The sequence below is a fragment of the Melozone crissalis genome, unplaced genomic scaffold (genome assembly GCF_028551555.1).
Source record: "Melozone crissalis strain CALT ecotype California unplaced genomic scaffold, PUWL_Pcris_2 ptg000114l_1, whole genome shotgun sequence".
Taxonomy (NCBI): domain Eukaryota; kingdom Metazoa; phylum Chordata; class Aves; order Passeriformes; family Passerellidae; genus Melozone; species Melozone crissalis.
This window is the reverse complement of record NW_026535891.1, coordinates 2,527,583-2,598,986: the sequence shown is the minus strand read 5'-3', so window position 1 is coordinate 2,598,986 and position 71,404 is coordinate 2,527,583. Positions and strand designations below refer to the sequence as shown.

At 56.9% G+C, this 71,404-nt stretch overlaps 1 pseudogene; it reads left to right on the top strand.

Moving 5' to 3' along the window:
• Nucleotides 1-40,357: 40,357 nt before the first annotated feature.
• LOC128948109 (Fc receptor-like protein 5) lies at nucleotides 40,358-65,379 on the top strand (annotated as a pseudogene).
• Nucleotides 65,380-71,404: the final 6,025 nt, after the last annotated feature.

The window sequence follows — 71,404 nt, the reverse complement described above, 5'->3', positions numbered from 1 at the left end:
GAGGTGTAGCAGCAGTTGTGCTGAATATTCAAGAGGCACCCAAGTCTACCCTAGGACAAAAATTACTGTTACTAGTGTCCCACACAGTGTCCGCAGTACAGGAAGTAAAGGGTGGCCACTGGCTTTCACCACAGAGGTTTCTGAAATACCAGGCCATCATAGTAGAGCAAGATGATGTAGAGATAGTGGTGACTAATATTGTCAACCCAGCTTCTTTTCTCAGTGGAATCAAAGAGAAGAAGTACACCATGATTGCCTAGAAACCATTGCCGCTACCTACTCCAGCCACCCAGACTTAAAGGACGCTCCTTTGGACGATGCCGAGACCTGGTTCACTGACAGGAGCAGCTACATTGCCAGTGGAAAGCGATATGCTAAGTACACAGTGACTACCTGCAGAGAGGTAATAGAGTCTGGACCCTTACCAACAGGTACCTCTGCACAGAAGGCTGAGATAAAGGCATTGACCCATGCCTTAATCTCAGCAAAAGGCATTCAGAGTTGTGCACGCACATGGAGCCATCTGGAAGGAGAGGGGACTGCTAACCTCACAAAGGAAGAAGAGACAATGCAGCTGCTGGAAGCAGTTCAGCTACCTGAAAAAGCATATTAAGGCACACCAGAGAGTGAGCTTAAAATTAGAAGAAAGAAATGAGCTGGCAGATGGAGAGGCAAAGAAAGCAGCAAAGGGTGAGGTAATTATAGACAGATTTTCCTCGAAGGTAAGCCAGAATACAATAATACTAATCAAAAGAGACATACAATTACAAGGGGTGGGCTACCATTGAAAGAGAGCTAGTAATCCTTCCCATTTTCATGGTTACTAGTGAAGGAAGAGCACTAGAAAATACACTAGGGCCTGACTGCTTAAAAGCTTTTTATAGAGTGTGGCTCCTTTCCCAAAATGACCAAGGCTGCCAGTGATACAGAGTGCATTGAAATGAAGTGTTGACTTTGAAGCAGTAATTTCCACAGGCTTTCTAGAACATACATCTGATTGAAAGAATTGTTGTCAGGAATTTATATGCCACTATCACTCAGCTAAGCTGACAATGTGATCCTTGCCTCCAGACTAACCCCAAAAATACCCCAGGCCAAAACTCAGTCAGATTGAGAGAGGCCACGGGCCTGTACAGCAGTGGCAAATTAACTTTTCAGAACTCCCAAGGAAAGGGGCATATCATTATTTACTAGTATTGATAGATACATTTTCAAGGTGACCAGAAACATTCCCCACCAGAACTGTCAAAGCTCAAGAGGTGCCCATAGTATTGTTACAAGAAATAATACCACACTTCAGAGTTCCAGCCACAATATCATCAGATAAAGAATCACATTTCATTTCCAAAATAGTGCAACAGATTAGTAGCCACCTGGGCATAGATTAGGAACTTCAAACTCCATACTGCCCCCAATCAAGCGGCCAGGTGGAGAGAATGAATCATTTGATTAAGCAGCAAATCATAAGACTGGGGCAAGAAGTTCATCTACCCTAGCCCAAGCTCTTCCACTGGCACTATTGTGAATTCGAACTAAACTTTGAGCTAAAAGAATGCTGAATCCTTTTGAAATGCCTTATAGAAGACCATATGGAATACAAAAGGAAGGTCCACCCACATTAGGGTGATAACACTGGCCACCTACATGGTGGCTTTAAGCAAATAACTCAGACAAATTGAGAAACATGTGGCTGGAACTCGGAGCAGGGAGTAAGACAGCCTGGGGATGATGTATATGTTAAGTCTCTTACAGAGAAGATTTTGGAACCACAGTGGGAGAGACCGCTGCAAGTACTTCTCACCACCTTCACTGCAATCAAAATCAAAGAGCAGAATGCCTAGATCCATCACTCTCGATTGAAGAAAGCCCTAAAGTCCCTTGGAGAGTGACACCAGTGACACCAGAAGACAATGAACTGAGATTAAAACTTACTCGGGCAAAATGAGTATATTGCAGTCGGGGGTAGCTCATACTTTAGTTTACAGAATTGTTTTGTATGTAATTATAACTGAAGTTTCAGAACTAGAGAGTACCTCTATCCGAAGCAATGCTGAATGGCCTTGGTCCCAGGCTTTTAGTCAGAATACTGGATCCATGAGTGAACTTCCTGAGATAAAAGATTTAAACGTATCTACTGTAGTAATCCACGGGAATCGGGTATATGAGAAGCAAGAATGGCAGGAATGAGAACTGTGGGCACTTCAAAGAATCAGAGGAGAAGAAATCAAAGTAAGGTGCCAGGTCATCAATAACACGGCTTATGAGAGACCAGATGCAATTAGTGACTCAACCTCTCCTGGTGTATACGAATACCAGGAAGTTTGTGATAGCCTAAGTCAATCAGACTGTTGGTGTAATTTCACCTTAATACAGCCTGTAGAAGTGACCTACCTTTTAGCTCGAGTTGCTATCAGACTTTCATTTAAATTCAAAGTAGACACTGCACTTTTTACAACAGCAGGGCCTTATACAACCCATACTAGGACTCAAATAGTTCAGACTCTACGCAAACTTGAACCTAAAGTGTATGAAATAGGCCCCTACGTAGTAAAGAATGTAAGAGAACAACAACTATTATTCAATCCAGAATGGTCTCTCAAAAGTGTTGAGTTGCTAATGCAAATTAACATCTCAAAAATCCAACCAGACTGCTCCTCCTTCCTAAAAACATCCTTTGAAGGCTAGACAACGAAGTTACAAAGACAACTATATCTCCAGAGCAGAATAAGAAAAGATCTAACTGAGATATTAAGGACAAGATTAACAGTTTTAACTGGAATTGATTCAAAAATACTGATGAATAAACTGGCCACTGCAGCAGGTAGCCTAACAAAATTGAAGCAGCCTTTACAGTCATCTCTATTGGCATTAGGAACTAGCCAGTGGCAGATTTCAAAAGTACTGCCAAAGTAAGAAAGTACGAAAAAGCCGGGGACCAAGACCACAAGTTAATAGCAAAAGCACTTAGTATAGTTCAGGATAATGTGTCTTTAGCTTTCAGTTGTATACAAGCACAGTTATAAATGCAAACAGCAGCTCTGATCATACGGGATATGGGTGAAAGTAGTTTTCCAGCTGAAATTTAGAAAATTGTTTGAGATAATGCAATTGATTTTGAAAGGAAGTTTCAGTCCTGGTGGACTATGGTGAATTTCACTTATGATCCTGCTTCTAATGTGGCCACTGCCTTTGTGCTTACCATATGTAATGCCACTGTTTATGTTATCCATCCCATCATTGCACTAAGATTAAACCATGAAAAAACAATACCCTTCAGAACCAAGTGTGGGCACAAAAGATGAATGAAAAGTGGCAGACAGTAAACTTAGAATCCTGCATTACTAGAGAACAGATGAGATTCATTTGTGAAAGCAATAATACTAATGCCCAAGATGTGTGTTTAGACAGTGAACAGAGTATTTGTCACTTTGAAGTTCATCCAGTCACTGACCAAAAACTGTGCTCATATATGCTAGAAAAGAGTGTGTGTGCCTGAGAACTGCTTGTGCTGCTGTAAAAATTGATAGCAATGATGTTATTTTGTCTAGTAGAAATCATTCTAATTTCTGTATTTGTAATTTGTTAAGATTATCAAGTGTAGTTTTTCGTACTTAGACCGAGTGACATCCCACCAGCTGATTGAAAGCAATTACACAATGAATCACAGACTATCACCTGTTCCTATTAGAATGGACCTTAGATTAGTAAAACAATTAATTAAACACCAAGACCTACTAAAGATCCTAAAGAAAAACTCAAAGAAGCAGAGAGAACTGTCCAATGTGATACAAAAAGAAATAGCTGGAATTCTGCAAAGAATAAAACAAAATGCAGATCATCACTGGTGAGATGTGGTCTTTAAGTAGTCACCAACTGCAAATAGAATCTTTAATAAGTTGTTTCATCTTACTGTAGTTTTGTTAAATTAGTTAGAATAAGTTTAAGATTATCCGTTATGAAACGTACATGGTAAAGTACTAAAGTACACTTGTTGTTCTTTTACTTTGTACAAATAAGAATTTGTACAAAGTAAAAGAATTTACTTCCCTCTTTTAGAAAAGGGGAGAATGAGGCAAAATGAAAATTTTCCGAGATAGAAATTCATTTTAATTTAGGTGAAATGTACATTTTTGAGTAAAGTCTGCATTTAGAAACCGTAGTTATTTAGCCAGACTGCAAGGCCTAAGCTCAGTGAAGTTACTTCAGTGAAGAACAGAGATAAAGCGGTGAAATGTACATTTTTGAGTAAAGTCTGCATTTAGAAACCGTAGTTATTTAGCCAGACTGCAAGGCCGAAGCTCAGTGAAGTTACTTCAGTGAAGGACAGAGATAAAGCAGGGGAGACAGAAGATGATAGAGAGAGACAGGGACTGCTGTAAGAGCAAGTCAACCTGATCTCGGAATTCTTTCTGATAAAAAGGAACTAGTGGCAAATGTCATGCAAAACCCATAAAAATGAATATGTACTATGAAACTGTATTGTGAAACTGTATGCATATGTATTTGAGAGAGAGATAAAAAGAGACCTGAAGTTCTCAGAGGTACACATGCCTTTTTTGAGGAGAGCAATCTCTGCATGCATTCAGCGCTGTAAGAAACATACCAGCTTTAACACTTTCAAAAAGTTGTGGAGTACTTTTTCTTTTCTCCACGAAACAAATGTGTCCCTGCCCCCCCAATACTCAGTCCTTGCCCACGATGTGGTTATTGAGCACAGTCGCCTCCTCCTGGGGGGTCCTGTGGGGATAAGGGGGGTGCTGGTGGTGTCTGGGGAGGGGGAAAGGGGAGTCCCAGCCCGAGCCCCCCACTCACCTGTCCTGGAGCTTCCTGGTGGCAACAAGGAAAAGGGGAGGGGGTAACCGAGGGGACACTGGGACCCCTGAACCTTCCTGGGATCTCAGCAGCTCCAACCACCCACAGGACTCCCCAAATCCCCATTGCAACCCCGATTCCCAATGAACCCCTGATTCTTCTTGGACACTCTAAGCACTGCTGAAGCCCCCAGAAATTCTGCACCACCACAGGGCCCTAACCCCCTGGTGCCCCCAACCATCTTTGTCCCTGGAACCCCAAGCCTGGCAGGGAGGGGCACCCCCAAACTTCCCCAGGACCCAAAAAGGTCCTCCAACACCCCTGCACAGCCCTCCAGGAGCTCCCCAAACTCTCCAGGCACTCCCAGTGCCAACCCAATGTTCCTCAAAGCCCACCCAGCCATGACCCTGGACCACAACCAAGACCCTCCAAATTCCCCCCACATGCCCAAGACCTTCAGTCGAGGTCACTGCAGGCTCAGTGTCCACCAGCTCAGGGGCCCTGGGTGCTGCTGATCTCTGACTCCACTCTGGGATCCCCCCCTCAATCCAGGGCCCCCATTCCCCCATTGTTGCCCACCCCATGGTGCCACCAGTGACAGCCCCCAATGACAGCCAGGAGCAGGAGCAGGAGCAGGAGCAGGAGCAGGAACAGGAGGGTCCTGCCGACATTCACAGCCACTGCTGGGAATAGACTGGGACACACTGAGGTGACCCTGAACCATGGGGTCAGTAACACCCCGGTGACCCTGTGTGACCTCACCTGTGACCCAGGATGAGCCAGGTGTCACCTCCAGGGCCAGCTCAGGGCTGAGTGCCCAGAACACGCAGTGCCTGTCCTGTCCCAGCTGGTTGGTGGTGACACACTGGTAGGTGCCCAAATGTCCCACATCAATGTCCCTGAGCTCCAGGAGGGGACCCTGAGCCACCTCCTGCCCATTGTGCAGCCAGGTGAAGGTGACAGGGGCAGACCCCACCTGCACTGAGCAGCGCAGGGTCACATTGTCACCAACACACACCTGTTGTGACAGGGAACTGAGGCTGATGGTGGCATTGGCCACGGGCACTGTGGGGACACAGGCAGGGCTGGCACCTGGTGAGGTGGTATGGGGGAGCCGTGGGTAGGGTCACCCCCAGCCCAAGGGTCCCACTCACCCCGGACAGTGACGTTCAGGGGGTCGCTCTCCTCCACGTTGTCCACATTGCTGACCCGGCACCAGTACTGGCCGCTGTCATTGTCCCCATTGTGGCGCAGCTCCAGGTGGGGGCCAGTGCCCAGCAGTGCCCCTGAGCCCTCCTGGTGCCAGGAGAAGGACAGGGAACCTGTCCCTGTGGCCACCGCGCAGCTCAGCACCAGGCTGTCCCCAAGTGCCACCTGTCCCCTGGGGGTTTGTGCCCACAGTGACACCCCTGAGGGCAGGACGCCTGTGGGATGAGGGGACAGCAGAGGACAGTGAGGGACCCGGGGCATTTCCAGAGGTGCAGCAGGGCCCCAATGTGGGAGAGAGGGCACAGATATGGGGAGTCTTGGAAACAGGGGAATAGGGGGTTCAGGAGGGGAGACACTGGAGAGGGAGTGGGGCAACACCAGAGAGGGTATAGGGACCCAGGGAGAGGATGGTGGGATCTGGGAATGAGCGGGGACCTCAGAGAGGGATGGGGGGGAGCAAAAAGGATTGAAGGGACCCAGTGAGGTATAGGGAGACATGGGTGAGGAATGGGGCACCTGGGGAGGGACCTGGGGCTGGGAGGGCAGGACATGGAAAAGGTGTCAGGGAAGGATGGGGGTATCCATGTAGGGCTGGGGGATCAGGGGAAAGACACGAGAAAGGAGGAGGGGAGGCAGGGACAGATCTGGGAAAGGTTAGGGCCACAGGGCAGGTGTCAGGGAGCGCTGGGAGTCCCCATGCAGTGCTGGGGCCCCAGGAGGCTGTGGGGGCTCCCTGTGTTCATCCCCACACTCACTGTGCACCATGACATGGAGCTGGGTGCTGCTCTTCTGCATGGCCCCCCCTCGGAGTGCACCTGGCAGCTGTACTTCCCCGAGTGGGAGACCCCCACGGTGGGCACCAGCAGCTGTGGGGACCCCTGCAGACCCCCCACCACCTGCCCGTCCTCGTAGAACGCATGCAGGAGGAAGGCTCGGGGCCTCAGGGGGCTGGGGGTGCTGAGACAGCTGAGAGTCAGGGGGGACCCCACGGTGGGCTTGGGGGGACCCTCCAGCACCTGTACCGAGAAGAGCTCTGGGAAGGAGAGGGGACGTGAGGACTGTGACTTTAAGTCTGCTGGGAAGTGCCTTTTGGGGTTGTCAGGAGATTGGAGTTCCAGCCGTGGGGGTGCTCACCGTGCACTGTCACTCTCACTGGCACTGACTGTGCCCACATTGACATTTCAGTGTCCACTTAGCCCCTGCAGGTGTAGTGGTCACGTTGGAGCAGCTGCGGAGGGGACAGGGACAGCTCGGCCCCATAGCTAGACCTTCCCACCTCCTTGTCCCCATGGTAGAATCGCACCTCTGTGAGTGGCATGTCCCGCCAGCGCCAGCAGCACAGTGTCACCATGTCTCCCTGCAGCAGTGCCCGTGCCAACACCTGCAGAACAAACCGGGCTGTGGGACACAGGGGTCTTGTCACACCGGGGGTCCTGTTTTCCTAAGGGCTCCCCCATTGGGTCACACCCAGGGCACCAGGGGTGTCCAATTCCAACACGGGGTTCTCCACACTGGGATGCTCTGGGATGTCCACAGAGCAGGGGACGGGCTTTGGTCACACAGGAGATTACCTATGGAATGGAGACCACCCAGAGCCCTTGGGGACCCTGTGAGTGCCAGGTTGGGGACACCCAAAACCCCTCACTGTCTGAGCCTGTCATGGGGGGGCTGCATCCAGTGCCAGATCTGTCACACCTGTGGGTGCCTTCCACGTTGACAGTGAAGTGGTCACGTTCCTCCTGCCAGAGGCATTGCTTGTCTTTGTACAAGGTAGCATCACCAGCTGTCCTTGAGCCCTGGCAGGTCAGTGTCACCGGTCCCAGAGCACCGTCGGCCTCCAGGGGGTCTCCATGAGGAACTGGGTGGTCTGGACACCTGCAGGTGACAGGGGACACCAGCCTGACAGGGCCAGAGTGGGGCTGGGGAAAGCAAGGTGGGGCCATGGCATCCCTCGAGGATTCACCAGCAAGGCCAAGGGTCTCGGCTGGAAGGGAGAAGGGACAGGGCTCAGTGGGGGTGGCACTGTGGGGACAGAGCCACCTGGGGCACAGGGCATGATGGCTTCCCCAAACGGTCCCCATGGAGACAGCAGCTACTGTAGGAAAGTGTGTGATGGTGGTCCCCAAAAGATATTTTTCAAAGCAGGGAGACATGTCTGTGTCACAGCCACCCATGCACCACGTCCATGTGGCACAGGCACCTTGGGACCATGCACACTGAAGCCACCCTGGGCTGAATCAGAACATGGGGACATTGTGGACACTGCGGGCATGAGAACACCATGGACACAGCCCATGCTGGCTCAGGTCATCCCCACCAGCTCATGATCCCATCCCCATGATCCCATCCCCATGGCCACATCCTCACTGTTCTTGTCCCCTTCTGTCCCCGCATCCCAGTTCCCTTGTCTCTATGCCCAGAGCTCCCTGAGCCCAAAGGTGCCAGTCCCCACATTCCTTTCCCCACCTTCATCCCCAAATTTCTGCCTCCCTGTTCTTGTCCTGAAAGCCACCCTACATCCCCAGTCCCATCAAGGTCTGCTGTGGTTAACATTGACTGGCACTGCTGGCATTGGTGACCTCAGGGGACCCCACAGCCCCTCTGTGCCCCCTCCCCTCCCCATCCCTGGGGTGTCAGGCTCATGCATGGGGCACTCACCCCACAGGAGCAGCGCCACCTTCCTGGCCATCCCCGTGTCCCCAGCCATGTGCACTGGCTGTCCCTTGCTGCCGGGGGTGGCTGTCCCCTGGGTGGTGGCTCTTTGTCCAAAGGGGAAGGAAGCGAGGTCAGATCTCGCCCTCATGGGTAGGTGGCACCTGGTGGGGGCAGGGTGGCCCCAAGCTGGGCCGAGGCTGCGGGCAGCGTGGGTACAGAGCGGGGACAAGATTGGATGGAACACAGTGGGACATGGGGTTCCCAGGAGTGGGGGGCTCAGAGAGTTTTGGGAGCCAGGGCTGTGTGTCCAGGGGAATGGGGGGTCCCAGTAATGGGGGCCCTGGGAATGGGGATCCTGAAGAGGGGGAATCACCACGTACAATGGGTGCCATTGGAAACAGGGTCCCCAATGCTGGGGGGACTGTGAGATGGGAGTCCCAGGGGAATGTGGGCTCCAGGGATTTGGGGTCATGGGATGGGGATGCTGGGGGAATGAGGGGTTCCGTAGGAATTGGGGTCCTTGGAGAATCAAGGTCCTGGGGAAAGGAGGATTTCAGGGGATTAAATGAATAGCAGAGGGTTCCTTGGGAATGGGATACTGGGCCATGGAGATCCTGGGGAATGTAAATATTGAGATAGAGGTCCCATACAATGTGGAACATATAGAAATGGCACTCCCATGATCTGATTTCCACGGGAATGGAAGTCCTAGGGATGGGCAGTGGCTGAGTGGACCCATGGGTCTCAGCTTATTCCCTGGGTGCCTCAGATTTTTGGGAGACTCTAGGCCCAGCACAGCGTCCACAAGGTGCCGGCAGTCAGGGCATCACCCCAGACAGATTCCAAGGGGCTCTGAGTCTGTGGAACTGCTTCAGAGGTGAGAATTCTGTGGGGGAAAAAGGCCTGTCTGTGGTTTGCTCAACCCTGCAAGAAACACAAAATCCAAAGGGAGCTCAAGCAGCGGCTCTGTGAGGGCCTCTGATGGTTTTCAGAGCAGGCCTGGCTGGAAAAACCCCTGCAGGGGCAGCTGCGGTGAACCAGTCCAGAAATGCAGCAATTTATCATTTTCTCCCTTTGAGCAAGGTTCTGAGAGAGCCCCAAATATCCTTCAAAGACAACAACAATCTGTTCAAAAACCTGATCAGGTCCATCGTCTTTCCTGTCTCAAACCTGCAGCCCTTTCTAACAGTCTGAGAAGACTCTTTGCGTTCTGACCATGGCTGCTAGACATGAGGGAACAGTGTAGAAATATCGAACAGGGGCTCACCCACAGCCATGGTGGGGCTGTGGGGAGTGACCGTGTGGATTCCAGGTGTGCCCAAAGCTGCTCCATCCCTGCCCTCCTCACCTCAGTAAAAGGCTGAGGGTTTGCAGGAATTGTGGTGTAAAGCCACCAGAGGTGCTGCTGTGGACCCGAGACCTGCCTGGGGTCAGGCGCTGCCTTCCTTCCTCTTATTCGGGATCATGGAGAGCGCTCGCAGGTGTTGCGCAGGGTGTGTGCCTGGCCCTGGGACACTGCTATGCTGCCAGTGGGCACTGGGATCCAACCTGCTGCCTTGGCGGCTTCTGCCCGCTGCCAGAGGTGGTGCAGTGACTGGTTGGTGGCCGTGAGTTTGCAAAAGGAGCAATTTCCCCTCCTCCCTCCCGTCCGAGGCCACCATGGCCCCTGAGGGGATGGAGCTGGAGCGGGGCACCCCCTGCTGGGCGGGAGTGCTCCCTGCAGCGCCCCCTGCTGGCCACGGTTATAACTGCCACAAAAACCAACAGTGCTGAGCAGGAGCGAAAGTTCTGGGTTTGTGTTGTTTGTTCTGTTTTGGTTTATAAATTTCCAAGAAAAGAGCTTTTATTCCTTTTTCTAAACTTTGGTCTGGAAGCCCCATCATTTTCAAAATTAATAAAAGTTTTAGGCATGCGTTTTCTTTCCATTCTAGGAATATTGCCACTTTCCTTGGGAGATATTTCTCATTTAAATGAGTTGCCAGCTCCCACATTCCAGCGTGGATGAGACCGACATACCAAGAAAGAAAGGGCCAGGGACTTGACCACCTCATGCTCTGCCTTTTAAGCCAGTTGGGCCACCAAGGGCCCTCTTCCCAGATGGCACTTCTGGTAACCCAGCTGCTCAGGCGCTGGCTTTGGCAGAGCGTCACATTGTCCGTGTGTTCCATGGCTGACAGACTGATGCATAGACGGGCCCCTATCTCACCAGAAGCAAAGCCGACCCATCCCTGCCACACACAGCTGTTCCAAAATATCTCCAGACATCAAACTTCTCTTGTTTTTGACATCCCACCCTGTGCCATGGCAGGATCCCATCCTGCTCTGAAGAATGGGGAGGCTCTGGAACACCCACAGGGCATTTGTGACACCCTCGTGTGGGGAACAGGGAAGAGGAATAATTTGGGACATGGCTCAAGAGAATCCAGAGCCTCCTGAAGGCTGCTTTGGCCATCAGATCAAGGAAGTTCCAAGACTTTGACAGGTTCCTCTGGTGGAGGAATTGAGCAAAGGAGAGTGTCCAGGGTTTGTTCCTCTTGGGGGCTTTCCCAGGAAATTGATCTGAACCTTTTTGCTGTTGCTTTTCGTTTTATTCTCTCTCATTGCTGTTTCAGGAAATTGTTCTTCTCTCAGCCCTTTGGGATCTTTGTGCCTCCACAGGGAGGGGCAGTTGTTAGTGGCAGCACTCACACAAGTGGGTGCTCATGGGTGGGGACACCCAGTGCACCCCAGTTGTTGCCAGTGTCACAGCACAACCTCATTGATGTCACTGGGATTTCTTGGTCGCCTGCGTGGTCCCCGCAGCTCTACGTAAGCCACCAAGGGTTACTGGTGGTTGGTGACGCCTGGGGGCCCTGCAGGACACAATGGTTGGAGGGACCAAGGCGGGACGAGTGACACCAGTGGGTGATGTGTCACTGTCGCCCCAATCCACGTTACTCACGCTGCGCCTGCTGGGTGCTCACAACATGGGTGTACAGCACCTCCCCCTCCTCTGGGGGGGCCAGGGGACCCGAGGGAGGCCTGTGGGGATAAAGACCATGTGTGGGAGGCAATGGAGACTTGTGACATGCGGGAAAAAGGGGACTCATGGTTGAAGACCCCACTAACCTTTCCTGCTGCTTCCTGACAGCTGCAAAGGAAAGACGGAAGGGGTGACTGTGGGGTCCCAGGGCCCTGCCCCCTCTCAGGATTCCTGAACCCCTATGGGACCCTCAATTCCTCTCAGGAACCCCAAGCATCCCTGAAGGCCCCCAGAATTCATGAGCTTCCCCAGTGCCCTGGGCCAACTCAGCCTCAGGAACTCAAAGCCCAGCAGGGACAGAGACACTCCAAACACCCCCAGGGCCCCTGAAATAACCCCCAAAATCCCTGCAGAACCCTCCAGCACCTCCCCAAATCCTTCAGGACCCCTAGGCAAGGTGACAGTTCTGGGGCTATGGGTGCTGCCCTATCGGGCCCACACTCTGGGGCCCTCTACAGCTCCCTGGGGCCCCCTGTCCCCATTGTCACCCACCCACATGGTGCCACTGGTGCCAGGCCACAATGGCACCCACGAGCAGGAGCAGGAAGAAAAGGGCCCAACCGACACCTGCAGCCACTGCAAGAAACAGGGGGGCACACATCAGGATCATCCATCACCCAGAGGTCCTGCAATCCTGAATGACTCTCTATGACCTCACCTGTGTCCCTGTGTCCCCACGGTGTCACCAACAGGGACAGCTCGGGACTGAGTGCCTGGAACACACGGTGTCCGTCCTCTCCCAGCTGGTTGGTGGCCATGCACTGGTAGGTGCCTGAATGTTCAACCCTGACGGCCCTGAGCTCCAGGAGGGCACGCTGGGCCACCTCCTGCCCATTGTGCAGCCAGGTGAAGGTGACAGGGACTGAGCCAACCTGCACTGAGCAGCGCAGGGTCACGGTGTCACCTGCACGCACCTGGTGTGACAGGGTACCAAGGGTGATGGTGGCATTGGCCACGGGTACTGCAGGGACAGAGACAGGGCTGAGGCCACAGGGAGTGGCTGGCAGCTGGTGTCGGGGGGTAGGGACAAGGGGGTGGGTGTGATGGGGGATGTTGAGGATGGGGTCACACCCCACAGGGATGAGGGGACACAGGGCAGAGGTGGAGAGACACAAGAAAGGTGTCTTGGGGACATGGAGGTACCCAGGCAGGAGACCCGAGGAGGCTGTGGGGCGTCCCTGTGCCCATCCCCACACTCACTGTGCACCGTGATGTGGAGCCGAGCGCTGCTCTTCCGCATGCCCATCCCCTCGGAGCACACCTGGCAGCTGTAATTCCCATAGTGGGAGACCCCCATGGCGGGCACCAGCAGCTGCGGGGACCCCTGCGGGCCTCTCACCATCTGCCCATCCTGGTAGAACATGCGCAGGAGGAGGGCTTGGGGCCGCAGGGGGCTGGGGGTGCTGAGGCAGCAGAGAGTCAGGGGGACCCCGGGATGGGCTTGGGGGGACCCTCCAGCACTGGTATCCAGACAAGCTCAGGGGAGGAGATGGGGGACTGTGGGAACTGTGACCCCGAGTCCCTGGCGAGGGGCTGTGGTGCTGTTGGGTTAGCAGATGTGAGGTGCTCACCATGCACTGTCACTGTCACCAGCGCTGACTCCTCCCATCCCTTTGATACCCAGGCCTTGCAGCGGTAGTGGCCTCTGTGGTCCAGCTGCAGAGGGGACAGGGACAGCTCAGTCCCATTGGAGAGACCCCCCAGTTCTGTCTCCTCACAGTAGAAGAACACCTTATCAACCGACTTCTCCTGCCTGTACCGGCAGCGCAGTGTCAGCGTTTCCCCCTCCAGCAGTGCCCGTGCTGGCACCTGCAGCACCAGCTGGTCTGTGGGGCAGAGGGGTGCCGTCACATTACGGGGGTCTAGAGGGTCCTGATGTCACTGGGACCCCCATACTGGGTCACAGCCAGCACACCAGGTTTTCCCAATTTCAACACAAGGGTCCCACAGCACTGGGATACTCTGGTATGTCCCTGTGTGTAGGACATGGGCTCTGATCACACCAGAGGGTGACCCATGGAGTGGAGCCCACCAGAGTCCTCAGGATTCTTGTGGGTGCCAGGCTGAGGAGACAAGCCACCCTCACCATCTGAGACAAACCACCCTCACCGTCAGAGACGTTCACGGGGCAGCTGAGCCCAGTGCCGGGTCTTTCACACATGTAGGTGCCACTCTCAGTGACAGTGAAGTTGTTGCTTCCCTCCTGCCCCCAGCGCTGCCCATCCTTGTACCAGATGGTGGCACCAGCAGTCCCCAAGCCCTGGCAGGTCAGTGTCACCCGGTCCCACAGCACCGCTGGCCTCCAGGGGGGCTCCACGACAAGCTGGGTGGTCTGAGCACCTGCAGGTGACAGGGGACACCAGCCTGCCAGGGTCAGAGTGGGACTGGGGAGAGTGGGGTGGGGCCATGGCATCCCCCGAGGACTCACCAGCGAGGCCGAGGGTCTGGGCTGGAAGGGAAAAGGGACAGGGCTGGCTGAGGGTCATGGGGACACTGTGGACATCCTATTGTTTGCACTGGCCCCCTCCACCAGCTCTACAGTACCTGTCCCCATGGCCACAACCCCATGGCCCTGTACCCATGATCCCATTCCAATGGCACCTGTTGTCCTGGCCCATCTCCATGCTACGTGGCCCTTGTCCCTGTCCCTGCATCCCTGTTCCCTTGTCCCTGTCCCCACAGCTACCCAAGCCCCAAGGCTCTTCTGCTACATCCCTGCCCCAAAATCTCTATGTCCCTGTTCCTGTCTCCATCACGAGTTCCCCTCTTTCTGTCCCTAAAGCCATCCCACAATTCTGGTCACACTGGGCTCCATGCCCTGCTCTGGCTCTGCTGGCATTGGAGACCTCAGGGGACCCTGCCTCCCCCCTGTGACCCCTCCCCTCTCCATCTCTGGGCCCGTGCCTGGAGCACTCACCCCACAGGAGCAGCGCCACATTCCCGGCCATCCCCATGTCCTCAGCCATGTGCACTGGCTGTCACTCGCTGCTGTGGCCACCGCTCCCCTGGCTGGCGGCTCTTCGGATGAAGGGGAAGGAAGCGAGGTCACGTCTGTCCCCATGTGTAGGTGGCCCTTGGTGGGGGCAGGGTGGGGACAGGATGGGGGCAGGGTGGGGAACTTGTGGGACATGGGGGGATGGTGGGACATGGTGGGGTCATGGTGTTGCCAGAATTTGGGGTCTGAGGCCATGCAGGGAGACAGGGATTGGTGTTCAGGGGAATGGGATGCCCAGGTATTTGGGGTCCCAGGGAAATGGGGGTACCAGGGTTTGGGTGGACTCAGACTTGGGGATGAGGGTCCCAAAACAACGTGGCCTCCTGGGATTTGTAATCATGAGATAGGGGCCATGGCATGGAGGTGCCAGGGAAAAAGGGGTCCCTGTGAGATTGGGGGCCCTGGGTGAATGAAGGCCCCCAAGGGAAGGGGTGTCCCATAGTCTGGAATTACTGGGAAGGTGTTCCTTGGGGTTGGAGACCCTGGGGAACTGCAGTCCAGGAATGGGGGTCTCAGGGAAGGTGGGACAGAAGGAAATGGGGTCCCAAGATTAAAGTTCCCAGAGGAATGGGGGTGTCACGGATGGGCAGTGGCTGAGGGGACAGAGGGGTCACAGCTCCTTCCCTGAGTGCCTCAGATTTTGGGGTGACACGGGGCCCCACAAAATCACTTCTGGGGTGCTCATTTCCTGGCCAGGCATTGCATGGGGATCCTGAGTATCTCTGCTTCTGTGTCCTCCCCTGCCCTTTACATTTTCCTCTCTTTATTTCTCTTTTTTCCTTATTCTCCTTCCTTTTTGCCACATCACCTCACCCCCAGTTCCTGGCTCAGCAATCCTGGGGTGCATCTGAGCAGGGAAGGGGTTGGGGGGACCCAGGGGAGGGGGAAAATGGGGAATGGTGGGTGCAGGAAAGGGTGGGGAGGCTGTGGGGGATGAAGATGTCGGGCTGTGCTCTCTTAACACTTTCACTTTGTTTGTCCTGGACAAGAAGGAAGAGGCTGTTTATGCTGAGACTCAGGTGGGAAAATGGGGGTGATTCTCTCCTGGGGGGCACATCTGGGGGTGGGTCCTGGGAGGATCCTGTCCCAGGGGGTGACACATCCTGGCATGGGGGGTGTCCTGTCCCAGGTGTGGCAGTTCCAGAAATGTCCCTGCACATTCCTGGCCGGGTGCCTGTCCCAGGGGTGGCACATCCTGAAGACCCCTGTCAATGCAAGGGTAGGGCCCAGCCATGGCCCAGCCCCACTGCACAGGGATGGCCATTGCCCAGCCCTGCTCTGCCCAGCCCCAGGTGGCAGCCAGCACATGAGGGTCCCCCCTGCCCCCTTGGCTTTGATTCTGGCAGCTTTAGAGCTGCTGCAGAGGTGACAATTCTGTGGGGGAAAAAGGCCTGCCTGTGGTTTGCTCAGCCCTGCAAGAAGCACAAAACCCAAAGGGAGCCCAAGCAGTAGCTCTGCAAGGGCCTTTGATGGTTTTCAGAGCAGGGCTGGCTGGAAACCTCCCTGCAGGGGCAGCTGTGGGGAAACCAGCCTGGAAATGCAGCAATTGATCATTTTGTCCCTTTGCGCAAGGGACTGAGAGAACCCAAGAACTACTGCAAAGACAACAACAATTGGCCTCCCTTTGTGTTTTGTGTTTCTTTCAGGGCTGAGCAAACCACAGCAAGGCCTTTTTCCCCCACAGAATTCTCACCTCTGCAGCAGCTCTAAAGCTGCCAGAATCAAAGCCAAGGGGGCAGGGAGGGACCCTCAGGTCCTGGCTGCCACCTGGGGCTGGCCAGAGCAGGACTGGGCCATGGCTGGGCCCCACCCTTGCATTGACAGGGGTCCCCAGGTTGTGCCACCCCTGGGACAGGCACCAGGCCAGGAATGTGCAGGGATGTTTCCACAACTGCCACACCCAGGATGGGACCCCCATACCAGGATGTGTCACACCCTGGTGAAGGATCCCCCCAGGACAGGACCCCCCAGGATGTGCCACGCCAGGACACAAGCCCCCATTTTCCCATCTGAGTCTCAGCACAAACAGCCTCTTCCTTCTTGTCTAGGAAAAAGAAAGTTTTGAGGGGGCACAGCCCAACACCTCCATCCCCCACAGCCTCCCTACCCTTCCCTGCACCCCCCACTCTCCTGGCTCCCCCAGCCCATTCTCTGCTCAGGTGCTCCCCAGGATTTCTGAGCCAGGAACTGGGGGTGAGGGGACATGGTACAAAAGTGAGGACAATAAGGAAATAAGAGAAATAAAGAGAGGAAAATGTCAAGGGCAGGGAAGGACACAGAAGCAGAGGTACCCAGGACCCACATGTGATGTCTGCGCTGGAAAGGAACACCCCAGGGGTCAGTGCTGGGCCCCGTGTCATCCCAAAATCTGAGGCACCCAGGGAAGGAGCTGAGATCCCTGTGCCAATCCAGAAATTGCTCATCCCTGGCAACCCCCTTCCCCTGGAAACCAACCATGGGAGCCCCATTCCTTAAGTCCCATCTTGCCTGGGACCCCTATCCCAGTACGGACATTCCCCAGGATCTCCATGGCCCAGGATAACATTCCAAAGGAACCATCTCCACTTCTTTCCATTCCCTGAAATCCTCTTTCCCCCAGGACCTTGGGGAAGGTCCCATACCAGGCCCCCATTCCCACGGGACTCTCATTCCGCCAGTGTCCCCATCCCATGGCCCCAAATCCCTGGATCCCACGTTCCCCCAGGACTCCCCTTCCTGAGTCCTCCCAGTTCTGGGAACCCCCATTCCCTTACCCCCCCCACCCCCATTGATTCCCCCTCCTCAGGACCCCCATTCCCCTGGACACTCATCCCCATGTCCCCAAACCCACCAAGCCCCCCACACCTGGGAACCCATATTGCACCTTGTCCCACCCAGCCTTGTCCCCAGCCTGTCCCCAGCTTGTGGCCACCCTGCCCCCACCAAGGGCCACCTACACATGGGGACGGACGTGACCTCGCTTCCTTCCCCTTCATCCGAAGAGCCGCCAGCCAGGGGAGCGGTGGCCACAGCAGTGAGTGACAGCCAGTGCACATGGCTGGGGACACGGGGATGGCTGGGAATGTGGTGCTGCTCCTGTGGGGTGAGCGCCCCGGCCATGGGCTTGACTCCCCTGGGATGGGGAGGGGAGGGGGCACAGAGGGGCTGTGCGGTCCCCTGAGGTCACCAATGCCAGCAGGGTATGGAGGCAGTGTGATCAGAGTTGTGGTGTGTCTTTGGGGACAGGAACACAGGACATGAACAGGGGAACTCGGATGTGGGGACAGGGGGATGCAATGTGGGGATAAGGATGTGGCAGAAGGAACCTTGGGGCTGGGGCAGCTGTGGGACCTGGGACACAGGGATGCAGGGACAGGGACAACATGACCGGCAACATGTGTTTGGGCCATGGAGACAGGTGCCATCAGAAATAGAAAATGGGCACAGGGCCATGGGGATGTGGCCATGGGGCTGGCAGGGGTGAGCTGTGCCAGCAAGGGGCCCCATGCCTGAGCATGGGTGGCTGCGGTGTGCCTGTCCTTGAGACATCTGTGCCACACCAGTACCCCCACAGAGCCTGTTTGGGAACAGCCCCTAAACCCCATGCCTCTGTGCCTCTGTCCCTGCAGTGCCACCCCCATCCAGCCCTCTCCCTCCTCCCTTCCAGCCCAGACACTTGGCCTTTCTGGTGAGTCCTCGGGGGATGCCATGGCCCCACCTCGCTGTCCCCAGCCCCACACTGGCCCTTACAGGCTGGTGTCCCCTGTCACCCTCAGGTGCCCAGACCACCCAGCTCTACATGGAGCCGCCCTGGAGGCTGGCGGTGCTGTGGGACCGGATGACACTGACCTGCCAGGGCTTGGGGACTGCTGGTGCCACCATCTGGTACGATGATGGGCAGAACTGGCGGCAGGAGAGACGCAACCACTTCACTATCACTGAGACTGGTACCTACACATGTGACAGACCTGACACTGGGCTCAGTTCCACTGTGAGAGTCTCAGATGGTGAGGGGGACTTGGGTGTCCCAAGTCTGGCACCCACAGGGATCCCGAGGGCTCTGCATGGTCTGTGCTCCATGGGTCACCTCCTGTGCGACCTGAGCCTGTCCCCTGCTCTGGGGACATCTCAGAGCATCCCAGTGTAGAGGGACCCCCATGTTTGAATTGGGCACCCCTGGTGCCCTGGGTGTGACCAAATGGGGGATCCCGGTGTCATTGGGTGTGACAGGGCCCCTCTGTCCCCCAAACTCGCTGGTGCTGCACAGGCCAGCATGGGCACTGCTGGAGGGGAACAAGGTGACACTGCACTGCTGGGGCTGGTGGAACTGCATGGTCACCTCAGTGTCCTTCTACCTCAAGGGGAAGAAACTGGGAGGGCTCCGTGATAGTACCAAGCTATCCTTGACCCCTCTGGAGCTGAGCCAAAGCGGCAAGTACAGCTGCAGGAGTTGGGTGGGATCCTGGGGGCAGCAGGAGTCACCACGGGTGACAGTGACAGTACAAGGTGAGCATCCCAGAGCATCCCAGTGTGAGGGAACCTGTGTTGAAATTGGGGACCCCTTGTACACTGAGTGTGACCCAATGGGGGGATCCCCATGAAAATGGGACCCTAGAGTGACAGGACCCCCCTGTCCCGCAGCCCGGTTAGAGTTGCAGGTATCAGCATGGGAGCTGCTGGAGGGGGACATGGTGACACTGCGATGCTGACACTGGCAGGACATACCAGTCACCAAGGTGCAATTCTACCATGGGGACAAGGAGATGGAAGGGTCCCGTAGCAGGACCGAGCTGTTGTTTTCCCCTCTGCAGCTGAAACACAGTGGAAACTACAGCTGCAGGGGCTTGGTGGATGCTGAAGTGTCACCGTGGGCACAGTCATCGCCAGTGACAGTGACAGTGCACGGTGAGCACGCCCATGGTTGGAACTCCATGATCCTGACACCCCCAAAGCCCCTTCCCAGCACACTCAGAGTCACAGTCCTCACCATCCCTCTCCTTCCCAGAGCTATTCTCGGTGCCGGTGCTGGAGGGTCCCTCCAAGCCCATCGTGGGATCCCCCCTGAATCTCAGCTGCCTCAGCACCCCCAGCCCCCTGCGGCCCCGAGCCCCCCTCCTGCACGTGTTCTACCAAGACGGGCAGGTGGTGGGGGGCCCGCAGGGGTGCCTGCAGCTGCTGGTGCCGGCTATGGGAGTCTCCCACTTGGGGAATTACAGCTGCCAGGTGCGCTTCGAAGAGGGAGCTGTGCAGAAAAGCAGCACCCAGCTCCGCGTCATGGTGGGCAGTAAGTGCGAATGGGCACAGGGCGCTCATGGAGACGCCCCAAGTCCCCTGGTTGGGGACTTCCAGGTCCCCCTGACACCTTTCTTGTATTCTCCAACCTCTCTTCTGTGTCCCGCGCTCCTCCATGATTTTACCCCATGTCTGACATCCCCCATCACACCCATCCCCCCACCCCCATCCCCCCAAACCAGCTGCCAGCCACTCCCTGTGGCCTCAGCCCTGTCTCTGTCCCCACAGTGCCCATGGCCAATGCCACCATCACTCCCGGTCCCCTGTCACATCAGGTGCATGCAGGTGACAATGTGTACCTGCGCTGCTCAGTGCAGGTGGGCTCAGCCCCTGTCACCTTCACCTGGCTGCACAACAGGCAGCAGGTGGCCCAGGGTCCCCTCCTGGAGCTCAGGGACATTGATGTGGGGCACTCAGGCACCTACCAGTGCATGGCAACCAACCAGCTGGGACAGGACGGGCACTGCGTGTTCCAGGCACACAGCCCTGAGCTGGCCATGGAGGTGACACCTGGCTCACCCTGGGTCACAGGTGGGGTCACACGGGGTAACCAGGGAGTGCAGGACTCCAGGGCTGATGGGTGATCTTGATGTGTCCCCTTCTGTTTTTTGCAGTGGCGACACGGGTCAGTGGGGCCCTTTTGTTCCTGCTCCTGCTCGTGGGTGTCATTGTTGCCTGGAACCGGTGGCACTGTCTAGGTGGGTGACAATATGGGGACAGGGGTCCCAGGGAGCTGTAGAGGCCCTCAGAGTTGGGGGATGATACAGCAGCACCCACCACCTTAGAACTGTCACCTTGTCTGGGGCTCCTGAAGAATTTGGGGCAGTGCTGGAGGGTTCTGCTGGTATGTTGGGGCCTCTTTCAGGGATCCTGGGTGTGTTTCGGGGTCTCTGTCACTTCTGGGCTTTGGGTTCTTGAGGCTGAGTTCATCAGAGGCACTGAGTTCTGGAGGGGGGCAGCTGCAGAGATGCTTGGTGGTCCTGAGGGGAATTGAGGGTCCAATGGGAGTTCAGGAATTCTGAGAGGGGTCAGGGCCCTGGGACCCCACAGTCATCCCTCCCCTCTTTCTTTTGGAGCCACCAGGAAGAACCAGGAAAGGTGAGAGGGGGGCTCAAACCACACTCTCCCCTTTTACCCCATCCCCCAAGACCTCCCATTCCTTTTCCCGCATCCCCTTTATACCCTCAGGACCTCCCCGGATCCCCCGGCCACCCCAGAGGAGGGGGAGGTGCTGTACACCCATGTCGTGGTCACCAAGACGGCAGGGGGTGAGTACGGGGGGGACACACACAGAGGGACACGTCACCCAGGAGTGTCACTCCACCCAGATCCCACCGCCCATGTCTCTCGCAGTGTCCCCCCATGCCACCACCCTCCAGGATCCCCAGGTGACCTACACGGAGCACCACGGACCCCCAGGGATGACCACGGTAACACGGTGACACCTACGGGAATGTGCTGTGACACTGGGGGGAACTGGGGGGCACTTGGGGTCCCCATCCATGGGCACCCACTCGTGTCTGTGCTGCCACTAAAAACTGCCCCTCACCCTCCCCATGGAGGCACAAAGATCTCAAAGGTCTGAGAGAGGAACAATTTCTTTAAACAGCAATAAGACAGAATAAAACCAAAAGCAAAAGCAACAAGGTTCCGAGTCCAAATTTTTACTCAAGGAACGATTTCCAGGGAAAGCCACAAAAAGGAACAAACCCCAATACTCCCCCAAGCACGTTTCCTCCACCAGAGGAACCTGGCAGGGCCCTGGACCTTCCTTGCTCAAATGGCCAAATCAGCCTTCAGGAGGCTCTGGATTCTCTTCTCCCCTGTCCCAAACCCCTCCTTTGCCATGTTCCCCACACCAGGATGACACAAAGCCCCTGTGGGGGTTCCAGAGCCTCCCCCTTTTCCAGGACAGTCAGGATCAGGCCATGGCACAGGGTGGGGTTTCAGAGACAGGAAAAATTTCATGTCTGGAGGCATTTTCGAACACCTATGTGTGGCAGGGATGGGTCAGGCCTTGCTTTTGGTGAGACAGGGCTCCATTTGTCCATCAGTCTGTCAGCTGTGGCACACTGGGGACAGTGTAACGCTCTGCCAATGCCAGCTCTTGAGTGGCCAGGTGACCAGAAGTGCCACCTGGGGAGAGAGCCCTTGGTGTCCCAACTGGCTTAAAAGGCAGAGCAAGAGGTGGCCAAGTCCCTGACCGTCTCTCCTTATAGGGTGTCTGTCCCATCCACGCTGAAATGCATGAGTTGGCAACTCCTTTAAATGAGAAATATCTGCCAAGGAAACTAGGAATATTCCTGGAATAAGAAGACCCATATCTAAAACTCTTTTTCTAATTTCAAAGATTCTGGGGATACCAAGCAAAAGTGTAGGAAAAGGAATACCAGCTCTTTAGTGGGATATTTTTAAAGCAGAACAAATAACACAAACCCAGAACTCTCCCTCCCACTCAGCGCTGTTGGTTTTTGTGGCAGTTATAACCTCGGCCAGCAGGGGGCGCTGCAGGGAGCACTCCCGGCCAGCAGGGGGCGCCCCGGTCCAGCTCCATCTCCTCAGGGGCCATGGCGGCCTTGGACGGGAGGGAGGAGGGGAAATCGCTCCTTGTGCAAACTCACGGGCACCAATCGGTCCTGGCACCACCACCGGCAGTGGGCAGAAGCCGCCAAGGCAGCAGGTTGGATCCCAGTGCCCACTGGCAGCGCATCAGTGTCCCGGGGCCAGGCACACACCCTGCACAACACCCGCGACCGCTCTCCATGATCCCGAATGGAAGGAAGGCAGCACCTGACCCCAGGCAGGTCTTGGGTCCACAGCAGCACCTGTGGTGGCTTTACACCACAATTCCTGCAAACCCTAAGACTTTCAGTCAGGTGAGGAGGGCAGGGATGGAGCAGTTTTGGGGACACCTGGAATCGACACAGGGTCACTCCCCACAGCCCCAGCACAGCCACGGGTAGGGCCACTGACCGATACTTCCACACTTTTCTCTCTGTCCATTTTTGTGGACAAAGTCGGAATCCAAGCATTCTTTCCATGAGGTTCCAGAAGGCTGCAGATTTTGTTCAAGAAAGAGGTTCCCAGGAAGGTTGTTGGCATATTGTTGTGCAATTTGCAGTAATTTTGAGGTTCTCTCGCTCCCTTACCGAGACCAACAAATGATCAATTGCTACATTTCCAGGCTGGTTCCCTCACAGCTGCCCCTGCAGGGGGGGCTTTCTAGCCAGCCCTGCTCAGAAAGCCATCAAAGGCCCTCACAGAGCCACTGCTTGACCTCTCTTTGGGTTTTGTGTTTCCTGCAGAGCTGAGCAAACCACAGGCAGCCCTTTTCCGCCCACGCAGAATTCTCACCTCTGCTGCAGCTCTAAAACTGCCAAAATCAAAGCCAAGGGGGAAAGGAGGACCCTCAGGTGCTGGCTGTCACCTGGGGCTGGACAGAGCAGGGCTGGGCAATGGCCATCCCTGTGCAGTGGGACTGGGCCATGGCTGGGCCCCACCCTTGGATGGCCACTGGCTTCAAGGAGCAGGAGTTTGGGGCCTCCTTCCTGCTCAGGGTTCCATTCCCCAGCTGCTCTTGCTGGCTCAGATCCAGCAGGGGACGAGCAAGAATGGAGAAGTCTGGACTCCTCTGAAGCTGCCAAGCTTCAGGACAGGACCCTCTTCCCCAGCCTGTGTCCCCCCTGGGACAGGATCCCCCCAGGACAGGAGCCCCCTGGATGTGCCCCCTAAGGACAGAACCCTTTCCCCCCATGTGAGAAAGGTGTCAAATGGCCTTTTCCTTCTTCTGCGGGAGACAGAAACTGAAAGTGTTGGGGGGTAAAAGCTGCCCTCCCCCATCCCCCACAGCCTCCCCAGCCCTCCCTGCAGACCCCTCACCCCTGCTTCCCTCACCCTGGGCTTCCCCCACCCTGGGCTTCCCCAAGCCTGCTCCCGGCTCCAGGTGCCCCGCAGCACCATCAAGGCACGAACTGGGGGCTTGTGAAATTGAGGGGTAAAATGATGGAAATGGAATAAAGAGAGGGAAAACTCACTGGAGGCTGGGGAACACAGACCCAGAGCAGCTCAGAATCTGTCTGGGGTGACACCCTGGACACTGGCAGCATGTGGGGACGGTGCTGGCTCTGGGTCACCCCAAAATCTGAAGCACCCAGGGAAGGAGCTGCAACCCATGGGCTCACCCATCCACTGCCCATCCCTGGCACCCCCATTTCCCCGGGAACAGAAACATGGGACCTCCATTCCTTATGTCCCACTCTCTCTGCAGCCCCCATCCCAACACTGACATTCCCTAAGATCTCCATGGCTCAGCACCTCATTCCCAAGGAACCCCTTCCCTTTCATTCCATCCCCTGAAATCTTCCTAGGACCTACCATTCTCCCATCCCATGAACTCAAATCCTTGGAGCCCACATTCCCAGAGGGACTCCGATCCCTGAGTCCCCCCAGGTATGGAGACGCTCATTCCAATGGCACCCCCATTGCCGGATATTCCCCCTCCTCAAGACCCCATTCACCAGTGACCCCATTCCTGCCTCCCCAAAACCACCAAATTCCCAACTCCTGGGAACCCCACGTCCCATTTTGTCCCACCCACCCATGTCCCCAGCCTGTCCCCAGCCTGTGGCCACCCTGCCCCCACCAAGGGCCACCTACACATGAGGTCGAGACGTGACCTCGCTTCCTTCCCCTTCATCTGAAGAGCCGCCAGCCAGGGGAGCGGTGGCCACAACAGTGAGTGACAGCCAGTGCACATGGCTGAGGACAACGGGATGGCCAGGAAGGTGGCGTTGCTCCTTTGGGGTGAGTGCCCCAGGCACAGGCATGATACCCCGGGAATGGGGAGGGAAAGGGGCACATGGGGGCTGTGCGGTCCCCTGAGGTCCCCAATGCCAGCAGAGCCACTCCATGTTACCCACAGTGGACCTGGGTAGAGCTGGGGATGTAGGGTGGCTTTGGGGACTGGAACAGGGGAAGGAATTTGGGGATGGGGATGTGGGGACAGGAATGTGGGGACTGACACCTTTGGGCTCAGGTAGCTCTGCAGATAGGGACAAGGGAACTGGGATGCCAGGACAAGAACCGTGAGGATGTGGCCATGGGGATGGGATCATGGGGATGGGATCATGAGCTGGTGGGGGTGACCTGGGCCAGCATGGGCTGTGTCCGTGGTGTCCTTGTGCCCGGGGTGTTCTCAGTGTCCCCATGTTCTGTCTCAGCCCGGGGTGGCCTCAGGGTCCCTGTTCCCAAGGTGTCTGTGCCACATGGATGTGGCACACGGGTGGCTGTGACACAGACATGTCCCCCTGCCTGTCCAGACTTCTGGGGACCACCCACACACTTTCCCACAAGAGCATCTGTCCCCAGGGGGACAGTTCAGGGACAGCCCCCACACCCTGTACCCCATGTACCTCTGTCCCCATGGTGACACCCCCACTGAGCCCTGTCCCTTCTCCCTTCCAGCCCAGACCCTCGGCATCACTGGTGAATCCTTGGGGGATGCCATGTCCCCACCCTGCTGTCCCCAGCCCCATAGTGCCCCTGGCAGGCTGATGTCCTCTGTCACCTGCAGGTGCCCAGATTACCCAGCTCCTGGTGGAGCCCCCCTGGAGGTAGGCGGTGCTGTGGGACCGGATAGCACTGACCTGCCAGGGCTCGGGGACTGCCGGTGCCACCGCCTGGTACAAGGACAAGGCAGCGTTGGTGGCGGGAGGGACACAACCGCCTCACTTTCACCGAGAGTGGCACCTACTGGTGTGACACACCCGGCACTGGGCACCGCCCCCCCTTGACAGTCTTAGATAGTGAGGGGAGACCTTGAATGATCATGGGGGCCCCAGAGTGGTAAGGGTGGGCTCCATTCCGTGGATGGCCTCACACCCCTCGTGTGACAAGAGCCTGTGCCCTGCACACAGGGACATAACAGTGCATCCCAGAGCACCCCAGAGCACCCACATGTCCCCAGTGCTATGGGCACCCACCCCAGAGCAGTCTCATCATTAAGATGTGACCTTCCTCTGCCACAGACCTACTGGTGCTGCAGGTGCCAGCGCGGGCACTGCTGGAGGGGGACACCTTGACACTGCGCTGCCGGTACCGGCAGGAAAACTGTCTCACCAGGGTGCGATTTTACCCGGAGGAGAAGGATCTCGGGAGGTCCCTCAGGGGGACCAAGCTGTCCCTTGCACCTCTGCAGCTGCACCACAGTGGCCGCTACAGATGTGAGGGCTTGGTGGGGTCCTGGCAGTCACGGTCAGCAGCAGTGACAGTGACAGTGCATGGTGAGCACCCACACGGCTGGAACTCCAATATCTTGACAACCCCAAAGCCACTTCCCAGTGCACTCAGAGTCAGAGTCCTCACCTCTCCTCTCCTGCCCAGAGCTCTTCTCGGTGCCAGTGCTGGAGGGTCCCCGTGAGCTCCCTGAGGGGTCACCCCTGAATCTCAGCTGCCTCAGCACCCCCAGCCCCCTGCGGCCCCAAGCCCCTCTCCTGCACGTGTTCTACCGTGATGGGCAGGTGGTGGAGGGCCCACAGGGGTCCCCGCAGCTGCTGGTGCCCACTGTGAGGTTCTCCCACTCAGGGAATTATGGCTGTGAGGTGCACTCCCAGGGGGGGTCTGTGCAGATGAGTAGCAACCGGCTCCTCATCATGGTGTGCAGTGAGTGTGGGGATGGGCACGGAGAGCGCCCACAGATGCCTCGGGTCCCCCACACGGCCCGGCACCCCCCAGCCCTCCCTGACGCCTGTTCTGGGGCACCCAACCTTTTCCAGATCCCCTCCTGCCCCCCCCATCCTTTCTCGGGTCTCTCCCTGGGACCCCTAGCCCGTACATGGGTACCCCCATCCCTCCCTGGTGCATTTTCTGTGTCCTGCCATCGCTGCCCCGGGTTGCTCCTAAGGTCCCCCCATTCCTGGCTCGTGTTTCCCTCCATCCTTCGTTGGGTCCCCTCCCTCATCCGTGGGTCCCTCCACCCCTCTCTGAGGTCTCTGCACATTGCCCAAGTCTCACCATCCCCTGCCATGGTCCCCGTACCCCTCCTGCTGTTGCCCACCTCCCTCTCCAGGTGTTCCTTCCCTGACCCCCTTATCATCTCTCGGGGTTCCTTTCTAAGACTCTCTCCCCCAATCTCTGCACCCCCTCTCCCTCACTGGAATTCCCCTGCCCCTCCTTGACACATCCCCATGTCCCTCACTGTTCCCTGGTGTCCCCCTCTCCTACAGGGGTCCCGCCCTCGGGGTGTCCCTGTCAGCGCAGCCCCCCAGGGGACAGGTGGCACTCGGGGACAGCCTGGTGCTGAGCTGTGCAGTGGCCATAGGGAATGGTCCCCTGTCCTTCTCCTGGCACTCGGGGGCACAGGAGGGCTCGGGGGCGCTGCTGGGCACCAGCCCCCACCTGGAGCTGCGCCACGTTGGAGACAATGACAGCGGCCAGTACCGGTGCCGGGTCAGTGACGGGGACAGCGTGGCCAAGAGTGACCCCCTGAATGTCACCATCCTGGGTGAGCGGGACCCTCGGGCTGGGGTGACCTCACCCACGGCACTCCCATCCCACCTCGCCTGGTGCCAGCCCTGTCTCTGTCCCCACAGTGCCCGTGGCCAATGCCACCATCACCCCAGGTCCCCTGTCACACCAGGTGCGTGCCAGTGACAACGTGACCCTGCGCTACTCGGTGCAGGTGGGCTCAGCCCCTGTCACCTTCACCTGGCTGCACAATGGGCAGGAGGTGGCCCGGGGTCCCCTCCTGGAGCTCAGGGACATCGATGTGGGACATTCAGGCACCTACCAGTGCATGGCCACCAACCAGCTGGGACAGGAACGGGCACTGCGTGTTCTGGGTACTCAGCCCTCAGCTGGCCCTGGAGGTGACACCTGGCTGCCCCTGGGTCACAGGTGGGGTCACATGGGATCACCAGGGTGTTCAGGACCCCTGCAGTTCAGGATGACCCCAATGTGTCCCCTCTGTCCTCAGCAGTGGTTGTGAATGTTGGCAGGACCCTCCTGTTCCTGCTCCTGCTCCTGGCTGTCATCGGGGGCTGTCACTGGTGGCACCGGGGGGGTGGGTGACAACGGGGGGGTACAAGGTCCTACAGGAACTGGGGGGAAGCCCCACACACTGTGGGGGCAGTTGGGGCATCATCCAAAGCCCCTGAGCTGGAGGAAGCTGAGCCCTCAGTGACCTTTGCTTGGGGGTCTTTTGGAGGGTCCTCGGCTGTCCCAGGAAGGGCCTTGAGGAATATTGGGGTGTCACTGGGATCCCCTGGGGGCTTTTAGGCAGGTGTTGTAGAGTTGTGCAGGGATGTTGAGAGCTCCTCAGGGATCCTGGAGCAGTTTAGAGGCTTCCCTGCATTCCATTCTTGGGGTTCCTTAAGGCTTGAGGGGTGCTCAGGGGTTCAGGGTTCCTGGGGACGGGGTTCGAGTACCTGGGTGACTCAGGTGTTCTGGGGCTCCTCAGGGGTGCTTTGGGGTGCAGGGGCCTGGGAGTCCAGTAGAAATCAGTGTCTGGTGGGGGCTCAGGGCTCCAGTGAGCATTTAAAGGTCCCAGGTGGGGTTGGGGCCCAGGACACCCCATTATCACCCCATCCTCTTTTTCTTGCAGCTCTCAGGAAATCCCAGGACAGGTGAGTGAGGAGTTCCAGCCATGACTCTGCCTGACCCCCTCCCCATACACCCCTCAGACCCCCCCTTATGCCCACAGGGGACCCTAGAACACCCTTATCCCCTGCAGGTGGGGGAGGGGCTGGACATGAAGGGGCAGGGGGTGAGTATCGGGGATGTCTGGGGACACGGACATGTCACCCATGGGTGTCACCCCAAGCCAGGTGTCCCTTACTGTCCCCCCCAAGGACCCCCAGGTGACCCATGCAGAGCTGCCAGGACCACATGGGTGACTGCAGGACACCTGTGACACCCATGGGAACGTGCTGTGACACAGGGGGACGCTGGGAGTCCCCATCCCATGGCTCCCATGGTGGCCCATCCTGCTTGGGGTGATGACCATGAGTCACGGGGGGCTGCACAGGGCACCCAGTGCTCCCCTTTCCCCGTCCCAGTGCTCCCAGTACACCCAAGGCTCCCCAGGCTCCTCCCAGTGCCAGAGGACACAAGACCCATTTCCTTCTTATTTAGTCCAAAATGCAGCTGCTTGGTTAAACTGGCAGAGATGGTGTTTGTTCAGCTTTGTGCGGCTTTAGGAATGGGATTCTCCAGTTCTGGGTTGCCACTAAAAACCAGGGGCTGCTGCCCCTTTCCCTACCACTCCCCATGAAAGCACAAAGATTCCAAAAGTCTGAGAGAAGAAAAATTTCCTGAATCAGCAATGAAAGAACAAAACCAACAGAAACAGCAACAAGGTTCAGAGTCCAAATTGTCACACAAGGAACGATTCCCAGGGGAAGCCACCAACAAAGAACAATCCCCAAACACTTTCCCCCCCATCACATTTCCTCCACCAGAGGAATCTGGCAGAGCCCTGGACCTTCCTTGCTCTGATGGCCAAAGTGACCTTCATGAGGCTCTGGATTCTCTTGTCCCCTGTCCCAAACCCCTCCTCTGCCATGTTCCCCACACGAGGATCTCACAAAGGCACTGAGGAGGTTCCTGAGCCTCCCCTTTCCCGGGCAGTGGGGTTCAGGCCATGGCACCGGGGGGGGTGTCAGAGACAGGAAAAGTTTGAAGTCTGGAGACATTTTGGAACAGCTGTATGTGGCAGGGGTGGGCCAGACCTTGCTTTTGCTGAGACAGGGCCCCGTCTGTCCATCATCTGCCAGCCATGGCACACTGGGGAAAGTGTGACACCTTGACAAAGCCAGCTCCTGAGTAACCAGGTGACCAGAAGTGCCAGCTGGGGAGAGGGCCCTTGGTGACCCAACTGGCTTAGAAGGCAGAGCATGAGGTAGCCAAGTTCCTGGCCCTTTCTGCTCGTGGGGTGCCTGTTCCCTCTACGCTGGAAGCCAGAAGTTGGCAACTCATTTAAATGAGAAATATCTGCCAAGGAAACTGGGGAAAATTCCTGGAATGGAAAGAAACCAATCTCAGAAAATTTTTTTAATTTCAAAGATGATCTGGCTTCCAGGCCAAAGTTTAGGAAAAGGAATAATAGCTCTTTCCAGGGAAATTGATAAACCAGAACAGAAAAAACAACACAATCTCAGAACTTTCCCACCCGCTCAGCGCTATTGGTTTTTGTGGCAGTTAAAACCGCTGCCAGCAGGGGGCGCTGCAGGCAGCACTCTCAGCCACCACAACAACATCAGCCACTCCACAATACTTTTCACTATCTGAACAAAATCGCAATATTTATTCAACAGTATAATCAATAATGTGATATCAATTCATATAATATCCAGTGAAAGTCAACTTCCATTAACTTGTTTCTGTCAATATATACCAGTAAAGCACTGTTATTCCTGTTCCACATCTTTACCTAAAAGCCCTGTATTTTCAAAGTTATAATAATTCAGAGAGAAGGGGGTCGTATATTCCACTCCAAGGGAGGTTCCCACCTTGTTCAGCTTCCTTGACAGACCTGAACAAAGAAACACCATTTCTGCCAGTTTAATCAAAGAGCTGCATTTTTGCCCCAGGAGCAGGGAACCAGGTCCTGTGCCCCTTGGAACTGGGACGGGCACCAGTAAGCCACCTCATTGGGAGCACTGGGAGGGGGACTGCAGAGCCACTAAGCACACTGGGGTTAAGAGGATCAAATCTGATTTTGATTTATGTCTCAACATATGCTACACATGAGGTGAAAAATGACTCGGTGGGTTGTACATGTGTTGGGAACCCTGTCCCTGGCGAGGCTTCACACAACCGAGAATCAGGGGAGAGAAAGCTTCAGTGATGGGGCTGTGAGTGACCCCCACTGGCTGGTGGGACAGATGCCCGAGGAAAAATATCTGTGAAAAAACGCCCGGGAAATCAGGCTGTGGGAGGAGACTTTGCAAATCAAAGCAGCAAACTGTGACAAAACACGAGCGTTTTGCTTTAGGTTTCTAGCAGGGATCAGGGGCTCACTCAGAGGGTCAGTTTGGCCCTCCTCCACTGTGGGATTCACATTATCTGAACCTGAGAGAAGCAGTGGGAGAGGCAAAGAATGATCCAAACAATTCTTATCTCATTTTCTGCTCCTGCATTGTTCACACGTGGAATGCATTGTGGAAGATAGTTTTCCTGAAGGGAATTGGTGATTGGATTCTGGTGTGAGTGTTTTGATTCACTGACCAATTGAATCCAGGTGTGTGTGTGTGTGTGGGGACTGTCGGCTGATAGTCATGAGATTGAGTTCAGTGGAGTGCAGTTGAGTGCTTGGCAGATGCAGTTTAGATGTAATGGTATATAATATAGAATATAGTATACTAAAGTACTTAATAAGCCTTCTGATAAGATGGAGTCAGATGCATCATTCCTCCTGGACGTCGGGCAAAAATATCACCGATACTCCCCTCCCCACCTTTTCCTCCGGTGGTCCTTCTTCCCTGTCCGCACTCGTTCTTCCCTGCTTCGCTGCTTCCCCGAGGCAACTCATTCCTGCTCGTCCTGGATATTCCTTCATTGCTCCCCGATGGAGCAGATGCTGCCTGCACCCACCCGCTGCCTCTGCCGCGTTTCCCATGCTGCCCAAAGCACCGACCCTGCTGCACCTGCCCACCGCAGCCCCAGCCCACGGCAGCCAGCCCAGAGCCACCAGTGCCGCAGCACCAGCCCGCAGCCAGCCTGCAGCAGCTAGCCTGCAGCCATCGCTCGCCGATGCCAGAGACACACAGGTGCCCTCCTTGGAAATCACGTCCAGCCACTCACAAAAGCCATGTGGGCTCACCCTGGCTTGCAGCACACACTCTCCATCTGCCCAGCTGATGCCCACAGAGCGCTCGGGCTCCTTGTGGCAACGCTGCCCCTGTCTTCTGTTTCTCTCTCTATCCTTTTCCCTTTCTACTCCCTTCTTTCCTCCTTGAATAAGATCACTTAATTCTCCTTTATCAAGAAACAGTTCTCAGATATAATATTGCCATGTTTGTGCTTCATTTTCATCTGAGAAACCTTTCAGCAAGAATCCTCTCCAACTCCCCCTTTTACAGCGGGATGGGACAGGAGTAGAGGGAGGCGGAATGGCGAAGCCCTGGGTGTATTGAAAGCATGGTGGGGAGAGAATGGGGCAGTCCCTGAGGGTACTTGGGCACTTGGAGGGGCTGGGGAGCCCCTGCAGGAAGGAGCAAAGGGATAGGGGAGCCGTTGGGGGTACAGGGAGAGGAAATGGGGAGTAGAGGGTGCCCTGTGTGTAGCCATCCCCCTGAGCCATGACCACCTCCCTTGGAAGGATGGGCAACCACAGGAGCCATGGAGGGAGCACCCCCAGTGTCAACCAGTGCCTCCCGCTTCCCAGAGCATCACAACTTTTTGTGTAGATCATCATAGATGTCACTGCATTCCCATGGTTGCCTTTGCAGCTCCATGTACGTCGCCTGAGGATCCTCCACTGGGGGTGCCAGGGGGTCTGGGGGGGCCCTGTGGGAATAAGGGGGTGTGTGGAAGGGGATGGGAGGTGCTGGGGGTTTGGGTAAAAGGTGTATCATGGCTGGAGACTGCACTCACCTTTCCTGGTGCTTCCTGACATCTGCAAAGGAAAACTGGAGGGGTGACTTTGGAGTCCCAGGGGCCCCCATCCACCCTTGGCAATGCTGAACCACCACCAGACACACAATTCTCCCCAGGCACCCCAGTATCCCTGATGCCCCCACTAATATCCCTGACCCACCCCACTTGCACCAACACCCTGAGCCCCGAGGACCCCGAGCCTGGCAGAGAGGGGGACCTCTGATAGAACCCCCAACATCCCTGCAGGACCCTCCAACAGCTCCCAGGGCTCTGAGCAATGGTCATTGGGGGCTCAGCCTCTCCCAGTTTAGGGGCTGTGTGTGCCGCCCTATGGCCCCCCTTCTCGGGCGCGTTCCCACCTTTCTCCATGACCTTCATCTCCCCACTGTCACCCAGCCACATGGTGCCACCGGTGCCAGGCAACAATGACACCCACGAGCAGGAGCAGGAACAAAAGCGCCCAACGGATCCCTGTGGCCACTGCGAGAAACAGAGGGGTACACATCAGGATCACCCATCACCCCAGGGGTCCTGCACTCCCTGGTGACCCCACCTCTGACCCCACCTGTGATCCAGGGTGAGCCAGGTGTCACCTCCAGGGCCAGCTCAGGGCTGAGTGCCCGGAACACACGGTGCCCATCATGTCCCAGCTGGTTGATGGCCATTCACTGGTAGGTGCCCGAATGTCCCACATCGACTGCCCTGAGATCCAGGAGGGCACGCTGGGTCGCCTCCTGCCCATTGTGCAGCCAGGTGAAGGTGACATGGGGCTGAGCCCACCTCCACTGAGCAGCGCAGGGTCACGGGGTCACCTGCACGCATCTGGTGTTCCAGGGGACCAGTGGTGATGGCGGCATTGGCCATGGGCACTGTGGGGACAGAGACTGGGTTGAGAGCACAGGGAGGGGCTGGCAGCTGGTGTGGGTGGGTAGGGACAAGGGGGGTGGGTGTGATTGGGGATGTTGAGGACGGGGTCACACCACAGAGGGGTGATGGGACACAAGGCAGAAGCGGGGGACAAAAGCATGGTGTCCGGGGAACATGGAGATGCCCAGGAAAGGGGTCTAGAGGAGGCTGTGAGGGCTCCCCGGGCCCATCCCCGCACTCACTGTGCACCGTGACGCGAAGCCGGGCGCTGCCCTTCGGCACGACCACCCCCTCAGAACCCACCTGGCAGCTGCAATTCCCTAAGTGGGAGACCCTCACGTCGGGCACCAGCAGCTGCAGGGACCCCTGCGGGCCCCCCACCACCTGCCCGTCCTGGTAGAACAGGTACAGGAAGGGGGACTTGGGGCCGCAGGGGGCTGGGGGTGCTGAGGCAGCTGAGAGCGAGGGGGGACCCCTGGGTGGGCTAGGGGGGACGCTCCAGCACTCGTCCCCGGACAAGCTAAGGGCAGGAAATGGGGGGCGTTGTGAACGGTGACCCCAAATCCCTGGGGAGGCACTATGGGGCTGTCGGGGTGGCGGCTGTGAGGTGCTCACCATGCACTGTCATTGTCACTGGCACTGATTCCTCCCATTCCCATGATACCCCATTGTTCACCCAGTCCTTGCAGTAGTAGCGGCCCCTGTGTTTCAGCTGCAGAGGGGACAGGGACAGCTCGGTCCCATTGTAGAGCCTCCTCAGTTCTGTCTCCTCGTGTTAGAAGAGCACCGAATCAGTCGACATCTCCTGCCTGTACCGGCAGCACAGTGTCAGCGTTTCCCCCTCCAGCAGTGCCCACGCCAGCACCTGCAGCACCACCTGGTCTGGGGGGCAGAGGGGTGTCGTCACATCACAGGAGTCTGGAGGGTCCTGATATCATCAGGACCCCCATATTGGGTCAAAGCCAGCACACCGGGTTTTCCCCAATTTAAACACGAGTGTCCCCCTATAGTGGGATGCTCTGGGATGTCCCCCTGTTTAGGGGAGAGCCTCTGGTCACACCAGAGGGTGACCCATGAAGTAGAGCTCATCCAGCATCCTTGGGGTTTCCTTGGGTGCCAAACTGGGGACACAAGCCACCCTCACCGTCTGAGATGTTCACGGGCGGGCTGCACCCGCTTCCAGGTCTCTCGCACGTGTAGTTGCCTCTCTCAGTGACAGTGAAATGGTCGCCTCCCTCCTGCCCCCAGCGCTGCCCATCCTTGTATCAGGTGGTGTCACCAGCAGTCCCCAAGTCCTGGCAGGTCAGTGTCACCCAGTCCCACAGCACCGCCGGCCTCCAGGGGGGCTCCACCAGGAGCTGGGTAGTCTGAGCACCTGTGAGTGACAGGGGACACCAGCCTGCCAGGACCATTGCAGGATTGGGGACAGTGGGGTGGGGACCTGGCATCCCCCGAGGACTCACCAGCGAAGCTGAGGATCTGGGCTGGAAGGGAGAAGGGACAGGGCTGGGTGAGGCTCATGGGGACACTGTGGACACCTTTTGTTTTCACTGCCCACCTCCACCAGCCCTACAGCACCTGTCCCCACGGCCAACTCCCCATGGTCCTGTGCCCATGGCCAGGTGACATCTGCATGTTATGTGGCCCCATTCCATGTCCATGTATCCCTGTTCCCCAGTCCCTATCCCCACAGTTCCCAAGCCCCAAGGCTCCATCTGCCACATCCTTGTCCCCAAATCTCTATCCCCCTCTTCCTGTCTCCACATCCCAGTTCCCCTATTTCTGTCCCTAAAGCCACCCTAAATCTCTGCTCACACTGAGCTCCATGCCCTGCTCTGCCTCTGCTGCAATTGGGGACCTCAGGGACCTCACAGCCCCCCCAGTGCCCCCTCCCCACCACTCTCTGCCTCACCAGGGCCCATCCCACGGGTGTCAGGCCCGTGCCCGGGGCACTCACCCCACAGGAGCAGCGCCACCTTCCCAGCCATCTCAGTGTCCCCAGCCATGTGCACTGGCTGTCACTCGCTGCTGTGGCCACCGCTCCCCTGGCTGGCGGCTCTTCGGATGAAGGGGAAGGAAGCGTGGTCACGTCCGTCCCCACGTGTAGGTGGCCCTTGGTGGGGGCAGGGCAGGGACAGGATGGGGGCAGAGTGGGGACCTTGTGGGTCATGGGGGTGATGGTGGGACATGGTGGTGACGTGGTGTTGCCAGAATTTGGAGTCTGAGATGGTGTAGGGAGCCAGTGATGGGTGTCCAGGGAAATGGGGTGCCCAGGGATGGGGTCCCATGGGAATGGGGGTCCCAAGGGTTAGGTAGACTCAGGCATGGGGATGAGGGTCCATGAACAACTTGGCCTCCAGGGATTTCTGATCATGTGGTGGTGGCCAAGGATGGGGGTGCCTGGGGTAAGGGGGGCCCTGTGTGAATGGGGGCCCTGGGGAAATCAAGGTCCCCAAGGGAGTGGGGGGTCCACGGCTCTGGAATTACCGGGATGGGATTCCTTGGGAATGGAAGTTCTGAGAAATTTCAGTGAAGGGTTGGGAGTCCCACGGAAAGGGGGAACAGAAGAAAATAGGGTCCCATGGTTGGAGTCTCATAGGAATGGGGATGCCAGGGATGGGCAGCGGCTGGGGGGGGCCCAGGGGTCACAGCACATTCCCAGAGTGCCTCAGATTTTGGGGTGACCCAGGGCCCAGCATGGCCCCCTTGGGTTGCTCATTTCCTGGGTAGGCATCACATGGAGGTCCTGGGTAGCTCAGCTTCTGTGCCCTCGCCTGCCCTGGATGGTTTCCTCTCTTTATTTCCCTTTTTTCTTTATTTTCTTCACTTTTCTGCCATGTAGGCCCAATACCAGTTCCTGGCTCAGCAATCCTGGAGAGCACTTGAGCAGGGAAGGGGTTGGGAGCACCCAGGGGAGGAGGAAAAAGGGGATTGGGGGGTGCAGGGAATGGTGGGGAGGCTGTGGGAGATGGAGGTGTTCAGCTTCGCCAACTCAACCATTTCACTTTCTTTTTCCTGGACAAGAAGGAAGAGGTCATTTGTGCTGAGTGGCAAAGGTTACAAAGGAGGGGGTTCAGTCCTGGACTGGCACATCCAGGGGCTCGTGTTGTAGGGGTATCCCATCCCAGGGGGTGACACATTCTGGCATGGGGTGTCCTGTCCCGGGGGTGGCAGTTCTGGAAATGTCCCTGCACATTGCTGGCCGAGTGGCTGTCCCAGGGGTAGCACATCCTGGGGACCCCTGTCAATGCAAGGCAGAGGCCCAGCCATGGCCCAGCCCCACTGCACAGGGATGGTCATTGCCCAGCCCTGCTCTGCCCAGCCCCAGGTGGCAGCCAGCACATTAGGGTCCCTCCTGCCCCCTTGGCTTTGATTCTGGCAGCTTTAGAGCTGCTGCAGAGGTGAGAATTCTGTGGGTGGAAAAAGGCTTGCCTGTGGTTTGCTCAGCCCTGCAAGAAGCACAAACCACAAAGGGAGCCCAAGCAGTGACTCTGTGAGGGCCTTTGATGGTTTTCAGAGCAGGGCTGGCTGGAAACTGCCCCTGCAGGGGCAGCTGAGAGGGAACCAGTCCAGAAATGCAGCAATTGGTCCTTTTTTCTGTGTCCCCAAGAGACTGAGAGGGCCCAAGAACTACTGCAAAGACAACAACAATTCGGCTGCCTTTGAGTGAAATTGTTGAAGGGGCCCAACCCAATATCTCCATCCCCCACAGCCTCCTCACCCTTCCCTGCACCTCCTGCTCCCTGTTTTTCCCCTTCCCTCAGTCCCCCCAATCCGGTCCCTGCTCAGGTGCTCCCCGGGATTGCTGAGCCAGAACCTGGGGGTGAGGGGACCTGGCAAAAAAGTGAGGAAAATAAGGAATAAAGAGAAATAAAAAGACGAAAATCCAGGGCAGGAGAGGGCACAGAAGCAGAGCTACCCAGGACCCTCATGTGATGCCTGCAAAGGAAATGAGCACCCCAAGGGGGGCAGCTCTGGACCCTGGGTCACCCCAAAATCTGAGGCAACCAGGGAAGGAGCTGAGACCCCTGTGCCCATCCAGCCACTGCCCATCCCTGACACCCCCATTCCCCAGGGAACCCAACCATGGGGCCCCCATTCCTAATGTCCCCTCATCCCTGAGACCCCCATCTCAGTACTGCCATTCCCTAGGATCTCCACGGCCTAGCACCCCATTCTCAAGGAACCCTCTCCTGTTAATTCTATCCCCTGAAATCCCCCTTCCACCGGGACCTTGATTATCCCAGAACCCCCATTCCCAGAGGGACGCCTCATTCCCCCAGCATCCCCAGTCCATGACCCCAAATCCCTGGAGCCGACACTCCCCTGGGACTCCCAACCCTGAGTCCCCCCACCCCTGGCACCCCCAGACCCATGACTCCACCTCCTCAGGAACCCCATTCCCCTGCACACCCATCCCTGGCTCCCCAAACCCACCTAGCCCTCCCCTCCTGTGAACCTCATGTCCCACTTTGTCGCACCTACTCTCATCCCCTTCCTGTGCCCAGATTGTGGCCACCCTGCCTCCACCAAAGGCCACCTACACCTGGGGACAGACGTGACCTCGCTTCCTTCCCCTTCATCCGAAGAGCTGCCAGCCAGGGGAGCAGTGGCCACAGCAGCGAGTGACAGCCAGTGCACATGGCTGGGGACACCGGGATGGCTGGGAAGGTGGCGCTGCTCCTGTGGGGTGAGTGCCCCGGGCAAGGGCCTGACTTCCCGGGGATGGGGAGGGGAGGAGGCACAGGGGGTCTGTGGGGTCCCCTGAGGTCCCCAATGCCAGCAAAGCCAGTCCATGTTACACACAGTGGACCTAAGTGGGACTGGGGATGTAGGGTGGCTTTGAGGACAGGAAGAGGGGTCAGGAATTTGGGGATGGGGATGTGGGGACAGGAATGTGGGGACTGGCACCTTTGGGCTCAGGTAGCTCTGGGGATAGTGACAAGGGAATTGGGATACACGGACAGAAGGGGACAAGAATGGTGAGGATGTGGCCATGGGGATGGGATCATGGGGATGGGATCATGAGCAGGTGGGGGTGTCCTTGGCCATCATGGGCTGTTTCCATAGTGTCCTTGTGCCCAGGGTGTCCTCAGTGTCCCCATGTTCTGCCTCAGCCCAGGCTGGCCTTGGTGTCCTTGTTCCCAAGGTGTCTGTGCCACATGGATGTTGTGCACAGGTGACTGTGACACAGATGTGTCTCTCTGCCTCCCTAAATCTATTGGGGACCGCCCAGACACATTTTCTCAAAAGAACTGCTGTCCCTATGGAGGCAGTTTGGGGACAGTCCCCACAACCCGTGCTCCCGTGCTGCTATCCCTGCAGTGCCACCCCCAACCAGCCCTATCCCTTCTCCCTTCCAGCCCAGACCTTCGGCTCCTCTGGTGAGTCCTGGGGGGATGCCATTTCCCCACCCTGCTGTCCTCAGCCCCACAGTGGCCCTGGCAGACTGGTGTCCCCTGTCACCCGCAGGTGCCCAGACCACCCAGCTCCTGGTGGAGCCCCCCTGGAGGCCGGCAGTGCTGTGGGACTGGGTGACACTGACCTGCCAGGACTTGGGGACAACCAGCACCACCACCTGGTACAAGGATGGGCAGCGTTGGTGGCAGGAGGGACATGACCACTTCACTGTCACTGAGGGTGCCACCTACACGTGTGACAGACCTGGCACCGGCCGCAGCCCCCCCGTGACAGTCTCAAAAGGTGAGGGGGGATCTTTAATGATTCAGGTGGCCCCTGACAAGTCTGGGTCGGCTGCAGTTGGTGGGTGGCCTCACACCCCATGGCTCTGAGGACAAGAGCCTGTCCTCAGGACACCTGGACATCCCAGTGCATCCCAGTTCATCCCAGTGCACCCAGATGTCCCTGGTGCCAGGGGCACCCACCTCGAAGCTGTCTTGAGCCTCTCAACGAGATGGGACCCTCCTGTCCCACAGATGATCTGGTGCTGCAGGTGCCAGCACAGGCACTGGTGGAGGGGGACACGGTGACACTGCGCTGCTGGGGCTGGTTGAACAACATGGTCAATGCGGTGCGATTTTACCAGGACGAGAAGGATCTGAGGGGGGGGTCCTATATAGCTCGGTCAGCAGCAGTGACAGTGACAGTGCATGTTGAGCAGCCTCATGGCTGGAACTCCAATCTCCTCACATCCCAAAGCCCCTTTCCAGAGCACTCAGAGTCACAGTCCTCACCTCCCCTCTCCTTCCCTGAGCTCTTCTCGGTGCCGGTGCTGGAGGGTCCCCCCAAGCCCACCGAAGGGTCCCCCTCACTCTCAGTTGCCTCAGCACCCCCAGCCCCCTGCAGCCCTGAGCCCCCCTCCTGCACGTGTTCTGCCAGGATGGGCAGGTGGTGGGGGGCCCACAGGGGTCCTCGCAGCTGCTGGTGCCTGCCGATGGGGGTCTCTAACTCAGGGAATTACAGCTGCCAGGTGCGCTCTGAGGGGAGGTTGTGTGGAAGAGCAGCGCCCAGCTCTGCATCACAGTGCGCAGTGAGTGCAGGGATGGGCACAGGGAGCCCCCACAGCCTCCTCGGATGCCCTGCCTGAGGACCTCCATGTCCCCCTGAAATGTTTCTTTGGTCCCTCCACCCCTGTTCTGTGTCCCCTAACCCCTCTGTGGTGTCACCCCATCCCTGACATTCCCCATCACACCCATCCCATTGTCCCTATACCCCCACACTGGCTACCAGCCCCTCCCTTTGGCCTCAGCCCTGTCTGTGTCCCCGCAGTGCCCGTGGCCAATGCCACCATCACCCCCAGTCGCCTGTAACACCAGCTGCGTGCAGGTGACCCCCAAACCCTGCGCTTCTCAGTGCAGGTGGGCTCAGCCCCTCTCATCTGCACCTGGCTGCACAACAGGCAGGAGGCGGCTCGGGGTCCCCTCCTGGAGCTCAGGTACATCGATGTGGGACATTCGGGCACCTACCAGTGCATGGCCACCAATGAGGCAGATGGGCATCGTGTGTACCGGGCACCCAGCCCAGAGCTGGTCCTGGAGGTGACACCTGGCTCACCCTTGCTCACAGGTGGGTTCACACGGGGTCACCAGAGTGCTCAGGACCCCCAGGGTTCAGGGTGACCTCGATGTGTCCCCCTCTGTCCCCAGCAGTGGCTGTGAATGTCGACAGGACCCTCCTGTTCCTGCTCCTGCTCCTGGCTGTCATCGGGGGCTGTCACTGGTGACATCACCGGAGTGGGTGACAATGGGGGGGTGATGGGGGTCCTGGACTGAGGGGAAGACCCCAGAGTGGGGGCAGAGATCCGGGATCCGGTGGGAACCAGGGCTACTGTGGCGATTTGGGTGTCCCGTGGGTCGTTGGATCTGCCGAGGTCCCGGGAAGAATCAGGGGTCCCGGTGTCCCCACGGTCACCCACTCCCCTTTCCCTTCCTGGAGTTCCCAGGAAGCTCCAGGACAAGTGAGTGGGGGTCTCGGGCTGGGACTCCCCTTTCCCCCTCCCCAGACACCACCCCGAGCCCCCCCCATCCCCCTCAGACCCCCCCAGATGAGGGGGCTGTGCTCAACAACATCGTGGGCACTGAGTGGGCAGCGGGAGATTTTGGGGGGGACAGGGACACGTCACACACGGGTGTCACCCCCACCCAGATGTCCACAACTGCTGTCACTCTCTGGGCCCCCACGGGTGTCCCCCAGCCCTGCCCCACCTCAGGATCCACAAGTGACCAACGCAGAGCTGTCAGGACCCCACGAGGGACAGCGGGACCCCCATGACTATGATGACTTGCTGTGACACTGGGGGCACAGGGGGGCACTGGGCGCATCAATTCCCCTCAGGGGTCTCTTATTCCCCTTCAGAGGACCCCTTGGACTCCTCCTTCCTTCTCCCAGTGTTGATGGAGCACACAACAATTTTCCCTCTTACTGTACCCAAAATGATGCTTTTGATTAAACTGTGAGAAACAAGGCTCACTCTTTAACATTTTTAATGTTTAATAAAAAATAAAAGGGACATTAAACAGCATGCTGCATGCCTGGCAACTGACAGAGGTACATCGTTATCTACAACAATTCCTCTTCCATACCTTTTCACTGTATATATTGTTAAATATTTAATTGGAAGAGTTATACATATTCAAACATTCTTTCCAGTTTACGTGTTACAGAAATCCTTTTACATGGTTTGAGCCTTGATTCATTTTCATAAATTACGTGCCATACTGCAGATTAAATTTATATATTTTATGTCCTCACAATGCCCCCCTATTCTGTGGTTTGACAGTTCTTGATAACTGAACGGTCAGTGGTAAATTCCATTTTGCATTCTTTCTTTTCATGTTTTTTCACTTGCTACTTTTTAATGTGTTCCTGTACAGATGAGAAACTCCACCAGTACATTAAATCAACATTAGCTATTTCACAAAGTTATTTGAGTTATTCTCACCATTGTCACTTAGTTACCCAAAAAAGGCTTTACCTACTTCTGCAACAGTTAATGTTGTAATACGCAGCATAGTGTCTCTATTTTGATATTTTGGGAGAGCCTAAACTATAATATATTTATCACATTGAAATATATATTCTACACAGACATTAGAGTAAAAAGGCTGACAAACTGTAGTGTACCAAAAGCAGTTAAGAACTGATTACAAACTGTATTGTATCAAAATAATTTGCACACACCCAATAAAATAGTGAAAACCAAAGACTACATAGTCATCCATAACAGGGGGAAGGAGTATTGAAGCATTTATTTGACTTCTCCTTATCCTGCTCTGATTTTGTCAGCAATAAATTCAATTCATATCTCTAATTCGGAGGCAGATTTGCCCCTGACAGGATTTGATGAGTGATCTCTCCTGGTCCTTGTCTCAACCCAGGAACCCTTTGCTCAATTTTCTCTCCCCATCCAGGTGTGGAGGGCAGTGAGAGAGCGGCTGTGGTGGGTGCGGGTCATCCGGCCACTGTCCATCCATGGCAAGGCAGGGAGGAGGAGGAGGGTCCAGGTCAGGTTGTTGAGAAGATTGTTGTGAGATTTGCAGTAGCTCTGGGGCTCTCTCAGTCCCTTGGGGACAGGGACAAAATGATCAATTGCTGCATTTCCAGGCTGGTTCCCTCACAGCTGCACCTGCAGGGAGTGTTTCCAGCCAGCCCTGCTCTGAAAACCATCAAGGGCCCTTGCAGAGCCACTGCTTGGGCTCCCTTTGGGTTTTGTGCTTCTTGCAGGGCTGAGCAAACCACAGGCAGGCCTTTTTCCACCCACAGAATTCTCACCTCTGCAGCAGCTCTAAAGATGCCAGAATCAAAGCCAAGGGGGCAGGGGGGACCCTCAGTTGCTGGCTGCCCCCTGGGGCTGGCCAGAGCAGAGCTGGTCAATGGCCATCCCTGTGCAATGGGGCTGGGCCATGGCTGGGCCCCACCCTTGCATTGACAGGGGTCCCCAGGATGTGCCACCCCTGGGACAGGCACCCAGCCAGGAGTGTGCAGGGATATTTCTGGGACTACCATCCCCGGGACAGGACCTCCCCATGCCAGGATGTCTCACTCCCTGGAACAGGATCCTCCTAGGACAGGAACCACGGGATGTGCCCCCCCAGGACAGAACCGCCTGCCCAGGCATTCTCAATCTGACTCTCAGCACAAACGGCCTCTTCCTTCTTGTCCAGGAAAAGGAAAGTGAAAGTGTTGAGGGGGCACAGCCCAACATCTCTGTCCCCCACACACTCCCCAACTTTCCCTGCACCCCCCACTCCCCATTTTCCTCCTTTCCTGGATGCCCCCAACCCGTTACATCCTCAGGTGCTCTCAGGGATTACTGAGCCAGGAAAAGGGGTGGAGGGCACCTGGCACAAAAGTGAGGAAAATAAGAAAAGATAGAAATAAATAGAGGAAAAACTCACAGGCAGGGGCGGGCACAGAAACAGAGCTAATCAGGACCCCCATGTGATGCCTGCACAGGAAACAAGCACCCAAGGCAGGTTTTGCTGGGCCCTGGGTGATTCCAAAATCTGAAGTACCCTGGAAAGGAGCTGAGATCCCCGTGCCCACCCAGCCACTGCCCATGCTTGGAAGCACCATTCCCCTGGCAACCCAACCATGGGATCCCCATTGCCTTGGTTTCTCTCCTCCCTGGAGACCTCCATCCCAGGACTGCCATTGCCCAGCACCACGATTGCCTTGATCCCATCCCATGGGCTGCTTCTTCCCCCAGAACCCCTATTCCCAAGGGTCCCCTTTTTCCCCATGCACCCCCAATCCTGGCACCCACATGCCATGCCCCCAAATAGATGGGAACCCTGTTCCCACAGCACCCCCATCCCTGAATGTCCCCAGGCATGGAGACCCCCATTCACCTGGAAACCCATCCTTGGTTCCCCACATCCCCTGAGCCCTGCACTCTTGGCAGCGGCATCCCCACCATGTCCCCAGCCTGTGCCCAGCTTGTGGCCACCCTGCCCCCACCAAGGGCCATCTCCATGTAGGGACGGATGTGACCTCGCTTCCTTCCCCTTCATCTGAAGAGCCGCCGGTCAGGGGAGCGGTGGCCACAGCAGCGAGTGACAGCCAGTTCACATGGCTGGGGACACTGGGATGGCCGGGAAGGTGGTGCTGCTCCTGTGGGGTGAGTGCCCTGGGCACGGGCCTGACACCCTGGGGTTAGAGAGGGGGCACAGGGGGGCTGCGGGGTCCCCTGAGATCCCAAGGCCAGCAGAGCCAGTCCATGGTACCCACAGTGGACCTTGGTGGGACTGGGGATGTAGGGTGGCTTTGGGGATAGGAAGAGGGGTCAGGAATTTGGGGATGGGGATGTGGGGACAGGAATGTGGGGACTGGCACCTTTGGGCTCAGGTCGCTCTGGAGATAGGGACAAGGGAACTGGGATGCAGGGACTGGAGGGGACAAGAACCGTGAGGATGTGGCCATGGGGATGGGATCATGGGGATGGGATCATGAGCTGGTGGGGGTGACCTGGGCCAGCATGGGCTGTGTCCGTGGTGTCTTTCTGCCCGGGGTTTCCACAGTGTCCCCATGTTCTGCCTTAGCCCAGGGGGCCCTCACTGTTCCTGTCCCCAAGGTGTCTGTGCCACAGGGATGTGGTGCACCGGGTGGCTGTGACACAGACATGTTCCCCTGCCACAACAAAACTTTTGGGGACAACCCAGACACAATTTCTCACAAGAAATGGTGTAACCATGGGGATGGTTTGGGGACAGTCCCCACACCCCCTGTAGCCCAGGTGCTGCTATCCCTGCAGTGCCACCCCCACCCAGCCCTATCCCTTCTCCCTTCCAGCCCAGAACCTCGGCCTCACTGGTGAGTCCTCGGGGGATGCCATGTCCCCACCCTGCTGTCCCTAGCCCCACGCTGGCCCTGGCAGGCTGGTGTCCCCTGTCACTTGCAGGTGCCCAGACCATCCAGCTCCTGGTGGAGCCCCCCTGGAGGCCAGCAGTGTGGTGGGACCCTGTAACACTGGCCTGCCAGGACTCGGGGTCCACCGGTGCCACCACCTGGTACAAGGAATGGGCAGCACTGGTGGCAGGAGGGACGCAGCAACATCACTGTCACTGCGATTGGCACCTATATGTGTGACAGAACTGGCACTGGGCGCAGCTCTGCCGTGAGGGTCTTAAATGGTGAGGGGGGTTTGGGTGTCCCCAGGCTGGTACCCGCGGGGAACCCAAGGGCTCTGGGTGGGTTACGCTGCATGGGTCACAAGAGTGGGAGACGCCAGTGTTGGAACTGGGGACCCCTGGTGTGCTGTGTGTGACACAATGGGGCAGTCCCAGTGCAATCAGGTCTGACAGGACCCTTCTGTCCCCCAGACTATCTGGTGCTGCAGGTACCGGCGCGGTCGCTACTGAAGGGGGACACGGTGACACTGCACTGCCGGGGCAGGCTGAATCACACAGTCACCTTGGTGTCCTTCTACCCTGAGGAGAAGGAACTGGGAGGGATCCGCAATGGGACCGAGCTGTCCCTGTCCCCTCTGCAGCTGAATGACAGCGGCAGCTATCGCTGCAGGGGCCAGGTGGGATCCTGGGGGTGGAAGGATTCAGCACCAGTGCCAGTGCCAGTGCATGGTGAGCACCCCAGAGCCACCACCCTGACATCCCCAAAGCCTCTCCCCAGGGATTCAGGCCCACAAATCCCCCTCCCCTCTCCTGCCGTGAGCTCTTCCTGGTGCCGGTGCTGGAGGGTCCCCCCCCAGCCTCCTCAGCAGTCCGCCCTGACTCTCAGCTGCTGCAGCACCCCCAGCCCCCTGCAGGCCCCAGTACCCCTCCTGCATATGTTCTACCAGGACGGGCAGGTGGTGGGGGGCCCACTGGGATCCCCACAGTTGCTGGTCCTGCCGTACGGGTCTCCCACTCAGGGAATTACAGCTGTGAGGTGCGCTCTGAGAGGGGCCCATGTCGTAGAGCAGCTCCCGGCTCCACATCACGGTGCACAGTGAGTGTGGGGATGGGCTCGAGGAGCGCCCAAACCCCACCCAGGTCCTTTGGTTGGGCACCTCCATGTCCCCAAGACACCTTCCTTGTGTCCCCTCGCTTCTCCCCTGTGACCTCTCATATCTCCATAGTGTAACCCCATCCCCAACATCCCCATTCACACCGATTCCTCAGTCCCTATCCCTCCACACTAGCTGCCAGCCCCTCCCTGTGGCCTCAGCCTTGTCCGTGTCCCTGCAGTGCCTGTGGCCAATGCCACCATCACCCTCTGTCCTGTCTGTGTCCCCGCAGTTCCTGTGGCCAATGTCATCATCACCCCAGGTCCCCTGTCACACCAGGTGCATACAGGTGACAACGTGACCCTGCGCTGCTCGGTGCAGGTGGGCTCAGCCCCTGTCACCTTCACCTGGCTGCACAATGGGCAGGAGATGGCCTGGGGTCCCCTCCTGGAGCTCAGGAACATTGATGTGGGACATTTGGGCACCTACCAGTGCGTGACCACCAACCAGCTGGGACAGGACGAGCACCGTGTGTTCCAGGCGCTCAGCCCTTGCCTGGCACTGGAGGTGACATCTGGCTCATCCTGGATCACAGGTGGGGTCACATGGGGTCGCCGGGGTGTTCAGGGCCCCTATAGTTCAGGGTCACTTCAGTGTGTCCCCTCTGTCCCCAGCAGTGGCTGTGAATGTCGGCAGGACCCTCCTGTTCCTGCTCCTGCTCCTGGCTGTCATCGGGGGCTGTCACTGGTGGCACAACCGGGGTGGGTGACAATGGGGAGGATTGGGGTCCTGGGGTGAGGGGCAGCCCCAGAGTGGGGGCAGAGATCAGCAGCACCCAGGGCCCCTGAGCTGGTGGACACTGAGCCCGCAATGACCTTGTCTGTGGGTCCTGGGGGATTTGGGGGGAATGTGGAAGGTCTTGGTTGGGCTCCAAGGCGTTCCCTGGGTGGGCTTTGACGAACATTGGGGTGGCACAGGGATCTCCTGGAGGGTTTGGGGAGGTCCTAGAGGGTTGTGCAGGGATGTTGGGGGATCCTTCTTTTTTCCTGGGGGAGTTTAGGGGTGGCCCTCTCTGCCAGGCTTGGGGTTCTGCGGACCCAGCAGGTTGGGGGCACCAGGGGGGTTGGGGGCACTGCAGTGGTGCAGAAGTTCTGGGGGGGTTCAGGGGTGCTCAGAGTGTCTGGGGTGAATCAGGGGTCCATTGGTAATCAGAACTGCATTGGGGATTTGGGGGCTCCATGGGTGATTGGAGCAGCTGAAGTCCCAGGAAGGTTCGGGGGTCCCTGTGTCCCCACGGTCACCTCCTCCCCTTTCCCTTGCAGCCACCAGGAAGCTCCAGGACAGGTGAGTTGGGGGGCTCGGTCCGGGACTCCTCTTTCCCCCTCCCTAAATCCCTTAGCCCCACCCCCCCCGGAGGAGGGGGCTGTGAACCGAGTAGGCAGAGGTTGAGTACAGGGGGGCACTGGGGCACATCACCTACATGTGTCACCCCCACCCAGGTCCCCACAACCAGTGTCACTCTCAGCGCCCCCACGGGTGTCCCCCAGCCCTGCCCCACCTCGGGATCCACAAGTGACCAACATGGAGCTCTCGGGACCCCACGAGGGACAGCGAGACCCCCGTGACTATGATGATGTGCTGTGACACTGGGGGCACTTGGGGTACTGGGGGGCATTGATTCCCCTCAGGGGTCTCTTCTTCTTCTTCACAGCACCCCACAGGGCTCCTCATTCCCCCTCCCAGTGCTGGGGGAGAACACAACGGTTTTCCCTCTTATTGTACCCGAAATTCAGTTTTTTGGTCAAACTGCGTGAGAAACAAGGCTCACTCTTTAAAATTTGTAAATGATTTATAAGGGATAAAATGGACAGTAAACAGCATGCCAGGTGCTTGGAAACTGCCAGATGACCATGGATAACTACAGCAATTCTCTTTACAGAGCTTTGCAATGTATTGGTGAAATACATACTCAGGAGGATTATACAAATTCAAATTCTTTCCCGTTCACATGTTCTGTGAATTCTTTTGCTTGGTTTGACCCTTGATTCATTTTCATAAAGTACATGTCATCCTGCAGATTAAATTTATATATTTCATGTCCTCACAAGGCCCTCCTGTTCTGTGGTTTGACAGTTCTTGATAATGGAACGGTCAGTGGCAAATTCCTCTTTGCATTCTCTCTTTTGATGTTTATTTATTTGCTACTTTTCAATGTGTTCCTATCATACAGATGAGATACTCCACCAGTACATTAAATCAACATTAGCTGTTTCACAAAATTATTTTACTTATTCTCACCATTGTCACTTAGTTACACAAATAAAGGCATTAGCTACTTCTGCAACAGTTAATGTTGTAATACACAGCACATTGTCTCTATCTTGATCTTTTGGGAGAGCCTAAACTATATAAACCATGTTCCCACAGCACCCCCATCCCTGAATGTCCCCAGGCATGGAGACCCCAATTCCCCTTGACCCCCATTCTGCTAGACACCCATCCTTGCTTCCCCACATCCCCTGAACCCCCCACTCCTGGCAACACCATGCCCCTCCATGTCCCCATCCTGTGCCCAGCTTGTGGCCACCCTGCCCCCACCAAGGGCCACCTACACATGGGGACAGACGTGACCTCACTTCCTTCCCCTTCATCCGAAGACCCGCCAGCCAGGGGAGCGGTGGCCACAGCAGCGAGTGACAGCCAGTGCATATGGCTGGGGACAGCGGGATGGCCGGTAAGGTGGAGCTGCTCCGGTGGGGTGAGTGCCCTGGGCACGGGCCTGACACCCTGGGGATGGCAGAGACTGGTGGGTGTGGGATCTCAGTCTCTCAGAACTGGGGCGCAGGGTGAGCAAGACCCCCCCTGGGGGGCTCGGGAGTCCTGGAATGCTGCCAGAGATGTCTGGTGGCTGGACTTTGATCCCACAGGGGAGATGACATCAGTATGAGGACGGGAGGATTTCACTGGGGTGAATGGTGAAGGGACAAGTTGATTGGAGTGTGAGATACAGGGTTTAAGATCCCTGTACAGGGGGGTCTAGAGAGGCAAGATGGAGGGATTGGGGCGTGCCCTTCTCCTTCTTGTTCTTCCTCTAGGCCTCCATCTTCTGTGGTGATGTTGGCACTCCAGGATTGGACCTTACTAGGGGAACACTGGTTAATAAGGGTAGAGGGTATTGGAGAAAAATGATAAATATTGTATACGTAACTCCGAGTATAAAGATAGGTGACCGCCCCAGGGGCTTTCAGTGTGTGCCCATGGCTGACTGCTGAGCAGAACTCTGTCAGGCCAAGAGAAAATCTTTTAGATAAGCAATTAATAAACACCAAGACCAAGAACAAATCTGAAGTTTCCTCTCGTCCTTTCGAACCCGGGGGCCCAAGGCCATCTTTGGGCTTTTCCCCAGACCATCTGAACAGCCCAGAAATCCCACAATTGGCGTCCGCTGTGCGGGCTATCTCCCACCAAACCTTTCGGGGGGGGGAAAGCCCTGAAGAGCTGAAGAGCCAAGAGAACAGCACTGATAACTCCAGAGGAGGGAAGCCTGAAGAAAGAAAGAAGAAAAAGAAAAAACCGGCCGGGAGAAGCTGCAAAAATCAGCAGTCACTGAGAAACTCCATCTCTCAGCTTCTGCTGAAGACAGCTCGTAGCAGAGCGGCCTGGACTGGGACCAGAAAGGCGCCTCTGATCCATCCCTCGTGATCTGCTGGACGGAGAACAAGGGCCTCCAGACCACGCTGACGACGGATTCGGTAAGAAGGCCAAAATAATATTATGGGGGCAACACTCTCCCAAGAACAACGGGAAATCTTATCCACCTTACAAAGTGTAGCAGAATTATATACAGAAGGGATCCCAAAGAAAGAATTAAAACAGCTGTTATTATGGGCAAGGCTCAATTACCCACTTGCAGAAACATATCTTTTGTTCGAAGTCGGGTTTTGGCAAGAGATTAATAGGCATTTATATATTTTAGCAACAAAAAAAGATGAGACAGCGTTAAAGCTACTCTCGCCGGCAAGAATCATGTTACAAGGTATTTCAGTGCAGTCTAAAAGACTGGAAAAGCAGCGAGAAGCTGCGGTATTCTCAGAGAAGGGGGCGGAGCGGCAGAGCTCCGGGAAAAAAATTGCTCTGGCTTTGAAAGGCCAGGGGGAAGGGGCTCTCGAAAAAAGAGAGCGGGAAAAAATATTAAAACCCCCGATCAAAAAATGCAACAAACCCCAAGGGCGTCCTGAAACTCCAGAGAGTGTGGAGGAGTCAGGAGCAGAAGGGGGGGAGCAGGAAGATAAGGGATCGGGGGAGGGGCCTGTTCGCGGTGAAAGCGGCGACGCGGCGGCGGCGGCAAACGCGAGCAGCGCGGGTGAGGATGAGGACACGCGCGCGGAGGGCGAAACTCGCAAAAACCGGGGTGTAGACTCACACGCGAACGCGGAAGGCGGGCTGAGGGAAAATTCGCAGCCTCAGAGGGCCGCCGCGGTGGGACGCAGGAGGCGCGCGGGTGTGACGTCAGAGCCGGTGCGACGGTCAGCTCGAATCGCGGGTAGAGCCGGGGTGCCGGCGGGAGAGGCGAACACAACGTCAGAGGAGGAGGGGTCGGATTCCGGGACAGACCGAGGGGCGGGAACCTCGGAGGTGAAACAGGGGGGAGACGATGATGACGTCACCTTGGGGGACACCGGAAGTAGCTCAGAGAGTACGCACGCGCAGAGAGTAAGACGCGGGCGGGCCCGAGCCCGGTCCCCTGTGACGTCGCGGGTGAGGAGGGGCCGTGCTAGGGATTCTACGTCCCAGGGCTCCACTCCGTCTCCAGATCTGGCGCCTTTGGTCCCGAGCCTCGGAGTTTCAGTTCCTTCCCTTCATGGGAGACGCCGAGCCGGAAGAGGAAGTGGGGCAGTCGAGATTGCACCGTCATCCGAGCCAGGGAGGCCGGTGACAGCGCCACCTAGTGGCAGGAGGGCAGAAGTGCACGACATGCCGGGTCGGCTCGGCGGAGCCACAGCGCCATCTCGTGGCGAGACTGCAACAATGCAGCAATTTTTTCCAACAACATATAAAAAGAGAAGCACCTCGAAGAAAACAATGTTAACACAACAAAGGGATTATCCATCTGATCCACCGATCGTGAGACATTTTCTAAACAACACGCAGGCAAAGCTAAAGGGAAAATCCTTTAGTTTTGATCAGGAACCCAGAGACCGGACAAATAGAGGGTCCTTTCAGACTAATCACTTGGGGAAAGGGTTTCGCTTGTATCTCCACAGATCGAGGTCTGAAGTGGGTGTCAGCGCGGCACTTGAAACCATTCCGAACGCGAGAACACGAGAATGCTGATCCAAGAAACAAAGAGACGAGTACTCAGACAGAAGTCGAGACTCAGACTGCGAAAAACGACCCAGAAGAGAAATAAAAAAGAAACCAAGGACTCTGGGGGGTTTTCACACAAAAGCGAAGTAATGGGTTTCATGATGCTTATGTGCATCGTTCTTTCATTCATTGCAGTAAGCAGTGGGGGAGATTTACCTGTTAGTCAACCAAGGCAAAATGTATGGGAGGCTTTAGCTCGGGCAGCGAATTTAGACAGCATCTGCCTGACACATTCAAGACCAGGTAAACCGTTTTCAGCATGCATGGTTGGGTTGCCAGTGGACCAATGGCCAGTTCCAGGGCACTCTGCAATTAACATTTCGCAGGTCATTAAAAATCCTATATAAGAGTGGTGTGCTTGGACACACCTGCTTCCTGTGGCTTCTACAGAACCTCAGGAATTGGAGATTTTTGGGTCCATGACAATGAGACTCTGCATGCAGTTTGAAGCTCCGAAAGTCACAAAGGTGAAAACTATTGATTTAACTCCCACTCATGAATTTTATAAGAATGCCTCAGCTTGGTGTAAATATACAAAGAGAACTACCAAAGGGTCGATCCAAGTTCCGGTGCAATTGCCGCGGGGTCTGTTCTTAATTTGCGGGGAGAGAATTTGGCACGGCATTCCTGCTAATGCCACGGGAGGTCCATGCAGCATTGGGGAAATTTCAATGCTTTCGCCTGATTTGAACATGTTAAGAGAGGGAAGGCACAGAGAAAAAAGATCAATACAGCAATATGCAGCAGATTGCAATGATGAAATGTTTTCTTGGGACAAGAAAACGAGTATTGCTACAGCAATCTTCTCACCTCAGACAGCATCGGGGGTGGCCTTGACTCAGATCGACCGCATGGGTTGTTGGTTGAGCAAACATGCGCGGTCTGTGTCTGTCACACTGGATGATATGTTAAAAGACGTCAGTAGTGTGAGACAGGCGACTCTTCAAAATAGAGCAGCAATCGATTATCTATTGCTCGCTCATGGACATGGGTGTGAAGAGTTCGAAGGGATGTGCTGCATGAATCTCTCAGATCATTCAAAGTCAATTCATGAAAATATCAAAAATATAAAGGACAGCATAAATAAGCTTGGTGAGATCACAGGATCATGGATCGATCAATTGGCAGAATTCTTTGACATCTCTCCCATTTGGAGAGGAATCTTAAAAATAGGGTTTTATATTTTAATAGTTCTCCTAGTCCTCATACTTGTTGTCCCATGCATATCTGCATGTTTAAAACATGCAATGAATCGGATGGCGAAAAAGATCCTTTTGGTGCAAACAGAAGGGGGAGATGTGGGATCTCAGTTTCTCAGAACTGGGGCGCAGGGTGAGCAAGACCCCCCCTGGGGGGCTCGGGAGTCCTGGAATGCTGCCAGAGATGTCTGGTGGCTGGACTTTGATCCCACATGGGAGATGACATCAGTATGAGGACGGGAGGATTTCACTGGGGTGAATGGTGAAGGGACAAGTTGATTGGAGTGTGAGATACAGGGTTTAAGATCCCTGTACAGGGGGGTCTAGAGAGGCAAGATGGAGGGATTGGGGCGTGCCCTTCTCCTTCTTGTTCTTCCTCTAGGCCTCCATCTTCTGTGGTGATGTTGGCACTCCAGGATTGGACCTTACTAGGGGAACACTGGTTAATAAGGGTAGAGGGTATTGGAGAAAAATGATAAATATTGTATACGTAACTCCGGGTATAAAGATAGGTGACCGCCCCAGGGGCTTTCAGTGTGTGCCCATGGCTGACTGCTGAGCAGAACTCTGTCAGGCCAAGAGAAAATCTTTTAGATAAGCAATTAATAAACACCAAGACCAAGAACAAATCTGAAGTTTCCTCTCGTCCTTTCGAACCCGGGGGCCCAAGGCCATCTTTGGGCTTTTCCCCAGACCATCTGAACAGCCCAGAAATCCCACAGGTGGGGAGAGGTCACAGGGGGGCTGCAGGGTCCCCTGAGGTCCTGTAAGGCCACAGAGGTGTGGGATCTCAGTCTCTCAGAACTGGGGTGCAGGGTGAACGAGACCACCCCTGGGGGGCTCGGGAGTCCTGGAATGTTGCCAGAAATGTCTGGTGGCTGGACTTTGATCCCACAGGGGAGATGACATCAGTATGAGGACAGGAGGATTTCACCGGGGTGAATGGTGAAGGGATAAGTTAATTGGAGTGTGAGATAAAGAGTTTAAGATTTCTGTACAGGGGGGTCTAGAGAAGTAAGATGGAGGAATTGGGGCGTGCCCTTCTCCTTCTTCTTCTTCCTCTAGGCCTCCATCTTCTGTGGTGATGTTGGCACTTTGGGATTGGTCTTTACTAAAAGTGCACTGGTTAATAAGGGTAGAGGGTATTGGAGAAAAATGATAAATATTGTATACGTAACTCCGGGTATAAAGATAGGTGGCCGCCCCAGGGGCTCTCAGTGTGTGCCCATGGCTGACTGCTGAGCAGAACTCTGTCAGGCCAAGAGAAAATCTTTTAGATAAGCAGTTAATAAACACCGAGACCGAGAAAAAATCTGAAGTTTCTTCTCGTCCTTTGGAACGCGGGCGACCCAAGGCCATCTTGGGCTTTTCCCAGACCATCTAAACAGCCCCAAAATCCGACACAGAGGCAGAGCATGAGGTGACCAGGGCTGTGGGGACAGGAGAAGGGGGACAATAAGGGGGGGACAGGGATTAGGGGAACTATCATGGGACTGGTGGGGGTGACCACTGCAACCACTGCTGAGTTTCCATTTCTGGGTGTCCAATGTGTCCCCATATCCTAACTGAGCAAGGGCTTGTTGGTGTGTCTCTGTCCCCAAGGGGTCCTTGCCACATTATGACAGTTTATGGACAGCCCCCACACCCAGTCTCTCCCCGCCAATGTCCCTGTGATGCCACCCTCACCCAGCCCAGTCCCTTCTCCCTTCCAGCCCAGACCCTTGACCTCGCTGGTGAGTCCTCAGGGGATGCCATGGCCCCAACCCTGCTGTCCCCAGCCCTACCCTGGCCCTGGCAGGCTGGTGTCCCCTGTCACCCACAGGTGCCCAGACCACCCAGCTCCTCGTGGAGCCCCCCTGGAGGCCAGCAGTGCTGTGGGACCAGGTGACACTGACCTGCCAGGGCTTTGGGACAGCCACCATCTGGTACAAGGACGGGCGACGCTGGAGGCAGGAGAGACGCAATCAGTTCACTGTCACTGAGAGTGGCACCTACACGTGTGACAGACCCGGCACCGGGCTCAGCCCCCCCGTGACAGTCTCAAATGGTGAGGGGGGTTTGGGTGTCTCCAGACTGGTACCTGCGGGGACCCCGAGGGCTCTGGGTGGGCTCTGCTCCATGGGTCACCTCCTGGTGTGACCAGAGCCTGTCCCTGGCACACGGGGACATCCCAGAGCATCTCAGAGCAGAGGGACCCCAATTCTGGATTCAGGGACCGCTGGTGCAATGGATATGTTCCAGTTTGTGGGTTCTTTGAGAAAATGGAATGCCCCAGGTATCCTAAGACTCCCATGTCCCGCAGACCGACTGGTGCTGCAGGTGCCGGCGCAGGAGCTGCTGGAGGGGGACACGGTGACACTGCGCTGCCAGCTCTGGGAGAACATGTCGGTCACTGGGGTGCGATTCTACCATGGGGACAAGGAGGTCGAGAGGTCCCTCAATGGGACCGAGCTGTCCCTGTCCCCTCTGCAGCTGAACCACAGTGGACGCTACAGCTGCAGGGGCTGGGCGGACTCTGAGGTGGCACCATGGCCACTCTTGGATCCAGTGACAGTGACAGTGCACGGTGAGCACCACACAGCTGCCACCTTGACATCCCCACAGCCCCTCCCCAGGGACTCAGGCTCACAAATCTCCCTCCCCTCTCCTTCCCAGAGCTCTTCTTGGTGCCAGTTCTGGAGGGTCCCCCCAAGCCCTCCGTGGGGTCCTCCCTGACTCTCAGCTGCTTCAGCACCCCCAGCCCCCTGCGGCCTCGACCCCCCCCTCCTGCACCTGTTCTACCAGGATGGGCAGGTGGTGGGGGGCCCGCAGGGGTCCCCGAAGCTGCTGGTGCCCGCCGTGGGGGTCTCCCACTCAGGGAATTACAGCTGCCAGGTGCGCTCCAATGGTGGGGCCGTGCAGAAGAGCAGCGCCCAGCTCCGCATCACAGTGTGCTGTGAGTGCGGGGATGGGCATGGGGAGCCCCCACAGCCTCCCTGGGTCCCCCACACTGCCTGGGTTCCCCCATAAATTCCAGGGTCCCCATCCTTTCCTGGGTATCTCATCAGATCCCCTAAGCTCTATGTGGGTTCCCCCTATTTCCTTGCAATCTTTTTCCACATCCTCTCATTACTGCTGGGATCACCCTCTGTGTCCCCCCATTCCTCACTGGGATCCCTTCATCTCTCCCTGGTTCAACCACAGCCCTCTCTGATCTCCCCCCATGGTCCTCAGGTCTCACCATTCCCTCCCTGGGTTTACATACCCTTCCTGGGGTCTCCCCATCTTCCTCTCCAGATGACAGGTCCCTGAACCCTTCATCCTTCCTTGGGGTGCATTTCCAAGCCCCCTTCCATCTCTGCGCCGCCTCTCCCTCAGTGGGGTCCCCCTTCCCCTCTCCCACCTGCCCCCCGCAAGTCCCCCATTGTCCCCTGCAGTCCACCCCCCTCCCCGCAGGGGTCCAGCTCTCACTGTGGGTGCAGCCCCTCAAGGGACAGGTGGCACTGGGGCACCACCTCGTGCTGAGCTGCGTGGTGGCCACAGGGAGAGGTCCCCTGTCCTTCTCCTGGCACTGGTAGGGCTCGAGGGCACGACTGGGCACCACCCCCCACCTGGAGCAGTGCCACGCTGGGGACAATGACAGCGGCCAGTACCAGTGTGGGGACAGCGACGGGGACAGCTTGGCCGAGAGTGACCCCCTGAATGTCACTGTCCTGGGAGACCAGGACCCTTGTGTTATGAACAAAAATTCAGTTGATTTTTTCTGTGAGAAAAAAGTTACCACTACTGCTGGGCTGCTGCCTGTGTTATGGTAATTATGGGTCGTTGTCGTTAATGGTTGTTTTTGTATTAGTAAAAGCCCTGGCTAGGGCGAGGTAATGGCCCTTCTCTGACACAGTGGAGGGTGGGAACCTTCCCGAACCATGAGGAGAAGACACCTGAGAAGGTGAGGGGGGGGGGTTATGCAAAGTGACTCCAAGGACCAGAATGCTTTGTGGGACCCCCAACTCCAAACCCACGGAGAAACCCCTAAAACAACGAGTCAAATAAGAGTTGAGAGGCTGGAGTGATGTCTGGATGTGAGGAGCCGAGTGCTGAGCCTGCAGAGATGCAGAACACCTTCGGAGACTCTCGCCCTGACCATGGGAGTCGACCCCGGCGGTGAGACCAGGCCGACTGAGTGGGAGGGGCACCATCTGACGGGGACATCACACCCTAAAGGCTCCCACGAGGACTGGATTCCCCCAGCTCTGCCCCTTGTGGACAGAGCTGCGCATATCCTCCTCCTCTGAGTCGCCCTGGGAGAGACGACGGATGCTGCAGACCCGTCGAGCTACCCAATCCTGAGCTGATCACTTTTAATAAAGGCATTAAAAAGGAGAAGAAGTCTCCTGGCCCTGTTTATTTCACTTGGGCTGAGGATGACCGCTCCCACAGTACCCCCATCTCCATCCTACCTTGCCCAGTGCCAGCTCTGTCTCTGTCCCCACAGTGCCCGTGACCAATGCCACCATCACCACCGGTCCCCTGGCATACCAGGTGCATGCAGGTGACAACGTGACTCTGTGCTGCTCAGAGCAGATGGAGTCAGCCCCTGTCACCTTCACCTGGCTGCACAACGGGCAGGAGATGGCACAAGGTCCCCTCCTGGAGCTCAGAGACATCGATGTGGGACATTTGGGCACCTACCAGTGTGTGGCCACCAACCAGCTGGGACAGGATGGGCACCACGTGTTCCGGGCACTCAGCCCTCAGCTGGCCCTGGAGGTGACACCTGGCACACCCGGGGTTACAGGTGGGGTCACACACAGGGTCACTGGGGTGTTCAGGACCCCCATGGTTCAGGGTGACCCCAGTGTGTCCCCCTCTGTCCCCAGCAGTGGCTGTGAATGTCGGCAGGACCCTCCTGTTCCTGCTCCTTCTACTGGCTGTCATTGGGGGCTGTCACTGGTGGCACCACCAGAGTGGGTGACAATGGGGGACAGGGGTCCTGGAGTGAAGGGAAGCCCCCAGAGTGGGGACAGAGAGCAGCATCACCCAGGGCCCCTGAGCTGGGGGACACTGAGCCTGCAGTGACCTCGGCTGGGGGTCCAGGGGGATTTGGGGGGAATTTGGAGGGTCTTTTCTGGGCTCCATGGCCATCCCCAGATGGACTTTGAGGAACATTGTGGTGCATTGGGAGCTCCTGGAGTGTTTGGGGAGGTCCTGGAGGGCTGTGCAGGGATGTTGGAGGATCTTTCTGGGTCGTGGTTGTGTTTTGGGGGCGCCCCTCCCTGCCAGGCTTGGGGTTCTGGGGACACAGAGTGTTGTGGACAACAGGGGGACTGGGGGAACTGCAGTGATGCAGAAGTTCTGGGAGATTCAGAGGTGATCAGAGTGTTCAGGGGGAATCAGGGGTCCATTGGGAATTGGGGCTGCAGTGGGGATTTGGGGGCCCTGTGGGTGGTTGGAGCTACTGAGGTCCCAGGAAGGTTCAGGGATCCTGGGCTCCCCCTGGTCACCTCCACCCCTTTCCCTTGCAGCCACCAGGAAGCTCCAGGACAGGTGAGTGGGGGGCTCGGGCTGGGACTCCCCTTTCCCCCTCCCCATCCCCCTTAGATCACCCCCCCAGAGGAGGGGGCTGTGAACCGAGTGGGCAGAGGGTGAGTACAGGGGGGGGACAGGGACACATCACCCACGAGTGTCACCCCCACCCAGGTCTGCACCACCGGTGTCACTCTCAGCGCCCCCACGGGTGTCCCCCAGCCCTGCCCCACCTCGGGATTCTCACGTGACTTACATGGAGCTCTCGGGACCCCAGGAGGGACAACAGGACCCCCGTGACTACGATGATGTGCTGTGATACGGGGTCACTGGGGGGCACTTGGGGCATCGATTCCCCTCAGGGGTCTCTTCTTCCTCTTCACAGCACCCCACAGGGCTCCTCATTTACCCTTCCAGTGCTGAGGGAACACACAACGTTTTTCCCTCTTATTGTACCCAAAATTCAATTTTTTGGTCAAACTGTGTGAGAAACAAGGCTCACTCTTTAAAATTTGTAAATGTTTAATAAGGGATAAAAGGGACAGTAAACAGCATGCTGGGTGCTTGCCAACTGCCAGAGGCACCCAGTTAACTACAACAATTCTCCTTACATACCTTTTTATTGTATTGGTGAAAGACATACTCAGGAGGGTTATACATATTCAAACATTCCTTCCAGTTCACATGTTCCAGAAATCCTTTTGCTTGGTTTGACCCTTGATTCATTTTCATAAAGTACATGTCATTCTGCAGATTAAATCCACATATTTTGTGTCATCAAAAGGTCCCCCTGTTCTGTGGTTTGATAGTTCTTGATAATGGAAGAGTCAGGGGTAAATTCCTCTTTGCACTCTCTCTTTTTATGTTTTTTCACTTGCTACTGTTCAATGTGTTCTTCTCATACACATGAGATACTCCACCAGTACATTAAATCAACATTAGCTATTTCACAAAATTATCTGAGTTATTCTTATCATTGTCACTTAGTTACACAAATAAAGGCATTAGCTACTTCTGCAACAGGTAATATTGTAATACACAGCACATTGTCTCTATCTTGATCTTTTGTGAGAGCCTAAACTATATTATTTATCACACTAAAATATATGTTCTACACAGGGATTAGGGTAAAAGGGCTGACAAATTGTGGTGTATCAAAAGCAGTTAAAAAGTGATCACAAACTGTATTGTATCAAAATACTTTGAAAAAAAAACCAATATAATAGTGAAAGCCAATGACTACAAAGTTATTCATAACAGGGGGAAGGTGTATGAAAGGGTTTATTTGACTTATCCTTATTTTGCTCTGATTTTGTCAGCAATAAATTCAATTCATATCTCTAAATCATAAGCAGTTTTACCCGTGTTATGTTTGCCCAATTATCCCATCATAAAAAGGCCAAACAATATTAAAAGTAGTAACAATTTTAATTAAATAGTTTAGAAAATATATAAACACGGGATAATTTGGTTCAAATAGTAGCGCATAAGCAAAAACAGCCGCGGGGTACGGAGGGCAGGGTTCAATGACACTTGCCACTTCACGTACAAGCTTGCCAAGTGAAAATCACCCTTTATATGCCATATGTCAATACCATCTCCTCCCATTTCTGTCTCCGCCCTCCTCACCACCTTTACCACGCATGCGCCACCACTTGGTTTGGTGGGCGCACAAGTCTTTGGGGGTCGTCACTGATGAAGGCTCTGTAGTCTTCTTCGTTGTCCTTTAATTAACCTTTGGGTTACACATGCGCACCAAGCCAGTACAATATAAGCCAAGACTAACGTATCAGTGCATCTACATATCAAAGCAATAAGTCCCTTATAATGAGCCTTTTCTTGGACCCAACCAGGTTCTTGGTTATTTTTAGCAACGGTATCTTCAGCTTCTTTCCTGTGGTCCTTGAAAACATCTGCTGGGAAAAGGGGGGTGGAGACCCTCCTTTCCCTCTCCTCTTTGGCATTACTATTTTTAACTTATTCTATTATTTCCAGATATTAGTTACTATATCAATATTGATTGCTGTTTCAATTTTTATCAGCACGAATCATACCTATTTACCACACCCGTGACAGGATTTGATGAGTGACCTCTCCTGGTCCTTGTCTCAACCCAGGAACCCTTTACCTTATTTTCTCTCCCCATCCAGGTGTGGAGGGCAGTGAGAGAGCGGCTGTGGTGGGTGCGGGGCATCCGGCCACTGTCCATCCAGGGCAAGGCAGGGAGGAGGAGGAGGGTCCAGGTCAGGTTATTGAGCAGATTGTTGTGGGATTTGCAGTAGTTCTGGGACACCCTCAGTCCATTGGGCACAGGGACAAAATAATCAGTTGCTGCATTTCCAGACTGGTTCCCTCACAGCTGCACCTGCAGGGGGTTTCCAGCCAGCCCTGCTCTGAAAACCATCAAAGGCCCTCACAGAGACACTGCTTGGGCTCCCTTTGGGTTTTGTTCTTCTTGCAGGGCTGAGCAAACCACAGGCAGGCCTTTTTCCCCCACAGAATTCTCACCTCTGCAGCAGCTCTAAAGCTGCCAGAATCAAAGCCAAGGGGGCAGGGGGGACCCTCAGGTGCTGGCTGCCACCTGGGGCTGGCCAGAGCAGAGCTGGGCAATGGTCATCCCTGTGCAGTGGGGCTGGGCCATGGCTGGGCCCCACCTTTGCATTGACAGGGGTCCCCAGGATGTGCCACCCCTGGGACAGGCAGCCAGCCAGGAATGTGCAGGGACATTTCTGGAACTGCCACCCCTGGGGCAGGACACCTCCCATGCCAGGATGTGCCACCTCCTGGGACAGGATCCTCCTAGGACAAGACCCTCTTGGATGTGACCCCCAGGACAGAACCCCCTCCCTTTCCCATCTGACTCTCAGCACAAACAGCCGCTTCCTTCTTTTCCAAGGAAAAGAAAGTGAAACTGTTGAGAGGGCACAGCCCAACACCTCCATCACTCACAGCCTCTCCACCCTTCCCGGCACACCCTTAACCCAATTTTTCCCCTCCCCCATCTCCCCCCAACCTACTCCCTGCTCAGGTGCTCCCCGGGATTGCTGAGCCGGGAACTGGGGGTGAAGGCCCCTGCTACAAAAGTGAGGAAAATAGGGAAATAAGAGAAATAAAGAGAGGAAAAATTCAAGGGTGGGGGAGGGCACAGAGGCAGAGCTATCCAGGACCCCCCATGTGATGCCTGCACAGGAAAAGAGCACCCCAGGTTGGCTTTGCTAGGCTGTGGGCCACCCCAAAATCTCAGTCATCCAGGGAAGGAGCTGTGACCCCTGTGCCCACCCAGCCACTGCCCATCCCTGAAACTCCCATTCCCCTGGCAACCCAACCATGGGACCCCATTGCCTTGGTTTCTCTCCTCCCTGGGGACCTCCATCCCAGGACTGCCATTGCCCAGCACCACCATTGCCTTGATCCCATCCCATGGGCTGCTTCTTCCTCCAGAACCCCTATTCCCAAGGGTCCCCTTTTTCCCCCTGCACCCCCAATCCTGACACCCAGATGCCATGACCCCAAATTTCTGGGGACCATGTTCCCACAGCACCCCCATCCCTGAATCCCCCCAGGCATGGAGACCCCAATTCCCTTGGATCACCATTCTCCTGGACACCCATCCTTGGTTCCCCACATCCCCTGAGCCCCCCACTCCTGGCAACACCATCCCCCACCATGTCCCCAGATTATGCAGCCTTGTCCACAGCCTGTGCCCAGCTCGTTGGGACCCTGCCCCCACCAAGGGCCACCTACGCATGGGGACGGACGTGACCTCGCTTCTTTCCCCTTCATCCAAAGAGCCGCCAGCCAGGGGAGCGGTGGCCACAGCAGCGAGTGACAGCCAGTTCACATGGCTGGGGACACCGGGATGGCTGGGAAGGTGGAGCTGCTCCGGTGGGGTGAGTTCCCCGGACACGGGCCTGACACCCCAGGGATGGGGAGGGCAGGAGGCACAGGGGGGCTGCAGAGTCACCTGAGGTCCCCAATGCCAGCAGAGCCAGTCCATGGTACCCACAGTGGACCTTGGTGGGACTGGGGATGTAGGGTGGCTTTGGGGAGGAAGGAATTTGGGGATGTGGGGACAGGAATGTGGGGACTGGCACCTTTGGGCTCAGGGGGCTCTGGAGATAGGGACAAGGGAACTGGGATGCAGGGACAGAAGGGGACAAGAATGGTGAGGATGTGGCCATGGGGATGGGATCATAAGGATGGGATCATGAGCTGGTGGGGGTGACCTGGGCCAGCATGGGCTGTGTCCGTGGTGTCCTCATGCCCAGGGTGTCCACAGTGTCCCCATGTTCTGCCTCAGCCCAGGGTGGCCTCAGTGTCCATGGTCCCAAGGTGTCTGTGCCACATGGATGTGGTGCATGGGTGGCTGTGACACAGACATGTCCCCCTGCGTCTCCAAATCTTTTGGGGACCACCCAGACACACACTTTCCCACAAGAACTGCTGTCCCCATGGGGACAGTTTGGGGACAGCCCCCACACCCCTTGCCCCTGTGCTGTTTTCTCTGCAGTGCCAACCCCCACCCAGCCCTGTCCCTTCTCCCTTCCATCCCAGACCCTCGGCCTCCCTGGTGAGTCCTCAGGGGATACCATGGCCCCACCTTGCTGTACCCAGCCCTACACTGGCCCTGGCAGGCTGGTGTCCCCTGTCACCCGCAGGTACCCAGACCACCCAGTTCCTGGTGGAGCCCCCCTGGAGGCCGGCAGTGCTGTGGGACCGGGTGACACTGACCTGCCAGGGCTCAGGGACTGCCAGTGCCACCACCTGGTACAAGGACAGGCAGCACTGGGGGCAGCAGGGACAGGACCGCCTCACTGTCACCGAGAGTGGCACCTACACCTGTGACAGATCCGGCACCGGGCGTAGCCCTGCTGTGAGAGTCTTAGATGGTGAGGGGGCTTCAGGTGTCCCCAGCCTGGCACCTGTAGGGACCCCGAGGGCTCTGGGTAGGTTCCACTCCATGGGTCACCTCCTGTGTGGCCAGAGCCTGTCCCCTGCTCTGGGGACATCCCAGAACATCCCACTGTGGGGGAACCCTGTTGGAATTGGGGACCCCTGGTGCCCCCAACTGGGGGGATCCCAGTGCCATCAAGTACGACAGGATCCCTCTGTTCCCTAGAGAGGCTGGTTCTGCAGGTGCCAGCACGGACGCTGCTGGAGGGGGACACAGTGACACTGCGCTGCCGGAGCTGGTGGAACAACACAGTCACCTCGGTGTCATTTTACAATGAGGGCAAGAAACTGGAGGAGCTCCGCGATGGCACCGAGCTGTCCCTGTCCCTTCTGCAGCAGCACCACAGCGGCAACTAAAACTGTGAGGCCCGGGTGAGCAAAGGGGTGTCAAAGTGGAGGGTGTCGAAGACGATGACAGTGACAGTACACAGTGAGTGCAACAATGGGGACAGGGAAGTCCAACATCCTCCAAGGATTTCCTATCACTGCCTGAATCCTTCATCCCTCTCTTTACTCCTCCCATGGTCATACAAAATTTCCCAAGTCCCTCTTGGTTTCCCCCATGACTGCCCAGTTCCCCCTCCTGATCCCTCATCCCTTCCTTTGTCCTTCCCATCCCTCCCTTGATTCCCCACCCTTTCCAAGGTTCCTGCTCCACCCTCTGCTCTCCCTTCCTTCCATGGGTCCTCCGGCCTATCTATAAACCCCAAATCATTCCCTGAGTCTCCTCAGTCTCTCTTGTGGTTCCCCATCCCTGCCTGGGTCTCTGCACCTTTCCATGGGGTCTTACCATTGTCCCTAGGTCCCAACACACCTCTGAGGGTCCCCTTCTGCTCACTGGGATCCTATCTGCTTCCCTCCAATCCCTTCCTTTCCCTCCTGTGTCTCCCACCCTTCCTGGGTCCCCAATCCCTTCTGTGTCCATCCACAGGGGTCCCACTCCCAGCGGTGTCCCTGTCAGTGCAGCCCCCCGGGGGACAGGTGACACTGGGGGACAGCCTGGTGCTGAGCTGTGAGGTGGCCATGAGGACAGGTCCCCTGTCTTTCTCCTGGCACCAGGAGGGCTCAGGGGCACTGCTGGGCACCAGCCCCCACCTGGAGCTGCACCAAGATGGGGACAATGACAGCAGCCAGTACTGGTGCCGGGTCAGCGACGGGGACAGCGTGTCCGAGAGTGACGCCCTGAATTTCACCGTCCTAGGTGAGCGGGACCGTCAGGCTGGGGGTGACCCCACCCACGGCACCCCCTCCCACCTGCCCAGTGCCAGCCCTGTCTCTGTCCCCACAGTGCCTGTGGACAATGCCACCATCACCTATGGTCCCCTCTCACACCAGGTGCGTGCAGGAGACAACATGAATCTTTGCTGCTCAGTGCAGGCCGGCTCAGCCCCTGTCACCTTCACCTGGCTGCACAATGGGCAGGAGGTGGTCCGGGGTCCCCTCCTGGAGCTTGGGGACATCAATGTGGGACATTCAGGCACCTACCAGTGCGTGGCCACCAACCAGCTGGGACAGGACGGGCACTGCGTGTTCTGGGCACTCAGCCCTGAGCTGGCCCTGGAGGTGACACCGGGCTCACCCTGGGTCACAGGTGGGGTCACACGGGGTCACCAGGGAGTGCTGGTCTCCTGGGCTAATGGGTGATCCTGATGTGTCCCCCTCTGTTTCTTGCAGTGGCCACAGGGGTCGGTGGGTCCCTTTTCTTCCTGCTCCTGCTTGTGGGTGTCATTGTGACCTGGCACTGGTGCCACCATATGGGTGGGTGACAATGAGGGGACGGGGGTCCCAGGGAGCTGTACGAGCCCCCAGAGTTGGGGAGCGATAGGGCAGCACCCACAGCCCCAGAATTGTGACCATGTCTGGGGGTCCTGAAGGGTTTGGGGAGACACTGGAGGGTCCTGCAGGAATGTTGAGGGTTCTTTCAGGAGCCCTGGGGGTATCTGGGTGTCTCTGTCCCTGCTGGGCTTTGGGTTCTTGAGGCTGAGTTGGTCGAGGGCACTGGGGATGTTCATTAATTCTGGAGCGCTTCGGAGATGCTTGGGGGCCCTGAGGGGAATTGAGGGTCCAGTGGGGATTCAGGAATCTTGAGAGGGGTCAGGGCCCTGGGGACCCCACAGTCACCCCTTCCCTCTTTCCTCTGCAGCTGCCAGAAAGCAGCAGGAAAGGTGAGTGGGGGGCTCAAACCACACTATCCCCTTTTACCCCAACCCCCAAGACCTCCCATCCCCTCCCACACATCCCCTTTATTCCCTCAGGGCCCCCCCGGATCCCCCGGCCCCCCCAGAGGAAGGGGAGGTGCTGTACACCCATGTCGTGGTCACCAAGAGGGCAGGGGGTGAGTATGGGGGGGACACACGGAGAGGGACACGTCACCCACGAGTGATACCCCACCCAGATCCCACAGCCCATGTCTCTCGCAGCGTCCTCCCGTGCAACCACCCTCCAGGATCGCCAGGTGACCTACGCAGAGCGGCGGGGACCCCAGCGGCGACCACGGGAACCCAGGGACATCTACGGGAATGTGCTGTGACACTGGGGGCAACTGAGGGAACTGGGGCTTCCCAAACCATGGGCACCCACTCGTGTGTGTGCTGCCACTAAAAGCTGTGCCTCTCCCTCCCCATGGAGACACAAAATTCCCAAATAGCTGAGAGTGGAACAATTTCCTGAAACAGCAGCTAGAGAGGATAAAACCAACAGCGACTGCAACAAGGTTCAGAGTCGAAATTGTTACACATGGAACAATTTCCAGGGAAAACCATCAATAAGGAACAAACCCCAGATATTTCCCCTAAGCACGTTCCCTCCACTAGTAGAACCTGACAGGGCCCTGGAACTTCCTTGCTCTGATGGCAAAAGTGGCCTTTAGGAGGCTCTGGATTCCCTTCTCCCCTGTCCCAAACCCCTCCTCTGCCCTGTTCCCCACACAAGGATCTCACAAGGTACTTGTGGGGGTTCCAGAGCCTCTTCCATTCCCAGGGCAGTCACGATCAGGCCATGGCACAGGACCAGGTGTCAGAGACAGGAAAAGTTTTATGTCTGGAAACATTTTGGAACAGCTGTGTTGCAAGGGTGGGTGAGGCCTTGCTTTTGCTGAGACTGGGCCCCAAATGTCTACCAGTCTGTCAGCCATGGCACTCTGGGGACAGTGTGATGCTCTGCCAAAGCCACCTCCTGAGTGACCAGGAGACCAGAAGTGCCACCTGGGGAGAGGGCCCTGGGTGGCCCAATTGGCTTAAAATAAAGAGCATGAGGTGGCCAAGTCTCGGAACCTCTCCTCTCTTGGGGTGTCTGTCGCATCCATGCTGGAACCCAGGAGTTGGTGTCTGGTTTAAATGAGAATTATCTGCCAAGGAAAGCAGGAACATGCCTGGAATGGAAAGGAGACCCATGCCTAAAACTTTTTTTAATTTCAAAGATGACGTTCCTTCCAGGCAAAAGTACAAGAAAAGGAATAACAGCTCTTTACTGGGAAATTGATAAATCAACACAGAACAAACAACACAAACCCAGAACTTTCCCTCCCGCTAGCGCTGTTGGTTTTTGTGGCAGTTAAAACCGCGGCCAGCAGGGGACACTGCAGGGAGCACTCCCGGCCAGCAGGGGGCGCCCCGCTCCAGCTCCATCCCCTCAGGGGCCATGGCGGCCTCGGACGGGAGGCAGGAGGGGAAATCGCTCCTTGTGCAAACTCAGGGGCACCAATTGGTGCCGGCACCACCATCGGCAGTGGGCAGAAGCCACCAAGGCAGCAGGTTGGATCATAGTGCCCACTGGCAGCGTGGCAGTGTCCCGGGGTCAGGCACACACCCTACCCAACACCCATGACCGCTCTCCATGATCCTGAATGGAAGGAAGGCAGCGCCTGACCACAGGCAGGTCTCAGGTCCACAGCAGCACCTCTGCTGGCTTTACACCACAATTCCTGCAAATCCTCAGCCTTTCCCTCAGATGAGGAGGGCAGGGATGGAGCAGCTTTGGGGACACCTGGAATCCACACAGAGTCACTCCCCACAGCCCCACCATGGCCATAGGGCAGAGCCCCTTCCCAGTATTTCCACATTTTTCACTTTTATCGGGCGGGCACATCCCAAACCCAAACATTTTTTCCATGAGGTTCCAGAAGGCTGCAGGTATTCTTCAAGAAGGAGGGTCCAGGTCAGGATGTTGAGCAGAATGTTGTGGATTGTGCAGTAGTTTTGTGGTTCTCTCCATCCCTTACAAAGAGGAACAAATGATCAATTGCCACATTTCCGGGCTGGTTCCCTCACAGCTGCCTCTCTCAGGGGAGGGTTTCGAGCCAGGCCTGCTCTGAAAACCATCAAAGGCCCTCCCAGAGCCACTGCTTGGGCTCCCTTTGGAGTTTGTGCTTCTTGCAGGGCTGGGCAAACCACAGGCAGGCCTTTTTCCCCTCACAGAATTCTCGCCTCTGCTGCAGGAGCTTCACAAATCCAAGACCCCTCAGAATCTCTTTTGGGTGACCCTCAGGTGCCGGCACCTTGTAGGGGCTGTGCTGGGCTCTGGATCACCCCAAAATCTGAGGCTCCCAGGGAAAGAGCTGAGACCCATGGGCCCACCCAGCCACTGCCCATCCCTAGCACCTCCATTCCCCTGGAAATCAAATCATGGGTACCCCATTTCTTATGTCTCCCCCTCTCTGGAACCCGTATCCCAGTACTCACATTCCCCAGGATCTCCATGGCTCAGGACACCTCATTCCCAAGGAACCCTCTGCTGTTCATCCCATCCCTAAAATTCCCTTCCTACAGGACCTTGATTTTCACAGGACCCCCATTCCCACAGGATCCCCCATTCCCCCAGCATCCCCATCCCATGACCCCAAATCCCTGGAACTCACGTTGCTCTGGCACTCCCATCCCTGAGACCCCTCAGCTGTGGGGACCCCCATTCCCAGTGACTCCCCCTCCTCAGCACCCCCATTCCCAGGGACCCCATCCCTGGGACACCCATTCCCCTGGACACACATCCCCACATCCCCAAACCCCCTGAGCCTCCCCCCACTCCTGGGAACCCCATGTCCCACTGTGTCCCACCCAGCCTTGTCCCATCCTGTCCCCACCCTGCCTACAGCCTGTCCCCAGCTTGTGGCCACCCTGATCCCAACCAGGTGTCACCTACGCATTAGGGTGACACCTGACCTCACTTCCTTCCCCTTTGCCAAAAGAGCCACCAGCCAGGGGACAGCCACCCCCAGGAGCGAGTGACAGCCAGTGCACATGGCTGGGGACACCGGGATGGCCGGGAAGGTGGCGCTGCTCCTCTGGGGTGAGTGCCCCGGGCAAGGTCCTGACATCCCGGGGATGGGGAGGGGAGGAGGCACAGGGGGACTGTGGGGTCCCCTGAGGTCCCCAATGCCAGCAGGGCATAGAGCCCAGTGTGACCAGAGTTTTGGAGTAGCTTTGGGGACAGAAACAGGAGACAGGAATGTGGGGACAGGGAGATGAAGATGTGGGGACAAAGATGAGGCAGAAGGAACCTTGGGGCTGGGGCAGCTGTGGGGACCATGACAGGAACACAGGAATGCAGGGACAGGGACAAGGGGACAAACACCATGTTGATGGGCCATGGGGACAGGTGCCATCAGAAATGGACCATGGGCACAGGGCCATGGGCATGTGGCTGTGGGGCTGGCAGGGGTCACCTGTGCCAGCACAGCATCTTCATGCCTGAGCAAGGGTTGGCTGCTGTATCATTGCCCTCGAGACATCTGTGCCACACCATTGCCCCCACTGAGACATTTCGGGAACAGCCCCACACTCCATGCCCCCGTGCTGCTGTCCCTGGAGTGTCACCCTCAGCCAGCCCTGTCCCTTCTCCCTTCCAGCCCAGACCCTCGGCCTCACTGGTGAGTCCTCGGGGGATGACATGGCCCCACCCCTCTGTCCCCAGCTACCTGGTGGCCCAGGCAGGCTGGTGTCCCTTTTCACCCACAGGTGCCCAGACCACCCAGATCCTGGTGGAGCCCCCATGGACACCACCGGTGCTGTGGGACCGGGTGACACTGACCTGCCAGGGCTCGGGGACCGCCAGTGCCACTGCCTGGTACAAGGACGGGCAGCGCTTGTGGCAGGAGAGACAGGAGCGCGTCGCTGTCACTGCGATTGGCACCTATTGGTGTGACAGACCCAGCACCGGACGCAGCCCCCTCGTGATAGTCTTACAACGTAAGGGGGCTTTTGGTGTCCCCAGCCTGGCACCCACGTGGACTCCGATGGCTCTGGGTGGGCTCCGCTCCATGGGGCACCTCCTGTGTGACCAGAGCCTGTCCCTGAGTGGGGGAAACCGTGTAGTAACTGGGGACCCCTGGTGTGCTGGGTGTGAAACAATGGGGGGGTCCTGGTGCCATCAGGTGTGACAGGTCCCCTCTGTCCCCCTGACTGGCTGGTGCTGCAGGTGCCGGGGCGGGCGCTGCTGGAGGGGGACACGGTGACACTGCGCTGCTGGGGCTCATGGAACAGAATGGTCACCTCAGTGTCCTTCTACCAAGAGGGGAAGAAACTGGGGAGGCTCTGCTATGGCACCGAGCTGTCCCTGCCCACTCGGCAGCAGAACCACAGTGGCAGCTACAGCTGCGAGGACCGAGTGAAATTTGGGACATCAGAGAAGTTGTGGCGGTCAGTGCCGGTGACAGTGACAGTGCATGGTGAGCACTCCACAGCCCCAAACCCCGACACCCCCACAGCCCCTCCCCAGGGATTCAGGCTCACAAATCCCCTTCCCCTCTCCTTCGCAGACCTCTTCTCGGTGCCGATGCTGGAGGGTCCCCCCGAGCCCATCCAGTGGTCCCTCCTGAACCTCAGCTGCCTCAGCACCCCCAGCACCCCGCGGCCCCGAGCCCCCCTCCTGCACGTGTTCTACCAGGATGGGCAGGGGGTGGGGGCCCACAGCGGTCCCCGCAGCTGCTGGTGCCCGCCGTGGGGGTCTCCCACTCAGGGAATTACAGCTGTGAGGTGCAATCCAAGGGTGGGGCCGTGCGGAAGAGCAGCACCTGGCTCCACGTCACGGTGTGCAGTGAGTGTGGGGATGGGCACGGGGAGCCCCCACAGCCTCCACAGCTCCCCCAGCCCTGCCTGGGGACACCCCCGTGTCCTTCCTGACACCTGACCTATGGCACTTAAGCTTCCTGTATCCCTCCCTGGCTCCCCTGCTCCTTTCCCTGGTCCCTCCCTGGATCCCACATGGGTACCCCCATCCTTCCCTGGCACCTTTTCCGTGTCCTGCCATTGCTGACCCGGGTCCCTCCTCAGGTCTCTTCATTCTTGGCTTGTGTCCACCCATCCCTCACTGGGTCCCCTGACCCCTCCCTGCATCTCTCCACCCGTCTCTGTGGTCCCCACACATTCCCCAGGTCCCACCATCCTCTCCCTGGGTCCCCATAACCTCCTTGGTGTCACCCCCCTGCCTCTCCAGGTGTCCCTTCCCAGAACCCCCCATCCTCCTGTTTCCAATCTCCCCCATCTCTGCGCCCCCTCTCCCTCACTGGGATCCTCCTGCCCCTCCCTGACCACCCAGGTCCCTCACTGTCCCCTGGTGTCCTCCTTTCCTCAGGGGTCCTGACCTCGGGGGTGTCACTGTAAGCACAGCCCCCCAGGGGACAGGTGGCACTCGGAACAGTCTGGTGCTGAGCTGTGCGCTGGCCGTGGGGACAGGTCCCCTGTCCTTCTCCTGGCACCGGGAGCACTCAGGGGCACTGCCAGGAACCAGCCCCCGCCTGGAGCTGCACCAAGCTGGGGACAATGACAGCGGCCAGTACTGGTGCCGGGTCAGTGACAGGGACAGCGTGGCTGAGAGTGGCCCCCTGAATGTCACTGTCCTGGGTAAGCAGGACAGTCAGGCTGGGGGTGACCCTACTCACGGCATCCCCATCCCACCTGCCCAGTGCCAGCCCTGTCTCTGTCCCCACAGTGCCCATGGCCAATGCCACCATCACCCCCGGTCCCCTGTCACACCAGGTGTGTGCAGGTGACAACGTGACTCTGTGCTGTTCAGTGGAGGTGGGCTCAGCTCCTGTCACCTTCACCTGGCTGCACAATGGGCAGGAGGTGGCCCGGGGTCCCCTCCTGGAGCTCAGGGACATCGATGTAGGACATTCAGGCACCTACCAGTGCATGGCTGCCAACCAGCTGGGATGGGACGGGCACCATGTGTTCCGGGCACCCAGCCCCGAGCTGGTCCTGGAGGTGACACTGTGGCGACAGAGGGACACAGGTGGGGTCACATGGGGTCACCAGGGTGTTCAGGACTCCTGCAGTTCAGGATGACCCCAATGTATCCCCTCTGTCCCCAGCAGAGGCTGTGAATGTCGGCAGGACCCTCCTGTTCCTGCTCCTGGCTGTCATTGGGGGCTGTCACTGGTGGCACCACCAGGGTGGGTTACATAGGAGGTGGACAAGGTCCTACAGGAACTGGGGGGAAGCCCCACACACTAGGGGTGCAGTTGGGGCATCACCCAAAGCCCCTGAGCTGGAGGAACCTGAGCCCTCAGTGACCTTGGGGTGCTTACAGATTTGGGGGCCTTTTGGAGGGTCCTGGGCTGT